General features: G+C 37.0%; 9 protein-coding genes across 15 annotated transcripts; 4 read left to right on the plus strand and 5 right to left on the minus strand.

Annotated features, from left to right (window-relative positions):
* Positions 1-6: 6 nt before the first annotated feature.
* LOC114352264 (pre-mRNA-processing factor 39-like) lies at positions 7-7,399 on the minus strand (the record flags this gene model as incomplete). The annotated part of the gene is made up of 16 exons (XM_028303793.1): positions 7,237-7,399; positions 7,006-7,153; positions 6,584-6,792; positions 6,228-6,284; positions 5,861-5,956; positions 5,539-5,673; positions 5,247-5,387; positions 4,923-5,060; positions 4,505-4,666; positions 4,166-4,291; positions 3,318-3,444; positions 3,087-3,234; positions 2,015-2,162; positions 956-1,066; positions 240-305; positions 7-201 (listed from the first exon to the last, which is right to left on the minus strand). Coding segments are annotated over exons 1-16 (2,037 nt in total), but the record flags the coding sequence as incomplete, so codon positions are not given.
* A 1,844-nt stretch (positions 7,400-9,243) lies between these two features.
* On the plus strand, positions 9,244-13,243 carry mRpL9 (mitochondrial ribosomal protein L9). Its single transcript, XM_028303800.1, has 5 exons — positions 9,244-9,438; positions 9,661-9,820; positions 9,990-10,159; positions 12,717-12,917; positions 13,003-13,243. The coding sequence occupies exons 1-5, from the start codon at positions 9,367-9,369 to the stop codon at positions 13,159-13,161; spliced, it is 762 nt and encodes a 253-aa protein (XP_028159601.1). The 5' UTR covers positions 9,244-9,366; the 3' UTR covers positions 13,162-13,243.
* On the minus strand, positions 13,233-17,803 carry LOC114352265 (putative uncharacterized protein DDB_G0282499). 4 transcript variants are annotated; one of them, XM_028303798.1, is made up of 4 exons: positions 17,614-17,803; positions 17,348-17,507; positions 15,221-15,368; positions 13,233-15,119 (listed from the first exon to the last, which is right to left on the minus strand). In XM_028303798.1, the coding sequence occupies exons 3-4, from the start codon at positions 15,257-15,259 to the stop codon at positions 13,404-13,406; spliced, it is 1,755 nt and encodes a 584-aa protein (XP_028159599.1). In that variant the 5' UTR covers positions 15,260-15,368; positions 17,348-17,507; positions 17,614-17,803; the 3' UTR covers positions 13,233-13,403. The 4 variants fall into 4 exon arrangements, with proteins under 4 accessions (XP_028159599.1, XP_028159598.1, XP_028159595.1 ...); XM_028303797.1 differs by having other exon boundaries at positions 17,348-17,803; XM_028303794.1 differs by lacking the exons at positions 17,348-17,507; positions 17,614-17,803 and adding an exon at positions 16,698-17,311.
* Positions 17,804-19,053: 1,250 nt separating this feature from the next.
* On the minus strand, positions 19,054-21,158 carry LOC114352246 (uncharacterized). The gene is made up of 4 exons (XM_028303767.1): positions 20,817-21,158; positions 19,992-20,117; positions 19,349-19,538; positions 19,054-19,109 (listed from the first exon to the last, which is right to left on the minus strand). The coding sequence occupies exons 1-4, from the start codon at positions 20,961-20,963 to the stop codon at positions 19,054-19,056; spliced, it is 519 nt and encodes a 172-aa protein (XP_028159568.1). The 5' UTR covers positions 20,964-21,158.
* A 4,392-nt stretch (positions 21,159-25,550) lies between these two features.
* Positions 25,551-26,344, plus strand: LOC114352268 (uncharacterized). Its single transcript, XM_028303801.1, has 2 exons — positions 25,551-26,003; positions 26,078-26,344. Exons 1-2 carry the CDS (start codon positions 25,790-25,792, stop codon positions 26,236-26,238), a joined length of 375 nt encoding a protein of 124 aa, XP_028159602.1. The 5' UTR covers positions 25,551-25,789; the 3' UTR covers positions 26,239-26,344.
* sav (scaffold protein salvador) lies at positions 26,144-30,619 on the minus strand. Its single transcript, XM_028303799.1, has 10 exons — positions 30,426-30,619; positions 30,007-30,175; positions 29,813-29,897; positions 29,625-29,735; positions 29,413-29,545; positions 29,127-29,237; positions 27,931-28,108; positions 27,348-27,484; positions 27,127-27,259; positions 26,144-26,922 (listed from the first exon to the last, which is right to left on the minus strand). Exons 1-10 carry the CDS (start codon positions 30,508-30,510, stop codon positions 26,862-26,864), a joined length of 1,203 nt encoding a protein of 400 aa, XP_028159600.1. The 5' UTR covers positions 30,511-30,619; the 3' UTR covers positions 26,144-26,861.
* A 1,304-nt stretch (positions 30,620-31,923) lies between these two features.
* Positions 31,924-37,231, plus strand: Dph5 (diphthine methyl ester synthase). The gene is made up of 5 exons (XM_028303776.1): positions 31,924-32,175; positions 32,291-32,473; positions 32,730-32,901; positions 33,805-33,936; positions 37,011-37,231. The coding sequence occupies exons 1-5, from the start codon at positions 32,041-32,043 to the stop codon at positions 37,190-37,192; spliced, it is 804 nt and encodes a 267-aa protein (XP_028159577.1). The 5' UTR covers positions 31,924-32,040; the 3' UTR covers positions 37,193-37,231.
* A 24-nt stretch (positions 37,232-37,255) lies between these two features.
* PDZ-GEF (PDZ domain-containing guanine nucleotide exchange factor) lies at positions 37,256-42,760 on the minus strand. 2 transcript variants are annotated; one of them, XM_028303775.1, is made up of 2 exons: positions 42,485-42,754; positions 37,256-42,043 (listed from the first exon to the last, which is right to left on the minus strand). In XM_028303775.1, the coding sequence occupies exon 2, from the start codon at positions 42,006-42,008 to the stop codon at positions 38,469-38,471; it is 3,540 nt and encodes a 1,179-aa protein (XP_028159576.1). In that variant the 5' UTR covers positions 42,009-42,043; positions 42,485-42,754; the 3' UTR covers positions 37,256-38,468. The 2 variants fall into 2 exon arrangements, with proteins under 2 accessions (XP_028159576.1, XP_028159575.1); XM_028303774.1 differs by having other exon boundaries at positions 37,469-42,040; positions 42,485-42,760.
* A 1,385-nt stretch (positions 42,761-44,145) lies between these two features.
* Positions 44,146-55,275, plus strand: wdb (serine/threonine-protein phosphatase regulatory subunit widerborst). Of its 3 annotated transcripts, none has more exons than XM_028303777.1 (8): positions 44,146-44,548; positions 44,653-45,044; positions 48,949-49,145; positions 50,085-50,279; positions 50,571-50,761; positions 52,084-52,297; positions 54,672-54,791; positions 55,019-55,275. In XM_028303777.1, the coding sequence occupies exons 2-8, from the start codon at positions 44,906-44,908 to the stop codon at positions 55,250-55,252; spliced, it is 1,290 nt and encodes a 429-aa protein (XP_028159578.1). In that variant the 5' UTR covers positions 44,146-44,548; positions 44,653-44,905; the 3' UTR covers positions 55,253-55,275. The 3 variants fall into 3 exon arrangements, with proteins under 3 accessions (XP_028159578.1, XP_028159579.1, XP_028159580.1); XM_028303778.1 differs by having other exon boundaries at positions 44,762-45,044; XM_028303779.1 differs by having other exon boundaries at positions 44,146-44,289; positions 44,762-45,044.
* Positions 55,276-70,290: the final 15,015 nt, after the last annotated feature.

Below are 70,290 nucleotides of genomic sequence, written 5' to 3' on the forward strand. Positions count from 1 at the left end.
GCAGGCGATGAGGCACCGCTCGTGCAGCACGAGCGCGCGGCGGAAGGAGCCGTGCTGCTTCTCCCACTCCAGGTGCGCCTTCCAGTTCAGTACTAGACTCACCCGCATCCAGAACTCCTCGTAGAGCGCGCAGGCGATGAGGCACCGCTCGTGCAGCACGAGCGCGCGGCGGAAGGAGCCGTGCTGCTTCTCCCACTCCAGNCGCGGCGGAAGGAGCCGTGCTGCTTCTCCCACTCCAGGTACGCTTTCCAGTTCTTCAGTTGGCAGCGCTCCAGCGGCTTCACGTGGAAATACGGACGCTTGATCTGGGAGCAAAAAATAATATACCATCATACTAACTACAAAACCATTAAATAATAAATTAAATCAGATCATCCATGCTTTCAGTTCAAAGCATTATTATGGCCATTGATTGACGTCAGATTACGGTAACTTGCATAGTGCAATCATTCACTCATTCTCATCCCATTGATCTATGGGTTATATTGTAGCCTTTCAAATACTATACCGGATGTTAGGTAAATGGGTATATGAGCCGACACTAGCCCATGTTAACATGGTCATATAAATGGTATGGTGAAGTCAGAAAATTGATATCTTCATTTTAATTATTTTAATTTTCATACAAATCGGATTTTATAAAAAATATTTTGTATGAAAATTTAAAAAAATAAAATGATATCAAATATCTGACTTCACCATACCATTTATATGCCCATGTTAACATGGGCTAGTGTCGGCTCATATACCCATTTACCTAGCACCCTGTATATACCCGCGAATCGAGACAATAAAAACCAATTGTTACCGCGGTCTCATGCGACTGCTTAGGGTTTGATGGTTAAAGTATATTCGTCGATGCCGTATTTATTGCTCACAATTTTAACTTAGCCGTTTTACATGCAATCGCACTGCTTAAACAATCGCTAGTTTAAAAAAACGGGAATATACTCACGCCCTCCTCAAACGCCCAGCGAGCGGCGACCTCTTCGCCGGTCGTCTTGTGCACCTTCCGCCGCGCTGCTATGATGCGCTCCTTGATTGCTTGAGCTTCTTCTTCTGAAGCCTGTAGTGAGAAATTAACGTTATTGACACCATGTGCTAGAATGACATAGGCAAGTGTCAAGTTGACACCACCAGGCGATTGACATAATGTGACTAAAAGCTGTCAAAATATGACTAACGAAAAAGATAAAATTTATGACGTCACTTTTTTCCGACTCAATCGGCCTATTTACTGATTTGAGGATAGGTTGTCTTTTTAGAAAGGCTATGCCTAAAAACTCATCAATAACCTAATTTAAGAATCCATTATTAACGCGGAGCTCCATCCCGCTTCGTGCACATCTTTCCCCGTTCTGCTAAACCATGTTCCTTAGGCTGAGCGGAGACGTGACGTGTAAATAACGAATTTTAGTTCGTGCTTGCTCTCGTCTCCTCACTGCTTCGATGGAAACGCTTTTAGGCAGCTTAATGCCCGTTTTCATCATCAATCCCTAATTTTTAAGTGACCCCTATGGTAATACATAACAGGCATTTTGTTCTCATAGGGGTCACTTAAAAATTAGGGATTGATGGTGAAAACGGGCATAAGTGAGCTTTCTCTCCCCTAAAACAGAGATTTGAACTCCTCTCCGCTCCGGTCCGGTGGACTACTAACCACGTGGTCGACGGGCTCGTCCTCGCCGGGCGGCAAGTCGAGCCGCGGCTGCGTCACCACGCCCGTCACCGGCTCCGCATCGCGTGCTCCGGGAGGTGTAGTGTAGTGCGGTACTGACCACGTGGTCGACGGGCTCGTCCTCGCCGGGCGGCAGGTCGAGCTGCGGCTGCGTCACCACGCCCGTCACCGGCTCCGCATCGCGTGCTCCGGGAGGTGTAGTGTAGTGCGGTACTGACCACGTGGTCGACGGGCTCGTCCTCGCCGGGCGGCAGGTCGAGCTGCGGCTGCGTCACCACGCCCGTCACCGGCTCCGCATCGCGTGCTCCGGGAGGTGTAGTGTAGTGCGGTACTGACCACGTGGTCGACGGGCTCGTCCTCGCCGGGCGGCAGGTCGAGCTGCGGCTGCGCGCCGGCCGCGTCGCGCACCTCGCCGCGGAGCCGCACCAGCTCCGCCTGCGTCACCACGCCCGTCACCGGCTCCGACATCACGTGCTCTTGGAAACTGCAACACAATTACACAACACTCGATGAAGCACTGGCGTCTGATCAGAGGTGGAATTGTTTAAAGCAATCGTTATCATTTGACAGTTCATTCTTCTTCTTCTTCCTCGGTCCCTCACTGATGAGGATCGCGACCACAGATAGTGTTCCTCCACAGACTGCGGTCATAAGCTGTGTGGACCGCACGATGCAAACTCCCGCCCACATAACGTATAGTTCATAACGTACGATTATTCTGTCAAACGCTTTGTTTAACTGACTTTATCGTACGTTATGAACTGTCAAATGATTACGATTGCTTTACACAATTCCACCTCTGATCTTTCAGGTATAACTTTGGAAAGCGGCTCCGACATCACGTGCTCTTAGAAACTGCAAACACGCCACCACTCAGTAATGAAGTAGTACAATGTGCTTACCACGAGTTTAAAAATTCTATTATGATTTTAGTTCTTAACCGCTAGGGGCGCTGTAAAGTTGTCATACATTTAATGACATTTTTGTACGCAATCAACTGCAAACACAACCACTCAATGAAGTACAACCCGATCGAGTTCAGTGCGCACTTGGCGGGCGTGACGTCGCGCTCGCACACTCGCTGCAGCCGCCCGTCGCATAGTAGGTAAGTATTCGAGAGCGACAGCAATATAATTACGCGCGAGCGATAAGGATGGGTAGCTTGAGGTCATTGTACGAAATTCTATCTGCTCGGCGACCGGACTTTAGTTTTCATACAATTTCTAGAAGCGCAGTTGTATCATCACTACTACCACGATAGTGACGTTGCTCACGTCCCTAATTTGAAGGCGCCCCTAGTGTTGCTACACACATAAGCGGACCAAATTATCAGTGCACTACAATCATAAAGTCCAAACTTAACACAATAAAGCAATCATAGATACTGTAAAAACAATAGGTAACATACTTGTCAAAGTGTGAGGTGTAGCCGAGGGTGGGCGTGGCCAACAGCCTGTCGTAGATACTTGTGACGTTGAGAGCCGAGCCGTTTTCAGCCTCCCACTTGATGTAAGATTCCCAAAGGCGATCTGAACGGAACTCCAAACCACAAGCCTCTGCACAAAATAAAAAGTTACAGTTAGACAGTTAGTATAAATTCACTATCTTTAAAAACCATTGATATCTCTACACAACATACCAATTGCCCTCTCGTATTGCGATCTGATAAAGGCGTGGTCCTCAGCTCTCGTTGATTTAATGTGATTCAGGTAGTGTATCCATAAGTCCACAGACAGAGGTATCCCTTTCAATCCTCTTTCCAATACCTGAAATGCATGATAAGCTTTAAACGAGCACCTGAAAAAACAAGCATTGCCGTCGGTGCGACAACACTATGAAGCAAGGGAATATTAAATAGCATTCATGTTTCATATAATTTTGAATAGAAAAAGCGAGACGTTGAGTAGCGAGCTCACGGATACGCAACGCCTCGCCGATCTATGTATATGTATAAAATGTTTGTCTTGGCATATTACACCTGTTCGCACTCGGCGCGCCGCCGCCGCCGCCGCCGCCGCCGGCCGGTCCTAACGCCATTCAATGGCTAAATACGAGGACCGCTGCGCTCCATGCTAACATGGATTAGTTTACATAATACATCTTAAGTATGTCCACTCAATGCACGTACTTAAATAATATACATGGTACAAATATTACAATATATCATGCGTGTACAAAGAATCATAAATAAATGCATTTGATCTATCAAATATACAGCACAAACAATGAACCACTAAAAACGATTCTATGCGATGGTAATATAACGCTCCGGTGCCAACGGGCGGCTTTGCCTTACGAACATCGTGGGCCTCGACGCACTGTTGGGAAAAAAAATAATTGCAAAATACCAGTTATGACTAAAACAATTAAAAATCCAAGTGTTAAGAAGGCACATTGAAATATGTCATCAGTCAGGTGTATTAAGCATTACCAACTCACCAAGTGACTTAAATAATAATATATTTGTGACTAGAGGTATGAACTCACCTCAAGGCACTTCTTTTTACTTCCTTTACGTTTTTCATAGTCGGCATACTTTCGCCAGTAGCCGTAACAGTACGGGTAGTGCGACAGAAACGCGTCGTAGGCTTCGCGCGCTGCCTCCACGTCGCTCTGCAAGCAACAGTATACGCTCCTTAGCTCAAGCTTACACATCTTACTGTCATATTTATTTGTATAGTGTCACTCAGTTGGCCCTTGCCAATCTACATAGAGATTCAGTTCTCATCGCTTCACAAAGCAATAAGATTAGCAAAAGTTATTCATCATAGTATTAACTTATCATTCATACAAGTACATAATTATCAAAGTTATTCATGTAAGTACCTCCTGATCTACATATTGCAGTAAATATGTCCAGCCAGTGAAATCAGTGGGGTCATCATTGACGACCTTCCAATACTTGTCAAGTTCTGGAAGGGTCTTTTTCTTGGGTTTCTCATCAATGGATGAACGTTTTTCAGCAGGGACAGGTTTGCTTTCACCATTCTGCAAAGTAAATAAAATTGTCAATCTTTGTTCAATTATTGCGTTTCAAAAATGCATTAAATGAGGGTTTTCGCGAATGAAAGATCCGCTAGATGGCGGGCCGTGGATGTGGGGTCTAACTGCTGCGTGATTGGTGGATTATCTGTCAATGTCATGTCAAAAATAACCAATCATACAGCATTTGGACCTCGCGTCTACGTATTGCCATCTGGCGGATTTTACATTCGCGCAAACCCTCATTCAAACTATGTGTTACCTTAGCCACAGCTTGCTTTTTATTAGAAGATTCACTCTCTGAAGTGGGTGATCCAGGGTCATATCCATCTCTTTCTTCATCGGGCTTTCTCTTACGCGACTCTTTTTTAGATGCAGGGAGCTCATCTTCTGAAACCACCTTTAACACAAACACATTTATAATTAACAGAAATTTCGTTGCTGTCAGTTCAAAAGGATGTATGTCAAATCCAAACTTAAAAATTATACAGTTTTTTGTATCTTCTGAAAACCTACTGGTTTATGGAACTGACAGTGACAATTTGGTGTAAATATTTTAGAGCATTTACTTATGTTTGAAACAAACCTCTGTATCGGCAGGTAAGTCAGCTGGTTTCGGACCTGGAAGCTCATCGTCAGAGACATTCTCTGCATCCTTGACACTTGGTTTTTGTACAGTTGGCAGCTCATCCTCAGAAACTACTTCGGTTTCCTCAGCCCCTCCTCCCTGTTTTATTCAGTAATTATGGTTAAATTAAGTTTGTAAGAGATAGTTGTACATAATTAATAGTTAATTTTAATTGTCATTTTGAGAAATATAAACAGACAAAACATTTGGTTAATCTTAAAATAACAATTTTATTCTTAGTAACTCCTACCTCTGTTTTTATTTCTTTTTTGATATCCACCTTCAATTCATCTTTTAGCTTTTGGTCCACAGAACCATCTTTAAGTTCCTTTAATTCTTCTTTTGGCTTTTGGTCCATGTAGTCATCATCTTCATCTTTAATTTCCTATGTAATAAACCAAGAAAATATCAATATGTTGTTAAAATTCTAGGTAAAATATAACTTTCTTCTATTAGGAGTTTTTAGTGACTTTGATCACGCAAATGATATCACCAGGTGAGCAAAGTGGAATAATCCATCTGTTATTGGTCATTATAGTTAAGCGTTGCTTTTGGTTTAATTTAAATTTTACCTTCTTTATCTGTATAGATAACTTTTCTTTGAGGGGACTCTCAGGATTCTCTGTATCCGGCTCTGATTTTACCACCACTTGGTCAGCTTGCTGATTCTGTTAATATTATTTTTATGTAATACATACAAGTATTTAAAAATAAAATTATTTAAAACTTACAAATACCTTTGTGTCCATTTTAAGAGTATCATACAAAAGTTGGTTAAAAATTTATTAAAAGAGAACATTTAGTCAATTGTGCATGAAAAATATAAAATAATATGTAATATTACTAGAGTAGAAACAATTTTGACAAGAATATTATGTATTAAATTTAAAAAACTGCTTTAAAAGATCTAGACTAAATAAGTATTAAGTTTAATCTAACCTTTTCCAATTTATTTGATTCAGGTATTTCCAGTTGAGCTGTTTCTGAAGCTTCATCCTAAAACAATGTTATTTTTTATTAATATTTTAGCATAAAACTATCAATTCATTTATAGCACATTTTCACAACACTAAGCATATATTGGGCCATAGCACATGCAGCACACATTCTAAGTTATTGGTGAAACATGAAGCCACCACATGACTATAGCAGACACTGCGCATGTTTATTGTAAGGGCAGATTGAATTATTTTACTCTGTAATTAATTATGATATTAAGATGCATCTATTTAAAATATTCTCTGAAGTTACTGCAAGCTCATACAGGTGTTAGAAGAATTAATGAAGTTACTGACCAGTGTATCATTTTGTACGGCCTCAGTATCCTGTTCAAGTGTACTATCATTAGTGGCCTCAAGATTTTCCGCAAATTTATCATCACCGGTAGCACTCTCGTCATCCATCTTAGCTGGAATTTCTTCCACTCTCTCCGAGTTTACGTCATTGGACATTTCACTAATGCTCTCCTGCTCAAAATCAGTGTCCATCTTGGTCTTCTGACTGTCTGTAACATCACCATCAGTGTCAAAAGCGGTCGCTTTAAACTGAGGATCGATAGGCATCGAGTCACCGTCGGAGAGCACGTTACTCAAGGAATCACTCGGAAAAGTGACCGCGTTGTCCCCGACATCAAAAGAGTCAGTATTAAAGCCATCCGCATTGTTATCCAAGTAGTCCCCCACGCTACCCGCAGACAACTCGACCGCATTCAGAAAACCTTGGTTCGACGTTGACGACTCGTCCGCTACAACGGCATCCACGCTATTGAACTCTCCCTCTGTCAGAAGGTGCGAAAGCCCATTCGAATTTTCATTTATGAGCGGTCCTTCATCCGTTTCCATTTGCCCGTCTTCTGATAAACACTTCTGCAATACGAAAAATGACAAACAACATAAATCCAAAAATCTCCATACTGTACTTACTTAACCTCATTTTGTCTTTTACCTACCTGTAAATCCGAACTAACTTCATCATCCATATTAAGTTATTTCCCTTGGGAAGATATAATCGCGAATCTCGGAGATATTGATGTTAGAAATTAATATTTATTGATCAAATTATTTTGTATGCAATGCATCAGACGCCACGAAAAACCGAATAAAAAAATCACAGACAGATTTTTTTTTTTTTTTTAATATAGTTTTTCACGGCTCTGGGTGCATGCCCTTATAAGCCAGTCTTTGAAGTCCGTTGAACTTTTGTTTGAATTTGACACATGACAACTGTGTTTGACACTTCACTTCACTGATTCACTGTGATTCACTGATATTTTCTTAGTTCTTACTCTTCTCAATTTCTCAAATAGTTCCCAGAGTTGAAACCACGAAAGTATATAAGGGTTTGAAAAGTTTCGGATCCTTGAGGAGTTCGTCCAACGACTGTGGTACACGTTCACAAATAGATTGAAGGTCATCGATCATGACCAGTCTCTGGATTCCAAAACTTCTACATTTCAGGATTATGTGTTCCATATCGGCAAGCTCTTCATTGCAATATGTACATTCAGCGCTCGGAATCAAGTTAAGCCTCTTCAGGTGAGTGGGAGCGTGGCAATGGCCAAATCTCAGCCTATTTATTATGGTTATGAACTTCCTGTTATCTATATTCTCATTCCTCCGATGGTACCAAGGTTTGGCGGGCGGGCTTCCTTGGATCTTAGCATACCATTTTCCCTTTTCCATACTAGTAATAGTCCAGTACTCATGCCATATCTTTTTCAGGTCTTGACTGATTGCGGCTTGATAGTCAGTGTGAGGTAACTTCAACAACGTAGAATGGTCAACATCAAAGCCATTCCTTGCAGCCAGATCAACAATTTCATTCCCCCTGATGCCACGGTGCGATGGTACCCAAAGGAAGAGCAGTGTCTTACCAGTAAGTCTATATATGTTATTAATTAATTTCTTAATATCATAAATTATATAATTCAAATTATATTTACAAGAGTTATTTTCCAGAGCTAGTAATACGCTTTTAGAGTCAGTTAGAATAATAATATTGTCAGATGGTGGATTACATGTACAGATATGTTTAAGTGCTAAGAGGATAGCATAACTTTCTGCAGTAAAGATACTACAGTGGCTTTCAATTTTATGACTTTGAGTAAGTTTAAGTTGTGGATCATAAAATGCAGAGGTTACGAGAGTTTCTTAAAAAGTTCCTCATTGCTGATACTAGTGGGTACAAAGCGAAGCACGCCGACTGTTTCTACTGCTGTGGCTGGGATGTATGCCTTGAGTTGGTGTTTGGTTAGGAAGGGATCGTTTTTCAGGAAGTTATTGGCATTACTGGACTGGGAAAATGTGACACATATTTTATTGGCGTTAATTCTTTTAAGATTGGTAATGCCCTTGATTTCATTTTTGAAAAGGTTGGTAGTCAGGATGGGATTGTTGTTCCCGATCTTCTCATTATCTTTCGTGCTTTCCACAAATACAGAAAACTCGCCACTCACCGTGTTCTCCGCGAATAGCCTTCTATACCCTGGTTTTACGTACGGTTTGTAGAAATCTTCATCTGCACTCGTATAGGTGTGATCTCTGTTTGGTGCCTTCCTTTTTTCCTTGCCCCTGGGCGGGTCCTTACCGTCCCCGTCCGGCATAGTCGAGTTTTAAGTTGACTTAACGACTTCCAATAGATAGATAACTATTTATAACACAAAAAGAGAAAAATACAAAATTGGCTTCGAAAATCGCGCCTAGTGCGTTCAAAAGCCCGCCAAAAAGTCCTCACAGACAGAGACAGGACAGACAGTGTCAGTCACTGTCACAGACTAAAAAAAACTATAAGTAGCCATAGACAAATATAAACAAACCACAGTCTTCCGATTACTTGACTGGTGTGAACAAGGCTTTAGAGTTTAGCTCGATAGGGTGTTGTAAGATCTATGAAACGCGTCGGTCATTTTCCCATATTTTCCAACATTTTCCCAGGATTTCGACATCCCTATATCTGTCAATGTCAAAAATTATTTAAAAAAAAATTCTAACCTCAAATTGTTACCCAATAATGCCAATTTGTATCTTTTCTTTATAATTTATTTTCCTAACATACGGCAAACAATATAAAACTAATAAAAATGTTAGGACTAAGTGGTTTTTTATCTAAAACAATCTCACCGGGACAAAGTTGGCTGAAACAACAAACAAGGGTAAGATCAGATAATCTTACAACTGCATCGGTGAATGTAGTGATTATTTACTTTATCGTATCCCATAGCATTTACATTACACGGATGCTTAACCGTAGTACCTATTATCCTTTAAGTCACAAGACACTTAGTGGTCCCAGCCCAGCCATTATTAAAATATTCTGCAAAATTGGTTTATAAAAGTTTATAAACATATGTCTTCATTTTTTGGTTATTTTACAGAACACATTTATTTTGAAACGGCGATTTCCTCCACCACCTCACAAGCAAGGAGGCAAGGTTCCTAAAATGAGAGCTAGACACTTCATATATGATTTGGTTCAAGATACAAACACACTGAAAAAGCCCGATATGACAGTAATATTGAAAGATTTTGTTGATGGTAAGAATATTCGTTGACTTTTAAAAATAAGTAATAATGTACTCATGATGCCACATAGTACTAGTACATTGAAAGTTAATTTTAATGTCACCTACTTGAAAATTAACTTTCAAAGTTATTTCCCTTATTGCAGAATGCCTGTTACTTATTTAGTTTTTTTTAATTCTAGGTGTTGGCAAAGCTGGTGATTTGATAACTTTGCGTTCGGCAATAGCATACCGTGATTATCTGTTACCCGGACTTGCAGTTTATGCAAGTCCTGATAATATTGAAAAGTACAAAAGTGAGACCAACAAACCAAAGCAGGAAAACCAGTACAGTTCACCCTACGTACATAGAGTAAGTTTTCTTCTTCTTTTATTAGTCAATAACTTCAAAAAATTTTGTGAGAAAACCTAACTTTCAAAGACAACTCGACAACCTGATTTCGAAGTCTAAAATTATTTAAAACTTAACTTTTCAAAACCTAACTTTCGAAAATGCTAACTTCAAAAACTTAATTTCGAAAACCTAATATAAAAAAACTAAAAAACCTAGTATAAAACACGACTTTCGTAAACTTACGAAAACTGAATTATTAGGTACTATCGAGGACTCTTCCGCCTGACCACTTTGTAGAAATTTTAGCGTAAGCGCATCGCTCTGGTCACGTGGTCACCCCGTCTCTAATTGGTTACGCATTTTACTATATTTTTACTACGACCAATAAGAGACAATCAGGGCTTAGGTTGCAATACGAAATACCATTGTGCACTTTATTGTCATACGGTTAAGGTTTAAAACGAAATGTTTCTTTTTCTTCAATCTTTCTTAGTTTTAGGCTGAGTTGCACCACCTAACTTTGACCGTAACTATAAGTAGCCAGATCTTACAATAATTGTTTTTAAGCCACAAATATTCCTTAACTATTTCCTAATTAATTCAATAACATATAGTTTATAAATTATAAGTTCCGAATAAATTAAATACCTATTAAACAAGTAAAATTCGAAAGTGACTGTATGATTTTGTACGCATTTCTCGCCTCAACTAGCTAAACTAATATCATGAGATTTACAATCTTAATATCAACAATAATTATAGAAAGGGCTACTTTTTTCTCAGGAAATTGCACAGTTACCTCGGAATGTGCGATAGCAATTTTGTGACCCGAGCGGGCAATCGCTAGTTCAATTTTTACACGAAGCCCCATATAACATTTTGTAGCGATTCTTTATTGGGTTTCAAATTTACTAAAATGCGACGTTGCCAAACGAGCGCTACGGATGCGGGTAAGCTAAGCAATACTCAATCCTAAACGCTTTACATAAAGCTTGGTTTGCTAGGGCAAACATCTACAGTGGTGCGCCGACGCTGCTTAGACCCGTAACATGAATGAATGGGGGCGTAGCTTAATCGAGCGTGTGTGTGCAAACAATTTAGGCCCTTAAAGTGTCAAGGCGTCCGAGTCCCCGATAGTACATCCTAACTTTCGAAAAACCTAATTTTAAAAATCTTTCAATAATGTATTAACTTACTAAAACAACATGAAAAACTTATTTCTGAAAACCTAAAATTATAAAATTTCGGAAACCGAAATCAAATTTGAAGACCAGGTATGCAAAAAGTTAATTAGCCTACTTTCAAAAATGTTAGGTAGGTACACACAAAAAATTAACTTTTCCAATAATAAAAATATCAAAAAACCTAACTTGAAAAACTTAAAACCTAACCCTAGAAGTTATGAAAATCTTAGGTACTTTAAAATAATGTAACTTACGAAAACCTAACTTGAAAAATTTAATTACGATAACTGTACCTTCGAAACGTAATATTACGAAAACCCAATATGAAAAAAAAAAAATTCGAAACCTAACTTTCGAAGGCCTAACATTCTAATGGTTGTGGAATTGCGGTTTTATTTCAAAACTCACAGGAGCGGGTATTTGCGCGGTTATTGAACTCTTGGCGCAATTTTAAATCGCGCCGTGCGCTAAGTCACTGGTACAAAATGGTCGCCCGCATACAACCGCGCCCGCTGCGGGCGAAAACCGCGTCGTGAGATGTGCATTAGTTTTTACATAAGTATCTGAATTCTACAGTAGCTGCGGGCCCGCAACCGCCGTGGGCGCGGGTGAAAATCGGCTTAATCCACTATTCCCCGTTGACAATCCCCGTCAACAGGGATAAGTGAACTTTTTGTTCACTATTCCCCGTTAACGCCAAATTGGAGATTGTCAACGGGGAATAGTGGAATAAGCCTGAAAATCGCGCTATAAATTCTTAGCCTTAAACTGACATTCGAAAACATCGAAAACCTAAATTTCTAAATTTCTATACCGAAAATCTTTCTTTCAAAAATCTTACTAACTATAATCTAACTTTTGAATAAGTTACTAATCTAACTTCCGAAAAACTATTGCACACACATAAGAATGATACGTACAAAAAAAGGCGAGCTTAATGCCATATGGCATTCTAAATTTTAAATAAACAACTTGAAAAAATCGAACTGCCTAAGGCGGGACTCGAACCCACGACCACACCACGACCTTCCTGAATTTAATTTGAGAAGCGACTCAATTCGCTAATAAATTTTAATAACGATATGGCATGGCATTCTCTCCCAGCTGACTTTGAGCACAACAGATAATTTTTGAGTACACGGTGCTAAAAAGCTAATCTAACATAATATGACAGAGTTTCAAAACCTAACTCGAAATAATTTCGAAAAACTAACTTTGCTCTACTTTCGCAAAAATTGCTTTGTAATATGAAAGAACTGCCACCACAAGGCTTGTTGTCACACAATGTCTCACATCATCAAAATGTATGGATAAGGATCTCCTTATTTCTACGTTCCTATTACTCAATTTCGATTACCTACGTGACTAGATCTTAATTGTATCTTCCTCAGACTATTGGATGTTTGTCACGGCTCGTGTTGGAAATTACGATGAATAAACTAGTGCCATGGACTTTGGAACCCTGGCATATTAGGACATCTTTCCGGAAAGCTGGTTTCGTGGTTCCTGAAGATGCCATCGAAATGCCGCCCGTAACAATAAAAGGGCCAGATCTTTCTCTGCAGGATAAAGAATTTTACGTTACAGTTACAGTAAGTTTCTTCATAAATGATAAACATAAAATCAAGCTTTGAAACCAAAGGTACAAAGGTCTTATGGTACTTGTTACTGTTACAGATCAATAAAACCGAGAAAGTGAATGTTCGGTGTCGTATTCATCATTGGGCAACTGGCTTGGATAGGCTGCCTTGGACAGAGTACCATTGGAAAATTCCCAGAGAACCCCTTATTCCAGAACAAGCATCTGTATTAGAAAAAATGCCTTTACAGGAGTGATCATGTTGTTATCTATTTAAGAATTGTATATTTGTAGCATTCGTAATTCAGTTAAATAAAACACTGTGAAGTGACAACATCATTTAAAGTTTTATTTCATAAACCTTTCCTACATCAAACTACCGAAAAATTCTATGTAGTCATAAACGTTATTGTTTAGAAAGTTAATAACATTAGGCTATCGAGGCAAATGCAATAAACTACGATATACATAGCACAGGCAATAATAAATAATATTAAATTTACTGTATTACTTGTTGATCGCCAACTTGCTGAAAGTCTCCAGATTTTTCTACGTTAGTAATTTCAATATTTTCGTCTTGTTTCTCGGTGAATCCTTGCTCATTATCTAATTGTTGCTCGACGTATTGTGGCGTAAGATTGTCTTGATTTTCATAATGGACTTTCTCGAAATCTTGTTGTGTTTGATCTTGACCTTCATAGTGTTGCATTTGTTCAGCATATTCCGTTTGTTCGAGCCCTTGCGCGTACCCCTGCTGCTGATAAGCTTCTTGGTCATAAGCCACACCATACTGCTGCTCGTAGTTTTGGTCGTAACGTTGTGAAGTTACTTCGTTATCATTTGCTTCCGGATAAGGTTGTTCTGTTTGAGCTCCTTCATAATACGCATATTCATTTTGTTCATAGTTTTCGTTCGGTGTTATCTGTTCTGTATTATAATTATCCGCAACGCCCTCCTCAGTATAATCGTAATTTTGGTCACCATGTTCATTGTAAAAATCTTGATTCTGTTCGGTTCCGAACGTTTTTGTGCCGTCGATAGCGTTTTCAGTTTCTACTACAGGATCATAATGATAAGTCAGGTCATCTTGGCCAACCAACACTTGTGGCTGGGGATTAATATTAATACCGTCTTGCAGTTGCACATCATCATGAGGTGTAAAATCTTGGACATTAATTGTTTCAATTGGATATTCAGTATCTGCGGCCATATTGGGGTTGCTTTCAGGGACGACATTATTTATTTCGTCAACGAAATCGCTAGCATTCATATCCTGCACTGGGGCTACCTCTTCTCTGTCTAAATAAATTTCTTGATTGGTATAGACTTGTTGATGGTTTTCATTATCTCTTTTAGGTTGCTCATTAGAGTCAGCATCAGGTGGTACGGACGGAATAGATGGAATATTAGTTTGATCTGAGTCAGCTTCTGGATATATTTTCGCAGAATTTTCGCCGCTCATTTTCATAACAGCATCTTCTTCTGTGCTATTAATTCTACTTTCATCCAACTTTTGAGTGTATTCATAGTTATTTATATTTTTTTCTGAAATATCTGTAATATTATTTATAGACATTTGTTCGTAAACATTATCTTCATAGTTATTTTCGTAATTCACAAAATTGTCATTTACTGTATCATGAGGATTGGTTGTCTCGATGTTATTTTTGGGATTATCTAAGTTGTCATTGGAAACTTCCAGTGTTTCGATGTTATTATCATAGTATCTTTGTTCGTCTATTACGTTATCCTTGGGATAAGTTTGTAAATTATAAGATAATTTATTTTCAGAAATGATATTGTCTGGAATTTTATTAATGTATTCGGTGACTGGATGTTCTTTATCTTTAGTGATCGTTTCTTCATAAGTGTTATTTGCAGTTTGCAATATTTCGTGATGCGTAGGACTGTCTTGTTCTTTTTCCTCTTTCTTTATCTGTTCCAAAATCTGGTATTTGCTTTTCCAGTCCGTGTTATCTTCTATTTTAGACGGTGTTTCTGTAGCGAAGTCATCATGAGCTGGTCTTACTTTAGGGATAAGAATGTATTTTTTACTAATTTCTTGCAGGATCGTTTCGTCAATGTGTTGTTTTGGCACCTCTAGAGGCCGCTGAAGGAGGCGCTGGTCGTTGTAAGGGTCGCTTGGGAGACTTTCTACAGCTTGCTTTGGTGGATTATAGAAAGAAACTGCGCGAGTTTCCGAGAATGCAGTGGGCTGGAAAAAATATGCACGTTGAATTAGTATGACTACATAAGTAAAACTAGTAATTTAGACATACCTATTTCTGTACCTATCTCAGAGTCGATAATGATTACCTTTTGACGAACGGGCACCACAGCATTGCAATAGCGCATTTTATCCAACTTCTCCAAAATGTATTCATTTCTTTCTTTTCTTTTCTTGTCCTCTTCCAAGAAGGCATCATATTGTTTTCTCAGTGAATTTATCCGATCTGATTTAATTCTGTAAACATAAATAAGGCAAATTGGTTAACTTTTACTATTTAAACAACCACAGGGTGCGCGTGTTGTTGAGTACCTATCTTAAATCGAAGATAGATAGATACCAACAATTTTATGTGTCAACTCACTTTTTGTCAGATTTCCCCATATGTTTTGAAAATCTCAACGTACTCCCGTTTAAAAATAGACTGAGGTGCGCATGGTACCGATGTAAACAAAGCAATGCCGTACCGACCTTCGAGAAGGTTTCGCTGCTTGCCTGGGGTGTACCTATATGTAGGTGGGTATATCAACATAATTTTGCATGCTACTGGGAATTGCGCTTTGTACACAGTTGGAGACCAAAACAATGCTCTATTTTTAATCATAAATTATCGTGCTCGCATTTTCAGTCTGACGCGTCTGGGTGTGTTGGTAACTAAACGCTCGCTCTCAATAAAAATATTGCTGATAAATCAATGGGCATGGGCATTGGGCATATCTAGGGTTATTATTCAGGGGGGGCCCGGGATGTGCCCGGGATCATCGCCCTGAAGCATCGCGAGGGCGTTCGCTTAGGGTCTTGAGGATAATGCCTTCGGTAAACTACACTGATTGTTGTCTGCTGCTTTACACATCCGAGATTTCTTAGAACTTAAATCTTATAAATTAAATAAAAGACTTGGAATAACTAGACCATTTATGTATGAAGCGTTGCTAAGTTGCTGTTTCCGTGAATTTTGGTAGAATAAAATGAACTGATACTGATAGGTACGCCAAATATGTAAGTTGCCTGGCAGTGGCTGGTACCTGCTGTAACGTCAGCTAGGTTAAATAACAGCGTCAGTCTTATGACCTTCGACCTTGCTTATTGAGTTGGGTCACGACAACAGTTTCCTTCAAGCTTATTGCCAATGCATTTCAGTTATATTTATCAAGAAAATTTGAAATCCGTTGTTATTGCCCCACCCTGTGCATTGAAAATTTGTTTTCTTTGAAATTAATTACAATCATTTTTAAGCTGAGTATAGGTAACTTATAATAAGGTATTAGCGAGTTTTTAATTTAAGGATCTTGAAGAGATCCGTAAAATCTTCAAACTTTTAAGAAGCGAAATGCGTCAGAGACATGTATAGGTTGGCGATGCGATAAAACAATACCATCCCTTGCTAAAGGGTCTAGCTGCCATCACTGCCATGTGGTTTGGCAAGCTTTATAAATTAGGTTGTTAGTTTACGTAGGCACATTAGTTGCACACGTAGCATCGTGCCTCGGTGCCTGCCTCGTCTCATCGCATTGCATGCATCGCATTGCGTCGCTTCGAGCTGCATGTGTTGAATTAAGTACTCACTGGGGGTGAGAGTGGATAGGCACGTTAGGAAAACGTTTAGTAGCTTTCCAAGCCATCGGAATCATTATAACGGTTATAACACTGTATTTTTTTACTGAGCATGTAACTAAAACTGACTGACTTTTTATGGGTTTGATGTTTTCTGACAAAATCACTTCAGTTTTGACAAACTAATGAAAATAACGAAAACTTACAACACAAACCTAAAAAGACCAAGAATACTAAGACTTGTAGTGTACCTAAATCCTCATGGTCATATTAGAGGCCTACGCCTATGATATAGGTAGGAGAATGCTGTCTGTGCCCGACAGGGTCCATGGATGTTCATGTAGGTACCCAGCCTGGAACCTGGATCTCGCAAACAATCATACATCTCGACTAATCATGTTTCATGTATGCATCTTTGTTTGTGTAGTAGAGACAAAACATGGACAAAACTCAAACCAGCCGCGGAAGATGTGACCTAAAAAATCTAACTTTACCTTAATGCAATAAATATTTGAGTAATGGAACCATGCATACATGTTGTATCAAAGTCGTTCGCTGCTAAATTATTCAAATAATAATTTTATATAATTTATAGGCAATAAAACGGTGTCGCCTGGCTGGCACGGGTAGACTACCTACTGAGGATAGGTAGGAGGACTTACCTTTAAGCTTGAGCTTAAAACATGCCTTTAGTGATAAAATATTTTGTTTATTATAAAATAGATGACTAACCTACTGAAAACTGTAGGTAGGTATAACTTTTATTAATCTAAGGGTATAACATATTGCTGAGCGAAGCTGGGGGTACTTTTAGGCTGCAAACTGCAAAGTTAAGTTATTTATTAAATTATATCAGTTAAGTATCGTGATACGGGGACCCTGGGCATTTAAGGATCAAGGGGTTTTCCTTTCAAAGCAAGGTCATTACAATTTCTTTTTGAGTAGATGACCGGGATTCTCCCATGATCGAGGGGGCCTGCCTGACCGCCTGAGCACGCACGTTATTTACTGACTACTGCAGTGGGAAAGACGCGGCTGATTTAGTTCCGACGGAATACTAAACGGAGATTGATTGCACTCTAATTTATTCTTGGAAGAAAGAAGCTTTACGCGAGAACGTATTTGGATGGTCCAATTCTAGAAATCACTAAGTCCATTTTCATAGTTTTTGAACTGACAACACTGAACAACGTAGCTTTTTTTTCTCTATGGACTGGCGCAATTAATTTTTAACTTAAAAATCCCTTTCCGTGTATTTTGTGAATTACTTTAACACTAAGTCCTCTCTTTCCAATTCGAGAAATCACTATGTCCTAATATCCCTTAGTCCTGTCGGCTCAAATTAACAAATCCCTAAGTCCATTAAATTATCCCTCTGTTTTGACTATCAAAAAAATTTGCCACTATCTACCCCGTAACAAATATTGGCGACGAATATTACCTTCGCCAATGAGGATCATTTCGATTTTTATCTGTGAATGCAGATTTATAGGGCTAAGAAATCCTTAATACACAGTCCAAAAATTTTTGTTCTACGACAAAAATTGACGAAGTTATGGCCAAATTACTAAAAAAGTTCACTGACCGCGCGGCGCGGGGACGATGACGTCACTATATCCGATCCGAACGCTGCCGGCGTACTGCGTGGATAGAAAATATTTTTTTCTAGCCAAACTATCAGTTTTAGAGAAAAACTTGTAATGACATTTATTCATCAGAATAAAGTAAGCTATCGATAGGTAATTTTTACATCATAAATTGCAAGCTAAATAAAAGCTTGTAATAAAGTCGGGTTTGTTCAAATTTCGAGAACGACTGAACCGACAAAAGCATTAGAAAATTTACGAAAAATAAAATAAAATTTTATCCCGTACAAAATGTTCATGGATTTTGTTATTTTTATTAAATACCTTTACGCCTGAGTTAAATGACACCGACATCAAGGTTCATCAATTTAAGTTTAAAATAATAGGCAGTAATGTATGAAGAAAGAGCTTCTATTCTGTATCTACCTATGCCCGTGTATTTTTGATCGGTGTCAAATCGGAGTTTTTGGTGCGGGGTACGCGGGTGTTGCTCGCGGCGTGAAGGTCAAACGCCCAAGGTCATTGAGGACTCTAATCGCCTTAAGCTCTAAATCTTATTTAACCCTTCAGGAATCTGACAGATTGCAAAATCTCGAATGTCAAGTGCATTATTAATGGCCGCCTACAGCCCGGTCGAGTTAACTGCGCTCCTGACAATCGTGACGTCACATCACTCTGGTACAGACGGGCGAGTGAGAATAGAATATATTTATTTGTAATAATTGTGTTACAACATACATAGGTTTTCAAGTTTCATTGAGCATTTAACATTTAGTTAAATCTTAGTCGCATTCCAGTGAGGTGCGCAGCTCGATCGAGTTGGCTATCTTACCTCTAACTGCCGGAACACAACAATGCTGTTAACATTGTTGTTATGGCGACAGACTTAGGTAAGATGGTGGTAGCTAGCCAGGCGGACTTAGAACAAGCCCTACCACCAACCAAACCGAACAGAAAAATCTGCCCCCACTGGGAATCGAACCCGGGACCTCTGCGTCTGAAGCAGGTGGTCTTGCCAGACCACAGAGGCGGTTAAATGCGATTATGATACTCGAAAGGTTAAATTAGTTAGCTAACCTGCTCCTGAGTATTCTACTTTTAGTTCGGTTTTGAAGAAAACGCATTCTTCGGTGTCTAGTCTGTCTCGCTGCGGACTGGATGGTATTTCTATCATCTGGGTCACTGGCTCGATCGATATGGGAGTGTTGTGGTGTAGATGAAGCCGTGACGATCTGACGATGTCACTTACAAGGCATTCTCGGAGACTCTGTAAAGATGGCAGACAAAAAGCAATGTCATTTAGTACTTCTAATTATAATCAATCATCCATTTTGTAGAGATATTGATCAGGCATCTAGAGCATACATTAGTTAGGGGCAGATAGAAATTTTGATACACTTTTTACATTAAAACACTCATAAATAAAAAATAATATGGATCTAAGTCTGCCTGCCTGTGTACAATAAACAAAACACAGTTGATTACTTTAAATTATTTTTTAATTATTTATCTGTGACCTGTCTCCACCATGTTCTCCAAGCCTTAAGCATGGCAATTCATGTTTTAAATAATTTTGTATGAATTACGGTTTAGACTAGCAATAAAACTTGCAGAAGTTGACTTCCACAACTTGCAACTCTTAATCCAAATTAAGCTCATTACCACTCCTTTGCATCGCATGTATGTGAGTATGAAGTATTGATTTATTTTATTTGCTTGCCTCATTAGTATAAGCCTGGAGGATCCTTTGGCAGTCCTGAACCTGCTCTTTGAATGTAGCAGCTTTCTTTAAGGACGCCTTGCACTCCCAGCACACATTAGGGAATTCTGTTTGCTCACAACCCATCTGTAACACAATAATACTTGTCTGTAACACACTAATACCTGTCTGTAACACAATAATACTTGTCTGTAACACTATAATACTTGTCTGTAACACAATAATAAAGGTTTAAATTACTTAAAGATCACTATTCTGCTGTCTGAATGCAGTAAGTGATACTTCCATTCAAATAATAATGTAGTAAGTTATCATCATCATTTCAGCCATAGGACACCCATTGCTGAACATAGGCCTCCCCCAAAGATTTTCATAATGACCAGTTGGTGGGATAGCAGTATTGTTATGAGTTCATCATCATCATTACAGCCTCAGAACGTCCACTGCTGAACATAGGCTCCCTCAATTGGCTCATTGAAAGGAGCAGTTTCCTGAAAACTTTGTAAGGCCTACTAAGTCTTTTAACTGTCTTATTTAGACTGCTTTCTTACTTTCTAGTTACTAACATAGTTTTGCAGGGCAATCGAGTACCGCACTTAGCCTCATGATTGGGCTATTGTGCGCGATTTGTGGTTTATCTTCCTACTTCAACCACCCCAGAACCCCCCCAGAATGCCAGCAGCCTGTCTTAGCCTCAGGCCTCCTGAAGCGACACTGGTGATTGGAGAGTTTAAAATTTTCTGATAGGTACATAAGTTTTGTATAGGTTTTTTTACTCATTTACAAAATAATGAATGAAGGTTGTAGTTAAAACTAAATAAATACCTCAGATGGAATCTCCCGCAAGGCATCCCTGTAGAACCTGACCAGTTTCTCCTCAGTAATTTTGTGTAAAGACCGCCCCATGCACAGGCACCCATTGCACAGTAATTTAGAGGCTAGGTCGTCTTTCTTTTCGTCAGATACATCCATGGTCGAACTATGATTTCACTTTGTTGCGTTACAGAATCATTTTTTCAGTGATTAAGTGATAAACTTTGTTATTTGTAGCAGAACATGAATGCGGATTGGAATGCGGCAGTAATTTACAAACTTTCACTTGAACCACAACTTAAACTTCTTTTTATTTAACTTTGTTGGTATTGAATTATCAATAAATGCTGCAGGAAATGAGAAACATCCAATTCAAACCTGTTTTAAATGGTTTTTCTGTTTTTACGCCAAAACACTACAACATTTCTCTATGCACTACAACATGAACAACAAAACCCAAAACAAACCGCGGCCATCAAAGAGCATAAAAGAGTAAGAGACGGCACTCCATAGATATTTTTTGAGCTCACGCACACATATGCATTTTAGAGAACGACCCGCAAATCTTTACCAACCGCACAAACTACAGGCGGAGCTACCAACATAATGTTAGGATATAGAATTTTATCATGAGATGACATGTTGCTGGCAGGTTTTATTTTAAAAGTAAACAGCAATAGAATGAATTTAGAAAATAATGACAGGTGTAGAAAAGGAAGAAACTGTGACATTGTATCATTGTATTATTGAATTTCGATAGATTCAGTTGTAAATGTTTTAATATTTAATATCGAGCCTTTACCGCCAAATTATCGTAAGCGACACTTTTGTCAAAAAACCGTTTTTTATCGATTCTAGTATTTTAAACCGTAACGGACCCATCCCTGTTGGTGTTTCCCGCCAAAAAAAAACCGTTACAAAGTTACAGCAAGTGCTAAAATTATCGTGAATACACATTTTTTCTAAAACTTAACGTAAGCGACACATGCATTTTATCGCAAGCGACCGCACTTGTTATCGCAAGCGACATTAGCGCTTCACTGTAGGCGTTTACTAATAAACAAACCTGTTGTTTATATCAGCAAAAGTTCTGATGCAATTAGAGATTGCAATCGAATATTAGAATATTCGAATTTTTAATTTCAAATTATTATTCGAATAGTAAATTAACATGTATTCGAATATTCAAATATTACAAAAATAAACAGAAAAGATAGAAAAAAGACGACTTAGTGTTTGCAAATGCAGTCGGAAGCATCAAATACATATCACCAACTAAAAAAACTAGTCATTGATGTTACCGACTGCATTTGTGAACACTAAGTTGTCTTGTTTCTACCTTTTCTGTTCATTTTTACGTAGTTGTGTTTCTTTCGCTACTTTGATACACATAGTATAAAAGAGGCGATAGAGCGAAACCAAGGTTCCAAATAACTTGAAAGAGACAACTCTATTGATCAAAGTCAGCTGACGATGCTGAAGACGCTTTTTTCACTTCTTTTTCAGTTATTTTCCAACACAAGAAAAACCAGGTCGTTAAGGTATGTTTTATTTGCATTGTATTTTTAGTATTTGAGCTATTCTACAAAACGAATGTAAATTTATTAGTCTACGTCTATTAGTTTCGACGTAATTGTTGAACAAAGATACCCCTTCCCAACGGTTTTCATAGCGCACGCGACATGCGAAAATGCACTGCCTGAAAGAATCACACAACCTATTCCGATTACTATGGAAACCGCTGGGAAGGGGTATCTTTGTTCAACAATTACGTCGAAACTAATAGACGTAGACTAATAAATTTACATTCGTTTTGTAGAATAGCTCAAATACTAAAAATACAATGCAAATAAAACATACCTTAACGACCTGGTTTTTCTTGTGTTGGAAAATAACTGAAAAAGAAGTGAAAAAGTAATGTATTTTTCTAATTCAATCCATTCTTACTCCCATAAAATGTATGAAATTTGTGTCTGGTTTCTTCTTCTACTAATAGATAATTTTATTGGCTATCGCATGATATAAAATATTTGCCTATTAATGTTAAGCTACCCACGCTTTCACTTGTTTTTTAAAGAAGAGATGTAAACTAAAAATTAAAAACTTAAATCGATGTAATTTTTCGAGAAATGGGTCAAGCCCCAAATTTGAAGTATTTTCATCGATAAAATTGTTCATAGATTACGCCTTTAAAGTTTGATCACTACATGCCCGGACACACTGTATACACCGAACAATATGCATTAAAAGGACCTCATGAAGTTATTTCAGCTTTAAATGATTACATCCTAAATAATAAAAAAACCGGCCAAGTGTGTCGGACTCACGCACAAAGGGTTCTGTACCATTGATTTATGAAATATATGTATTTTTTTTAAATTTAAGTTATTTGTATGAAAGATTACGCGGTAATAAGCGGTTTACGATTTACGAGGTATTAAAAAAAACTACTTACTAGATCTCGTTCAAAACAATTTTCGTTGGTAGTTTTTATAGTAATGTACATCATGTTTTTTTTAGATTTTTCATTTTCTTATTTTAGAAGTTAGTGGGCGACTTTTTACCACTTTGGAAGCGTCTGTCACGCAAACTATTCGGTTTAGAAAAAAAATGTAAATTAAAAGTACACATTATAAAGAAAAAAAAAATTAAAAAAATTCAAAATCAACTTTGTATGGATAATTTTTGTATTATTACTCCATTTTCTTCCATAAACTTTGAATTTTTGATAAATTTCAATATCCAATTACAACGTGTGATATATCATTGGAAAGAAGAGAAGCTGGAGATATTTTTAAGATTATTGGCAATACATTATCACCATTAANCATCATCATATTATTATGTTTTTTTTAGATTTTTCATTTTCTTATTTTAGAAGTTAGTGGGCGACTTTTTTCCACTTTGGAAGCGTCTGTCACGCAAACTATTCGGTTTAGAAAAAAAACGTAAATTAAAAGTACACATTATAAAGAAAAAAAAAATTCAAAAAATTCAAAATCAACTTTGTATGGATAATTTTTGTATTATTACTCCAATTTCTTCCATAAACTTTGAATTTTTGATAAATTTCAATATCCAATTACAACGTGTGATATAATATCATTGGAAAGAAGAGAAGCTGGCGATATTTTTAAGATTATTGGCAATCCATTATCACCATTAATTTTTGTTTCAATTGAATTTGAAGTAGATTTTTTTATCGTGGTTTGTACTTTTGTTAACTTTGGCGGCTCGTACCTAACTAGCTATTCAATCATTATCTGGATCAGAAATTTATTTTATTTGAATAAAGACATATTCGATATTAATATCAAATAAAAAAAATTGTTGAAATCACGCGAGAAAAAAAATTAATGCAGTTTTTAGGTCAAATTTCGGAAAAATCTGAAAAAAGTATAAAAATTGACATAATATCTCCTAAACTATAAAACTTTAGCCATAGAAAGTAAGGTTCAATAATTAGCAAATTAATGACCTCCTCTATACGCCTATTAGCTATGTCTCATCTGTGTTAGCTATGGCGGGTTCAGTTCCAGTCCAGTCACCCTGTATATGTATAGCCTGACCAGGAACATAAAAACCCTGGCATAGAGGCGCCTCAATTGCATTTGATAGTGCAACACTGAGTACAGTCGTACATGTGTTAAATTAATAGGCTAAATTTATGTATCAGGATTCAGGATTACGGGCTAATTTGATATTTTCATAAATTACCGAAAAAATATTATTAAAGGTAACCTGGTTTAAATAAATTAAATGAAACCATCAATCGAGCTAGTAGGATTTATTTTATTATTCATCAATAATCAAATTCAGAACTTGAATATTCAACTGCAATGTCTGCTCATGAAAGCTTCAAACTCGGTACTTCTTTCCCAATTCCATAAAATTCAAACCTTAGAAAGTGACAAAAAACTTTAAAATAGGTAGTTGAAACAGACTACAGCTAATTTTCATAGTGGACTGTACTATACGATAAACATGTCAGTCAATTTGACAACCTTTGTCGGAAACATTATTCAATGAAAATATTGTCCGAACCGTTATAGTTCCAAAATACTGGACTGTCCTGTCGATGACATTGACAGTGAGGCGCCACCGTCAATACCGGATCGCTGGTTCAGATTTTTGCCATGTTGGAAACCATATAGTTGAACGATGGTAGCGCCCCCCTGTCATTGAGTTTGGCGGGACAGTTCAGCGTGGGTTATCTATAGTATTTCTCTTCGACAAATACATTAACACATTGTGAACCACGTTTCTTTCACGACTATAAAAATATTTTAGCAATTTAATTCACAAAATCAATTGCACAATATAAGAGTACAAAATTAAAATAACTAAGTCCATAAACTATTGATTAAATATCCCTTAGTCCGTTCATTTAAAATAAGTCCAACGATTTAAAGTTTAAGGTTTATCGGAACTATTTAAGATATTGTTGATTTTGTTCCTAGAAATTAAAGAACTTTTATAAAAGCAAAACATACATTTTTATTTCATTTTAATTTCCATTAGTTTAGTTTCAGTATTAAAATTAATAATTCAATACGCCATTTCTCAAAAGTGGAAAAATGGACTTAGTGATTTATAGAATTGGAGCATCCATTTTTTTTTCTTTTCAAAAATAAGTATTGAAACTCTTTTCAAAAATAAGTATTGAAACGATTACGAAATTTTCGGACTGTGATCCGAAAAATACTGTTTCGGACCGAGAAAACACTTTGACATTAGTCGTCTGGATGACATTGACATCTGTCACCGCTTGCAGAGTGCAGGAAACGCGTAAATAAAAATAGAAATTAATTAAAATTTAGCAGTGATAGCATTATTTAAAAATGTTCTTACTAGTAGGAGATAAATCATCAAAATTCTAAATATTTCATAGACAATATTAGAACCTCACACCTTGATCACTCATCGCATACCGATGAGCGATGATATAACCTTCTTCTGTTCCTATTAATTTTGATTAAAGTACAATGATTTATAAGTGGTGGCACGTATTTGTGAGGCGTAGGACTAAACCTATTCCTGCAGATACAGCTTTATTATGGAAACGCCGACTAAGTGTGGCCTACGCGGTATTTGCATGGAATGCGTTTGGGTTAGTTGTTTACAGCTTTTACCAAGGTAAAGCTGATTGGGCACATTATTATGGACTGAAAACAGATGAAGAACACTCAACTCCACCTGGTAAGCTCGTGAATTTAAGTTATTGTTTGTCTAAATTACTTTGCACTTTATACTTATTTAAATTTAACTTTCAGGGCAAGCCTGGGCCAAGACTCTTGGGATTAAAAATGCCAAAGTGTACAAAATATCTGGTTTTACTAAGGTTGGAGAGTATGATATTGTTGAGGGAGAAGCAGCTCAGAGTGACCAGAAAAACGAGCCTGAAACCAAGGATGAAGAAATGCTTAATGACTAAAGATCTACTACCATCATGTAAATAGTTTAGTTTAAAAAATACAATATATTCTAAATTAATTGCTGTATTTATGTAGAAAGAACATAAACCATAAATGAACAAGAAAGGTAAATTTTATTCTTTAATAAAAAGCTCAGTTTATATTCATTAAATATTTTTTAAATTCAAGGCACTTTTAGATAAATATTTGTTACATTTTAAAAAAGTTATCTACCTAATTACAATTCATGAGAATTATTCAAAGCTCATATGAATATTATGCTTAATCTAATTATTTAAAATTTTATAAAAATGTTAATTCATGTGTCATCATCACAGTCAATACTTAAAAATAAGATTTCCATAATTAATAAGACAAGATAGTAGGAAATTAAAATATTGTAAAAAATGGTACCTACCTACTGAAATAGATTTTAATATTGGATTTTCAACCCAGAAAATAGTTGTCAATGGATATTGTAATAAATTGATTTTAAAAGCTAATTTTCTACAAGTATAATATAAATATTTTCATAGAGAGTCTATACTATGCATCAAGAAAGACATGATATTCTATATTCACAATTCTTTTCATTTAGATCACAGCTGAATAAGGCAAATGATTAACAATGAAAAATTTTAAGTTAGTGTCCATGGTATGTTATAGCATGCCTTCTCCTTTCTATTTCTTGCAGTAGAGCTGATCTGTAAAAACAAAAAATATATATTATATGAAATCAAAGCAGATATTTTTTTAAGTGGTCTCTTAGGAAATGAAGAAGACAATAATTTTGTATTATTGAGGTGTTTGATTTTAGAAAACTCTAGAAGTAGCTAGTGTTCTACTCCTCATTTCATTGAATAAGCTAGCACACTACTTATTAAAGGTATAATGAAGAGATATTTTACCTGTATTGTTCATATTTCATGACAATTAGTTGTAGTTCCTGCTTGTAGAGGCGTGTGAGCATATCTGAGTAGCAATCCAGCTCACTGAGTCTGAACATGTTCCACCGTAACTTGTGATCCAGCTCCTGATCCGCTGTAATATTGCAAATAAACATTTTAGTTCATTTCAGGAAATTACTAATGTTATTTTAATACTTTAAATTATGATTTTAGGATATTACCTTTAGAGTAAACAATCAGCCAATGAGGTATTTCTTCAAGTAGATAATGAGGAACGAGTGTAGGAACATAAGGGCTGACCAAATAACATCCACTAACCAGACAGGGGTGTGCATAGGTAGTTTGATGAGTTATCTCACTGAAAAAAAATCAAAAGGTATATTCTAAATGTGATCTTTTTGCTGTATAGTCTAGCTAGAAGAAAAAATCACCCTCCCGAACCTGTCGACACTAGATGATAGTTGGCTAAAAAGTGTTGAGACTGCCTCTGTCTTTATATTGGAAAGTGATGTTTGGTTTATTTTAAAGTTTACAGCATTCTTCTATTCCTTAGAGCCAAAGCACACGGTGCGTTGCAGCGGCGGTCCCACGCCAGAGCGGTATCGCTGCGTCGTCTTACATAGAAATCTGTGGCGAGCACACGAGGGATGCGACGCCGCGCCGCTACGAATCGTGTGCTTTGGCCATGCGCCTATACAGGGTGTTAGGTAAATGGGTATATGAGCTATTGATGTTAACATGGGCATATAAATGGTATGGTGAAGTCAGAAATTTGATAAGCCAATGGCTTTGGCTCTTACTCACTTGAAATAGTAAACTCCGTGGTGCGGCGTGGACACCCGCTGCCAGGGCCGAGGCACGCTCTCGAGCGGGTGCGTCCAGTGCGTGGTCTGCGTGTTGTGGTCCATGTAGTAGCGGCGGCCGCGCAGCGTGCGGTCGGCCGACCAGCCGGGGGGAAGCGGCAGCTCGCATTCATCCGAACCTGATCGGTGGCCAACCCAGTTAAAAAACTGATGTAAAGGTCATCAGGAAAGTAAACTTTTGTTTTTGTTTTGTTGAAGATTAAGGAAATTTTATAGCCTTTTTACATGGCGACTTTTTGCTGTGATTCAGTCGCGATGCAGCATTGATACAGTCACAGGCGCGCGACTGGAAAACGCGAAGCAATAAGCTCCTTTGTACCTGCTTCAGTGTCTGTTTTTTTTTTTACTAGATCCATTAGTGTTGTTGCATATTTGAATAATGTTTATAAAGTCTTAGATATTGGGTGTAAAAAGAAAAGAACAAAGAAAATCATCATGTTTGATACAGGGTTCGAGGATATACAGGGTGTTAGGTAAATGGGTATATGAGCCGACACTAGCCCATGTTAACATATGCATATAAATGGTAAGGTGAAGTCAGAAAATTGATATCTCCATTTTAATTTTTTAAATATTCATACAAAATAAAATTTGTAAAATCAGATTTGTATGAAAATTAAAATAATTTAAATGATGATATCAATTTTCTGACTTCACCATACCATTTATATGCATATGTTAACATGGGCTAGTGTCGGCTCATATACCCATTTACCTAACACCCTGTATATCAAGGGATATATATCAAGATATATATCGGATATATATCCGATATACATCAGGCCGGTTTTGATGATATATATCAACTTTTAAAATTTGTTACTGTATTTGTACTTTTTGACATAAGATTTTTATTTTTTTTAGTTGATTTTGCCGTATTTCAAAGATATTTTATGTTTTTGCTTTATTTTTCTGATTTTAAGTTTTAAAAACATTAAAAACATGTTTATGTAACACATATGCAATAGTATTCATGAATAATACAATAAAATAATACTATGGCTTTCATACAAAATTGATATATATCAAAGTTGATATATATCGGATATATATCATAAATATCCGATATTTTGATATTTATAATAAATATCGGATATTTTCGAACCCTGGTTTGATATATCAAAAGTAGAAACATACCTTGACTTGTAGATATAATATTGCTGCCATGACCTTTATTAGGATAAGGTAATATGGATGTGTTAACATAATTGGAATAAATTGGAGATGATTGACTGCTTGATGTATATGCTGGAATGACAAAACACAAAATTATTACTGAAACTGAGTGGAGCTATTCTGGCCCACAATAGATTATTGTTATAAAAACTTTGACTTCCAAAATGTTGATTCTGGATTAAAATAGATAGTAAATAAAAAATAATGCAGTGTTATTATATGAATAAATTAAAACAGTAAGACATACTCTCAGTACAGCCATGAAGGCGAATAGAATGTGGGGATGGTGGGTGCAGTCGCGGCGTCAAGCTTAGATTCGAGGAGAGACGAGGCATGCTGGATTCTCTTGACCCATATTGCTGCTGTTTTTGTTGCTGAACCTATTACAATATTACAGAGCATTAAGATTCCTTCATTATTTATTTGTATAATAATAAATTTTAAAAAATCAAATAATACCTGTTGCTGATTCTGATATATTGGGTCTTCCTGTTGTTGTTGCCTGTAATATCTGTAACTAGTCTGCCTACTGAAGGAGTCATCAATATCATTCAAGGTGGAGTGTGATGCCTGCAACATAAATAAAAAAAACACTCAATAATGTGAAGAATTAATTGTGAATAAAATTTGAAGTGTATGGTGCATACCAAGTTGGAATCCAAATGGAACTGTGAATTGTAGTTGCTTGAAGTGCTTGCTGTATCACTGGCACTTGTTGATAAACTAGCGAATCTACAACAATAACATCCTCGGTAGACCTGGCACAGTTATAATAAATTGTAAATGACTGTATTCATTATCCTATTCTGTCTGGACATGGACATACAGGAATATCTCTTACCTGTGAGCCAAATTTGGAACTGATTCACTTGGTGTATATTTTCCAGCATGGCCACTCATGGTTTGGGCTTTGCCAAATTTGTTTTCATGGGTTTGAGAACTGGTATCACTGGAACCAAATGGTTGGCTGCGAGGCCTCCTGTTATGTCCCGTTGTCCAAACATTTATTACTGTAAAATAAGTCATAGTTTAAATAAAACTATGGGCTTGTTTGATAGTGGTTAATCAAGTCTGTTTTCCTGCTGCAAAACTAAAATAACAAGTAAATGTGGAAAACTTATCAAATTGTTTGTTGTAAGAATGGATGCCTACTCTGATGCCAGCAAATATATTTACATTATATACCTAATAAAGAACATTACACATTCAACCTAAGCATTCAACATGAAAATTAAAGATTATTACATACGGCATACTTACTTGGCAAATCTGGCGGAGTGTCCTTTTTTATATATTTACCTACGACACCTTCATTGATCGCTTTTTGTCCCTTGCGAGATATCATTTTGAAATTAGCAGTTAATGAATATAAGAAAATTGAATACAAATGTTATTTATTTGCACCCATTTATTCTGATTTTCGCATTATTTGTTGTAAAATCTACCGAAAAAGTTGTGACTTTTCATCAAAATCAAACATCGGACCGTCCTTATCACAGATTAGAGAGTATGTGCCTGTCTCATCTGTGAGTATGTGGTCCTTAAAGCCAATGAATCACCCTACAGCAGCCAACAACCAATAGAAAAAGTTTGACATAATTTGTGACCAATCAATAGCGCTCGTATTCAAATCAACGATGGCATCAACCAATGGCTAGGTACTTTTTTCTTTTTTTATATAATAGTAAACTAGAGCGTGTCGTGTCCGTATATATGTCGCAGGCAAATTGTACGATTCCGCATTTTACAAACGGCGTCGTCAATTCACAAACGCTCGCTGTTCTATGAAATGCCGAAGGCAAAATGTAAATTGCCTTGGCACTTTATAATATGCCAAAACATTTGATAGCCAATTCAATCGCTGTTTACAAAATGCCGCGGCAAATTGAAGTATTTAGTTCTTTTTCTCACCACGCGAGGCGCTGCTAATCAAAACAAGAAAAATGGCGTCGGATAGTGGTTCTGTGATACAGAAAACAGTGCAATTCTACGTATTCAAAGGACTTTTCACAAAAAAAGACATTTATTATACTTAGTGAGTTAAGAAAGTTTTACGATTCACAAATAGGAGCAGTGAAAAAGCTATGGAAAAATAAAATAGTTTTTGAGGTTATCCGGCACGTAAAACACGCTAAGGTGACAATGGAATCTGGTGCTCGGAGGACTGCTGCGGAATATATTGGTATAAAAAATATTGTGTTATATCTTCTAGACTTATTCTTGGTATAATTAAAATATAAGACTTATAGGATATAGACTAAAGGACTGACTATCGAAACTTATTTAATGTCATATTTTTATGTACCTACCTATAGGTACGTCAATAGTTTAAATTATTCTAGTGTTGTTTTTGTTACGAAAATATTTTAATTATTTTAGGAGTAGCAAGTATTTTAGGTTTGTCTTACTTGAATAGATACCTACCTGATTTCTGAAATTATGTCTGATTTGTCCAACGTGTGTTTTATGATGGTCACCCTATCGCAACAATCATAGTCGAAATTTTATCAATTGAACGAGTTGCCAATTTGCCTTCGGCATTTCATAGAACAGCGAGCGTTTGTAAATCGACGACGCCGTTTGTAAAATGCGGAATCATACAATTTGCCTGCGACATATACAAGTTACTCTATGGTATATCTTCAGCTATAAGATTTTGAAAAAAAAATTCGGACACAAGAACGAAACCAAAAAAAAAAAAAGCTCTATGAAAAGTATTTGGCATTGACATTGTCAATGTCAGCTGATACCAATACCAAACCACCGCGCACGGTCAAAACTTTTTAGGTTATTTTGGTAAATTTTAGTAAATTTACAAAGATTTAATAACAATAATCACGAAATTTTAAAAAATAAAGTACCCATCACTTTAATAATGTTTTATTTAATTGGACTAGGACTAGGTGATGCGAAGGATATAACAGTAAAAGGCTTAGAAATAGTAAAGAAATGTGATAAGGTTTATTTAGAAGCTTACACTTCAATACTTACCGTTGGAAAAGAGTATTTGGTGAGTAGTATCCGTAACTAGCGTTACTAGATTGTGCACAAACCCTTGCCTTTATAATACAAAGTGTAACCCATATTTTCATTATCAAACTAATCCTGTTAACATTGTCTTATAGGAAGACTTTTATGGAAGACCACTGATTTTAGCTGACCGAGAAATGTGTGAGAGCTACATAGACGATATATTAAAAGATGCACAAGAAAAAGAAATAGCACTTTTAGTGGTTGGAGACCCTTTAGGAGCTACCACACACACTGATATGTTGCTGAGAGCTAATCAAATGGGTGTAAAAACACAGGTGAAATTTAATGTCCATAGTTTCCTTTCATATACCCCCTCTGACCCTTATACTAACAATTTTAAATCAGCTTACAATAATACTGAGTATTTTTTTATTTAAAAACATAAAAATGATAAAAATAGCTATATTTACCAATTTCCTATAACAATTGTTTAGCTATTAATTGGTTAAATCATAATAGGTACATTTTATTTTTTGTGTAATAACTTATTGTTAATATTTTCTTATAAAGTTTATTTTAATAAATTTTCAGATTGTTCACAATGCTTCCATAATGAATGCCGTTAGCTGTTGTGGTCTGCAACTGTATAATTTCGGTGAAACTGTATCAATCCCTTATTGGACAGAAACGTGGAAGCCTGACAGTTTCTTTGAAAAAATTGAAAATAACTTTTCTAGGAATTTGCATACATTATGTCTTCTTGGTAAGTTTAATTAATTGAACCTCTTGAATTCTAGATTAATTCTAGATATAAATCAAAACCATTTACTGTATTGTTGGCTGTAGTGTTTTCATCACAATATGATTTGTATTGTGATGAAATATGGTTCAACCCTGGTTCAAAAATCCTATCCTCTCCTCCAACAAGTCCGTTCTCTCCACCCCTCTTCACCGAACTGGTTTTCTCTCCGACTCCTTCCGTCTCCAGGCCATTAGGCTCTGGAACTCTCTGCCTGAAGAGACCAGGCAAGCGTCGAGTAAGTTTTCTTTTAAAAAATCTGTCCATAATCACTTCCTCCAAATGATCTCATCTTCATGAATTGTAATTTCAGTTTAACTCAATCATCTATTTTATGTATGTATTTATTTATTATATATTCTATAATATATTATTTATGTATGTAGTATATTTGTTTTTGTTTTTCTTTCCTGCACTAGAAGTACCGCCAAACAAATTTCTTTTCTGCTCAACCCAAAGGTAAACTGGTCGAGAATGCTTTAGTGCATTAAGTTTGCCTTATGTTCAAATTTATTTTTGGCATAAAAGTTTAAATAAATAAATAAATAAATCCTGTCACAACGGTACTGATCACACACAATAAGTACCTACCTATGATATGTATAAGAATATTTCATTACATATAAAGAAACAATGTACAAAATACATAAAAAATCAAAATAATTAAGTAATCTAAAGTTTACAGCAAGAAAATACAGGTTAATGAGAAGGTTCCTGTGACTGGATGGGAGTTTCTTTCCCATAGTAACAAGATTACTCAATTGGGTGTTTCATTGGATCAAGCGTCAAAACCAATAAAAAATATGTTTTTCAAGACCAAAGTAAATAACTGTCTATCAGTCTAAAACAAATAATTTCAACTTTCAGACATCAAGGTAAAAGAGCCTACAGAAGAGTCTTTGACAAAAAAAGTTCGCCAATACATGGACCCAAAGTTCATGTCTGTCAAAGAAGCAGCACAACAGCTCCTCCAAATCATTGAAAATAAATCTAATCCAGGTAATTTGGTTGAGATTTTTGCATATCAAATTCAATTATCATCTCACTAAGGATCCATGCACACCACGTTTTTTTCAGTTTCCGTCGACGTGCGTTTGCGATCGCGACATAGATACTGTGAGACCAAATTAATTTGCTGCAGTTACATTATGCGCTGTGTACGAGTTAACATTTTTCCAATTTGCATTTAGTACTCGTCGCGCCTAAAACGCGGTGTGCATGATCCCAAATTATGACTTCTTGAATTTAGGATAGTAGGTAAAGTAGCTTTTAACTTTAAAAACACAAAAACATTGATTACAATAATTTGTAATATTTATTAACTGCTTTTCGGCCATTCTTCTTCTTCTTCAGATATCTATATATATAAAAATGAAACCCGTTTCGCGTTGTCACGGCATCACGTGTGAACGGCTGAACCGATTTCGATAATTCTTTTTTTTAAATGTTTGTGGAAGTCCAAGGATGGTTCTTACGGAAAAAAATATTAAGAAAATCTCTACGCTAAGGCGGTACGAAGTTCGCCGGGTCAGCTAGTTCTTAATAAAAAAGGAATCTATCAATTCTCAAGTGAAGTTTCATCAAAATCGGTCGAGCCGTTTCAAGCCTACAAACAACAATTTATTTGTATTAGCTAAATTCGGATCTATTGTGTAAAGTTGGCCTCGTACAATCGGGTCGTTAACTTTGTTCTTTTGTGTATTTACCTGGCCCCTCCCTTGGTAAATGCACGGGAACCCGATGCCTATAAATCTTGAATCATTCCAAATCAATCTCACTAGATGGCGACATAAGTATCGAATTTCTGAAGACGTTTGTAAAAAGTCANGGCCGTAATAGACAATATAGAATTTGGTGAGGTGATGTTGCCATATCATAAGCCGTATCCTCATTTCATTATCAAAAAGGTTGGAGCAAAATGTCTTTGTGTCTGAATCTTATCGCATACGCGGGTTTGTCTGTGTTGTAATTTAACACTCATAATTCGTATAGCGTAAACACAATTATTTGAGGATTTTTAGGTTTTTACTGGAATTTTTTTTTAAACTTAACCGTGCAATTTTTACCTGAATCTCTTTAAACTTGCACCAATATAATTTTAATAGCATAGCAATAAATAATTTAAATCTCTTTTTGCTTAATATTTTGTCATACAAAACTTCGACACAAAATATAACAGAAGACAAACTCCATACTAAACGCGCTCGAGCCACGCACACATAGACACCGCTCCTAGCAAGACTGTCTTGGACGAATGCGAGCNGTGCAAAATGTGCACTATTATTTGTAAGATATTTATTATTTATTCAAAAAGAATAATGAATAGTTAAATTAGTAATTTCATAATTTTAATACAGTATAACACCATGTAATATGTGACTATTTTTATATGAAACCAAAAATATCTGTATTTTAATAATTCAAAATTAAAATTGAATACATTTATATTTTTAAAGAAACAAGTACATATTGATTTAACTATATAGATAAACCATTTTTTAAGGATACTACAAATAGTTTTAACCATAATGTTCATGCCTGAAACTAAAAAATGTTACAAAATATATGCTGGGACAAAATTGACCCAGCGGCGCTTTTAGGGGGGTCGTAATCTTCGGCACTTCTAGTGTTAATGACCTCCTCTATACGCCTATTAGCTATGGCCGGTTCAGTTCCAGTCACCCTGTATATGTAAGTAATATTGATAAGTAAGTAAAAATGTGAAAGTAAAAATGTGAACCTAAGTTATGAAAATTTTATGAATACATATTATGTGATTATATAAGAGTACAAAATTAAAATAACTAAGTCCATAAACTATTGATTAAATATCCCTTAGTCCGTTCATTTAAAATAAGTCCAACGATTTAAAGTTTAANATCGATTAAAATGTAGGCATATTTTTGAATAAACTACGATACGAGCACGAAAAACTAAAACTGGATTTTGTATTTTTTACGAACAGTTCATTTGATATTTACTTGACTGCTCCAGAAGGAGGGTTATGTTTTTTTTACATAATAATTATTTCTGAATATTTTTATGGAAAAATAAGTTTTTTATTGATAATAATTCTACCTTTATTACTGCATGTTTCGATATTGCCCTGTTTTATATACCTAACAAAATAAAACAACTTGGAGTTTTATGATGATAATTTGTAGCGGGATACGAACCCACGGTTGCTGGATATTGAGCGTCGGCTGTGATCATTGTGCTACTTGGACATTATTATACCGTGTCGAAATTTTCAATAGCGTCTCTAATCTGTTTTTTGCTTAGTTACATTCCTTCATAAACAAAGCAGTAAACTTATTGGCTTTAGCGCCATCTTTTGACATAGCACGCCAAATAAATACTCCGCTCAAGTTGCTAGAATAGAAAGCATTAGCGGGTCGCAAACCGCGGGACGGTCAAGTCCGCTGCGGCACACTAGCGCGATCTGTTATCACCACTAGGAAACCAAACGGGCCGGAGCAGTTTCAAGACTTAGGTCGGCCACATTTCGAGTATGGGATGATGCATCTGTACTAGTATTATATTATCTGTGGTAAATGATAGACGAGTTTATGGGGTAGGGTCACAGATATTGTGGGTAGGGTCGCTTAAATGCGAGACGATTCTCGTTGCCCGCGGCTGGTGCTATTACTTATTCTGTACCGCGGCTTGGGACCGCAATTCCACAACCGGGTGCGGGTGAAAATCGCACCGCGAGTTCTTAGCCTAAGGTGGGACTCGAACCCACGACCTTTCTTAAGTAGATATGTTTCGTTGCTTACCACAAGTAACTAAGGAAATATCGATATAAATTATAAAAATATGTTTTTCTTTACTTTTTGCTTCAAAAGGGTTCACCATCAAAAAATCCCTATGATAAAAAATAAAGAGCTTTAAGACAGGCAACAATAGAAAAGTTCCATTTCAGTTTTAGCAAAAAATAATTTATCAAGACCAAACTTCCAACTATTTTTGAAAGATTTAAAAGATTAGGAGGACCTAGGGAAACGAATACGGGATAGATACGCAATAATCTTTAACATTGCAATTAAATGATTTCGTTCTTGTATTTACAGGAATCCAGAAAAGTAACATTGCCGTTGGTTTATCCAGAGTCGGCTCAACGGATCAGAGGATAGCTGTAAAATCGTTAGACGAGATGCAACACTTGGACCTCGGTCCGCCATTACATAGCCTTGTCATCCCCGCCCCCGATTTACACCCGCTCGAACTTGATTATCTTGCTCAATTCAGATAATATGTTAATTTTATGCTGATATGTTTGTATAATTAATTATAAGTAAAATAAAAAAAATTGAAGTCATATTATGTATTTATTATTTACAAATTATGATAATAATTAAAACCATGATATCAACAGAATTCTAAGCTGCTACCATGAGAAATAATAACATTCAAACCCATTATTGGTCCACAAAGCTACCACATTACTACGAAATAAAATTATTAAAATCATTTGAATCATAAATGTTAAAAGGTACATTAATTATTATTTGGTCTAAGTTTCACAATATAAATAATGAACATTATTATACACAAATAACGGAATGTAGATATACCAAATGGTGGATACACAACAGGTCCCCTCTAATTGGTATACATCAAACAACTTTTTTCTAGATAAAACTGGAAAATGGTGGGTCACATTATAATAATTAAATTATAATTAATATTTTAGAGGCATGGCTTATTAATGTAATAATTTTACACTATATAACACTAGGAAAATTGTCTTAATTATACAGTCTTTAGACTTAGCTGTAAGAGTACATACATGATTTTATATTAATATAAGAAAAATTTTATATAAACATGTGCTTTCTATTCGTCAAGTGAGATTACAAAACAGTGAACTATATAAATAGACATTGATTAAGGGCAGATTTTCCAATAGTCAGATAAGACTTATCTATTCTTGCAATAATCTGTGACTTATCTGAGAAATCTTTACCACCTTTACAGGCAGATTTCTCCTTACATTATAAGATGTATCTACGCAATAAAATATAACTAATAACTCTAAACAGTGTGTATTAAATTTCATATAAAACACAAAGGATCAGAACACGATGTTAAAAATGTGACCAGTAAATTACGCAAATCACTTGTACTCGTCTAACAGTTGTTGCTTTAAAATGTAAGATTAATGACTAATGATTTTCCGTCATTAGTCTGTCTTTCCTTATGGGCTGCACCCAGTAAGTACCCTACCAACTAATTAACTGTTTCCGAAGAGACTCGTCGCTACGTTGCGCCATCGTATCGCGATACGCGACCATAAATTTTAAAGAATAAAATATGCTAGTTGTGCATTTTCTTCAACTGCGGATTAAATGTAGTTGTTTGTATTCCTACATTCAAATGATTTATTGCTATGAGAATTCTTCAATAACTTATACATTCCACACTGCAGATTACATAATTGGGTACCTACTTAGTTTACGAGTATTTATTATATTTTATTGCCGAAATAAATATTAACTGGAATAATCGTGCCTTATAGTATTTAAAATTTAAACAGCCGACACTTGTTGATCGTCATCGTCGTCGTCAGGCGTATCTTGATAATAGTCATATTGGCGGGTTACGCCTTCATGGGAGTGTGCGCGACTGAGACGCTCGAGACGCGCCACCTGAGCGGCCAGCGTGTAGGGCTGCGGCATGCGCGGCGGCGGCACCGGCCGCGCGCAGCTCGGCGCGTTGCACGAGCCGTGCCCGCTGTCACTCGACGTAGCAGACCCAGTTTTACGCAAAGGCAAGTTTACTAAGGAAGTCACGCTACTACTTTCTGCTGACAAATCAACAGGAAGAGGCGTGGGCGTATCAGAGTGTGATCTCTCGTGTGCGGTTCGAGGGCAACAAATGCCAGGGCCGGGGCCGTCCCGACGATGGGAGCAGGGCGACGGGCCCGGTGGCGGAGGTCGTGGCTGATGTGGCCTCGTCTTCGCCGGTTCGGATAAAGCCAATAACTTCCTTACGGCTTGGGGGGAAGCGGCGCCAAATTTATTGCCCGCGAAACTCTTTTTACTTTCACTGGCTGAGGAAGCACTGCTTGTTGTGGACAAAGAGGGAGACGGGTGACGGCGGCGAGGCATAGCGGGGACCGGCCCTGATCCCTCGCACTCTAGCGACAAAGCGTGTAAACGCTCTTCATCTGTTTCGACATGCATTCGATTCAAATAAGCTTTTACTCTTCTAACCATTTGTGCTTCTTCAAACATCTTTTTAGGATTAGGGACATTTGAGGATTTCTTTCTTCTTTTAACAGTAACTTGTCCCTGTTGCACACCTCCTGTGGTCAGTTGGTTGAGGGCTACCATGGCATTTGATGGGGGTTGTTTACCAAATTCTAATAACGAAATAAGGTCATATGGTGAGCTACACATATTTGTAAGAGTTCGAACTTCTTTAGCTATCATACGAAGTTTTTCGAAATTGACCATTCCTTCAACTTTAGTGTCATTTCCCAAATGGATAAATGTAAGATCTTTTTTTACTACAGGATAGAAGGGAATAACTGGTGATCTACCTTGTTCAGTTGTTACTAATTGTCTGTACTTAGACATGTTTCGAGATGGATCCATCAGCATTTGTAAATCAGTGAACAGTTTATAATATTTGGTAGGCAATTTTTCCCAAGTCATTCTCAATCTTGATACTGCACCATGTCCCAGGCCAGACACTATAGCAAACATGGAATTGAAATTTTTGCATTCCTTGCAATGTCGAGCAACCTTAATGAATTGCTTGACGATTTTTGAACGTCGAACAAGATTTTGTTCATTTACAACTTCAGTAACTACCCAAAACATTTCTTTGTTTACAAGTTCTGCAAATTGTGATAACATTGGAATACCATATCGACTTTTTAATTCAAATAGATCATCAACATATTCAGTGCTTTCAATTTGTCTGAAGATGCAGAAATCTTGCAAAGTTAATTGCACAGCTACTTCCACAGCATTTAATTGCAAGAAGTGGACAACACTTTCTCTCAGGAGTTCTGGAGCCATCTCATCTGGTACTAATGTCTCACTGACCCCATTTGTTTTCAGGTAATACCTTGAGCTAAGACCAATTCTTTCAGCTAAATTTTGGAGCTGATCTGGCAAACGATGTTGTTTAATAATGCCACCTTGTGCTACAGATACTTCACATAAGGAAAAGTTTGAACTGGGATCAGTAATACCAAACTCTTGCAAAGTTAACATGACAACCTCTCTAGCAGTTGTCTCTTTGTGCACTAACAAATATTTGCAAGTTTGGTCAGCCCTATACACTTTTAGAACATGTTCTGGGTAATCAGAAGACTGATATTCATCATAACAAATAGATATGAGGTCTGGATTACTGTGTGAACTGTAAAATGAAGTACTTGAGTTAGCCTTATTTAGAGATTCGGAATTTGAAAGTATACTATCATCAGTATGTAATCCATCATTAATTGTGTTTTTAGGAAGTATATTCATTTTCATTAAAGCTTTTTGTAATCTCCTTTTGGGACCTAAAGTCATGAATCCTTTTTGTGGTTCTTTTTTTATGCTAAGCTGTTGCGGTTTTTTGGTGGGGGATTGAAATACTGGATTTGCAATAATGGGGTCATCACTTAGCAATTCTGCTGTTGATAATCGTGCTCTGGGGTCTGTCTGCCATCGAACCATATTAGCACATCCACGGTGCCTGGATGAATTTTCAGGTGTAAGCAACATTTGCTTAAAATTTAACAAATTGCTCTTTACTGTAATGCTCAAGTGTGTTGAACCCCTCAATATTTCCATAGCTTTTGCATGGCTGACATGTTGGAATGACTGCCCATTAACTTCTATTACTTGATCACCTCTTTTCAGCCCAACTTCCTCTGCTTTAGAATGTTTTTCAACTTTCAATATGAATATTCCATATCCTCTTTCATAGCCTCCTTCTATGGTAAAGTTGAGAGGTTCATCCCTTGAAGGGCGCGACAATGTGACACTCCTGCTGCGCGCTTTTGCTGAGCAGGCAATATTTAGCAAACGTAATTGACTTTCCATCTTATTATTTTCCAAGACAGATTCAAAACTTTCTAGAAATTCCATCATATTAGGATCTGTTTCAAAATCAGTGAAGTGATTGTTAACCCAAAGTAGAACTACCCTTGTGACTTTATCACGAACAGAAGGCTCAGAGAACCAGGCAAGTAGCTGTTTAGCAACAACTAAAGGGCTTTCAATAAATGTTCTATGGGTTAATAAGAAATCCTCTACATATGTGGAATCCCGTGAATTATCTTCAATAAGCTGCAACATCAATTGATCTGGAGTACCTCTTATAACTACATGGCCTTGCTGACGACCTGACTCTCCAGGTGTCCCCCTATATTCGGTGACCAATACAACAACTCCATTTTCATTTTCATGTCGTCTTATATTTTCTTCTCCTTGATGCAGTATGCGGTAATAGTCAGTTTGTGTAATGCAAACAAATTGACAGTCATCACAACGTGTAGTCATCACACCTCTGTGATACAGTTTTTCAAGTGTAGCTTCAACCATTCCAAAACTATCACCAACATTTAGATACTCAATTTCTCCATTTTGATGTTCAATACCAACATGCCCATTGATAAGAACTGACCATGAATCATGTTCCTCTCCATCATTCATCACCACAGTCCCAGCCTTTTCAACAACGGCAAAAACCATTACTGCACACAATGCACGGCGAACTGTGAGAGTCATGTTGGTAAAAGCCTTCAAATGTTGAGTGAATTCCAAAAGAATCTCTATATCTTCATCAGTTCTCTCACTTGGGTCTTTTTCGAGGCATTCTCGTACAGCATCACGTACAGTGAGGCTGTCCATACTCTCTTCCAAATCTTCTTCCTCGTCAGAGTCCACAATGGACTCGAGGAGGCCTGACAAATCCACCTCCATGTCCATATCGAGTGAGCTGTGGACTGAAGTCATGGTGTCACTGCCACTGTATGCGGAGCTCGTGTCGCTGGCGTTGGAGCACTTGATAGTGTGGGGGTACAGCTCCGGACTGTGACGGCCTCCACGCCCACCTCTCAACATTGTGAAGATTCTACTCTATCCTGACTTACTTTCTTCTGAAACAATGCAAATAGTAATCATTGATAAGGATACAATTATTTATACCATCAAAAACCCAGTCTATTTATCAATAATCAAAACGGTTGCCTACTATGAATAAAAAGTGTACCTACTCAATATGTTTATGTAAGTTTATTTAGTTCAGAGAGCTACAATTTCCAACATGCATCTCATACAATAAAACACAATTTATTCTAATTTTATAACTATTGACATGTGAGAAACACTAGATAAGTATAAAATAAGCCAAATTAAATAAACCACTATGTAATGAATGCACTTTCTTCAGCTAGTCGTGGTAGGTAGGTACCTACGCGAAGATACTTGATGCGTGATGTATACTCATCATTACGTAATGATACTTTTGTTTTATCAAACAATGTAGAACGTTAAGTCATACTGAAAAGATGAAATAAATAAACATTAACGGTTTGTACCTTCACATCACAATTTCTATTTATTTTGCATTCATGGCGGAACTGTCAATGCTTCCATGTTGCTTTCTAAAATGATTTATCTCCCACAGAGGTTGATAGTAAGATATCAGCTAACACAACACTGCACTTGTAACTTTACACAGTCCTATCCCGAAAACAATGATAATTTAACTTGAGATCAATACTTGAAAACAGTAGAATTACACCAAAAAATCTTTAGAAAGCCACTTTCTCATAAGCTGAACGCCATAAACAATCGTGTTTTTTTTCTTCTATCTTTTCAAAATTTCACAGACTAAAGATGAATAAGCCGTGAGTTTATAGCCGTGGGTGTTCCCCAACACGCTAGGCGTCTTACCTTTAAAAATAACGCTATCGGTACAAAAAGATATAGGGTAAACGCACATAAGATCAGTATAAAACACAAGAATTTTGAAATATTTATAAATAAGTAAAAAAACATATATATTCAAAATATTTTGTGGGACAGCAAAACACGCTGTATTCTTAATAAATATCAGCTTGTCTCTAGAGATGGGTAGTGGGTAAAAACCCATTTCACCCGATTGGGTTAAAACCGGGTGATTTACCGGTGAAAAACCCGGTTTTTACCCATTATCACCCATTCTGGTGGGTGAAAACAAAAATAGCGCTTTTTTTTAAAGTGAGAAGTGGTATTTGTTGCTAAGGGGGCGTTCTAGTGTTACGTAATGCAATCTGGGGGAGAGGAGGTCTTGAAAAACGTTACAATGCGTTACAGTGGCGGAAGGGGGCGGTTCGATTTCAAGTTTNAATTATAAAATTATTTGTTTTCACCCGGTGTAAACACCCACGGGTGGAATGAAACGGGTTTTTATTGGGTTTTTACCCTCATGTGGGTTTTTACCCGGGTGGAAACCCATCTCTACTTGTCTCACGGCTCAAGTTTAGTCTTAGTTTTTTACAATGGCCCTGTCAGTAATAATGATGATTTCATATAATCAACAACCAGTTGCTATCAATCAACTCTTTCAACTAAAGAAAGAGGCACTTGAATAAATGTAGGGTAAACATTTTATCATTGCTATAGTTAAGGCGACAGACTTAGGTAAGATGGTGGTAGCTAGCCAAATGGATTTAGATCAATATCAACCAAAATGAGCAGAAAATGTTACTCCACTGGGAATCGAATCCGGGGCCTTTGCATCTGAAACAGGTGGGCTACCAGTACCACTAGGCCCAAGAAGTAGTAATAATGGTTACTTAGTTTATTTTTAACTTATTTTTCCTCTCTCGCTTGTATAATGTCGCTTGTTTGTAAGAAAGGGAATGAAATGAATTATACACTTTCAAAGGCGGATGTATAACGCCAGATAAATAACGTTATCTGTGATATGAAAAAAGCATAAACTTGGTATCTCTTCCATAGACTACAAAAAATATTTTTTTATGAACGCAACTATACGCCATCGGAAGAAGTTGTTAGTCATAATTACTTTTTTAGCTAAAAAGATCCCCAAGGGTCATTATCTTTTGATATAATTCACTAAAATCAATATTTTAAAAAATCGTTTGTATTGATATAAATATTTCTACGTAAAAAACAGTTTTTGTAATAAAGAGTATCCAAACTGGCCAACTGAACATTTTCTATCTCCATCTATTTTCAGATTTAGGTACTTTTCTACGAGTGTAGCGTTTTCGCAGCAAACCAGTGATGATAATCTTTTAGTTTTAATTTTGTAAATTGATCGTTTCCCGTAGTGAAAAAAGTCGTGGAAACATATAATTATTCCTGTGAAAGTGCATCATCTCAAAATACTCTTGTGCGTAGCGTTAAAATGCGTTCTGTTGAAGTGTCGAAACGGATGGTGAGCGATGGCGAGAATACGGTGATAGATTTTTGATGTTAAATTTTGCTCCGTGTCATCATCGCTACAGATTTCGATCACGACATTTCAGTACATAAACCGTTTTGTATCGCCATTTCAAGTGTTGTAATTAGCAAATCTTCAATAATCTTGAACGATTATTGTAAAAGAAATATATTGTCATTGACTGACCGGCTGATATTACACGAGGCTTGTATGTATATGTGACTTCTACCTTCTGCTATTCGTGACACGCCTCAGAAAATAAAGTCAGATTTGTGAATCGAATTATTTCTTTTTGTTATTGTGTCATTTTAGTGATATAGACGTTTTAAAATTACGTAACTGTTGTGGAATCTTATGTGTAGAATGGCCTGAGTGTGACCACTCCATTACCGTCATGTGTGACGAAGGAATGTTTGTTTAGGCTCTAATATTGTGCTACGACCTTACGGGAAGTGCGCGTTCGTCTCGTGGACTGGGCCGGATCATGACTCTGCCCGAACCAAAACAAGTTACGCATTGATCACTATCGACGTTTTGTCACTTTGGACACTTTTTTATCGCCAAAATGTCTTCGGGAACGTTTGTGGACAGGATTGATCCTTTCGCCAAGCGGTCGCTGAAGAAAAAGACTAAGAAGTCGCAAGGCTCCTCCCGATACCGCAACACGCAGGACGTGGAGCTGCAGGCGCTGCCGCTGCTCAAGGGTACGTGCTGCGTCCCCCTCACCCCTCACTCCTCACTCATCTTCACTCTGTTTGTTGCCATACACACCATTCAGTCATTAGTTCAATGAACCTTTGATAATAACAATTTGATATTTACAACTATTATTATTATCCACTTTTGCCCCAATGCCAAATTTGCAGTACAGTGCAGTAGTTACATGGTGGTGGACTAATCTGACCAATTTGTAGCTAGAAAATGTGTATCCAATAACTGGATTATTATTCATAGTAGGTACTTGAATATCAGCTAACATACCTAAACACTTATAAATAGGGAAGTAGAACATTGAAGTGAAATACTAGTTGACAGAAATGAAATGATTTTTAATTGAAACACACAAAAAGTTAACTTTCTATTGTTATATTTCATAAAAACCTATTCAATATAAAAATAAATGTGCCTATACAGGTCCTTACTTGTTTAAACATTCTTATGATAAAGGTAGGTTAGATGTAAAATATGATTAATTTGCATGCATTATTTCTTCGTTGACCCTGACCTAGTTATAATCCAATTCTTTCCATTGCCCCAGAGTCTGGGGCTTACTGTCTAAAGATTAATCATAAGTAAAACCTTAATTTCTTGATTGAGTAAAAACTTAACAACTTTTACATAAAATTTACAAATTGTATAAAGCTAATAATAGCAATTTTGATTGATACCAATGTATCCATAAATCAATCACTGCTTTTTTATTTTTTTACGTTAAAGTTAGTGACTAGTATGTTAAAATGATATGATGATAGGTTGGTTTTGCTGATGTTTTTCTAACATGGTACATAGTTATTATTCAACTAATTTGTAGCCCCCCATTTCCAACAATTTTTTAAAAGTTTTTATTTCATTTATAAGAATTTAATGTAAATTCTGACCTGTGCTGCTTTGGTGTAAATAAAAATTTTCATTTGTAACTACTTCCTTATTTACTTCTGATCTAAAATTTTGAATATCAAGTAATTGAATAACAATGCAACGTCATTTCTGGTCCGATGATGGAACTGAAGTAACTTTTTTAGATCAATGATGTTCTTACTAAAAAGATGACAATGAATAACTTAGAACAAAATTGGTTTCACCAAGTTTTTTTAATAACAAACAAATTCTTATTTATCTTATAAATTCTGAAATAGATTAATTAATTATTTATTTATTAACATGAAATATAGTAACACACACAACAAAATAATTATTGTAAAGGCCACAAGCCTACTACTTTATTATACTTCTTTACCACCCAGGGTGTAAGATACTTTAACCCTACACTGCATGATTTTTTTGTTTTTAGGAAAAATAATCTTTTCAGGTAATATTTGTGGTCTAGAACACGGGAAGCACAGCTAAAATTAAAAAAAACTAGTAGTTGAGGAGAAAATTGATTTTTTAATTTTGTTCCATATGTGGCACTGCATGCAATGACCTACCTAAATTAAAGCGTAATCAATACAGGGCATGTGTAGTAGTTATCAAGGATTTCTCCCATTTATGAGGCTTATTAGGTAAATATTGGCGCAGCATGATAGAGGCCTTAGTAGCGCACATCTGCTCATCCACTGACAATGCTTCTCGTTTGGGTATAGCTTGACATTTTTTTTAGGATTTCTATTAGATGTCTGAGTTATGGAGACGATCGTATCCTGCAGTGCCTGCTGGTGGCTGAGTTATATTGTCATTGAAGTTTAGATATTGCTGAATTTTTCAAACTGGTTTACTTACTGATATGGTATTTCTTATCAATGGCAAATAATTACAAGAAATATTGCAAAGGAATTTCAACTTCTGGTTCTAGATCGGTTTGCCCTCAAAACTCAAGATTTGTTGGATGGTATTTTTTTTTCCAGCTGATATTTTGCTTTATTCTGGCGACGGAAACAGCAGATGTAGGAGAAGCGTCTTTTGCAGCAGACGCGGAAGAAACAACTGTTGATTGAAGTGTTCGTGAAGCCAACTGCACCACGAATCTGAATGTAGGGAACAGCAGGATCTAACCACTAGGATTTGGTATATTATGCTGCTGCATATCACCAGCATATGACCCTGATAATGGTGCAGCTAATTTATACCTGTTCAGTGAAAAAAATTGCACTTCGTCATCCGTACTTATTGCTAAATGTTTCAGAAAGTTTGTTGAGGGTAGATCTAATTGAGGCAATGTCATCGTCATTTTCGGCCTGAGGAGTCTTGTTCATCTTCATTGCCTAATGGTATTGTCAAATAATTTTGGATTTGAGCGCTGGATGAGGTTTTCTTCGCCACTATGCAAAAATAATCAACATCATACCATTAGTATACATATCTAAAATTGTATCATCACTGCATGAAGTGACACATCGGGAACACACAGTAATTGTAAAAATTTAGTATCGAAACACGGCCGAATCAAAAAAATATACTTACATTTGTTTAGATCACTCATATTTCGACATGAAAACAATTTATCCACTGTTGCATTCCATAAACAACTATTTTTTATTAAATTTTCAAAATGAATACGCACGGCGCGTGGCTGACGTTCAAAATTTTTAATTAAATGACTGATTAAGCGAGATAGTGCTGCCATCTAATTTCAACTAATGCAATAAATGGATGCTATTGGTTGTTGTCACTTTATTTACGTAATGATAGATGCCACTACTTGGCTCAAATCAGAAAAAACATCAATTATATTGGTTGTCCCACATAAGGGACTGAATGCAGTGTAGGGTTAATGCAGAGGGTTCTGTTCCATTTCTACAATATGATTTCTAGATAAATAATAAATAAATAAATAAACATCCTTGGACATTTTACACTGCGCCGCTAGCCCCAAACTAAGCAAAGCTTGTACAAGACTAGACTAGACAACGGATATAAACATACTTAAATATCTTAATTTTTTTCGTGATATAGCACTGAACATTATTATCAGGTATGAAAACAGAATCAGGATGTAAATTGACTAAAAGTCAATAGATCAATACAAAGTTTAAATTTCAGATCAGAAAAAAAAAACAAAATAAAAAGTTTTCTATTTTTAGTGACCAGGCTTACTACTTTGGGTCATCTAAACATTTTTTTAAAATAATTATGTTACAATCAAACATTATGAGTCCAACTATAAAAAATATTATTGCTGTAGATTCTATGTATAATCCTTTATTCTACATAAATGAATGTTATTTGCATGATTTTCCTGAAACCAAAAACACAACAAACAACAACAAGGCAGACTTATTTAGATGTTAAAAGTTATATGATTTATTAAAATTTCCTATTACAAATAGTTAAAATATTAATTAATTACCTTTGGCTTCATTTTTTTGTTGTGTTTAATACTGTATATGTTGATAGCCCAATAAATAAATAAATTTCCTATGCTACATGACATCAAACTAAACACGAAACTTTTACTACAGAACAAAAATTATATTTTTAAACTATTTAACATCATATACACCCATTTAGACCATAAACTATTAGTATTAAAATCTATTCCACTGATGCATGCATCAACAAAACTACATACAAACATTTGAATTTTTTTTGGCATTATACTAAATTGCTTGTGGGTGGCTCAGTTAAGACACACAATAAAGAGGAACACTAGTTTTAGAGTATTCGAATTCTTCTTAGATTAAAATTAAGTATTTTACATATTACTTGCGATCATTAGTATAATTAAAATAATCAACTCATATCAATCAAGCTCCAAAAAGAGATTCAGCTGTAAGTTCTAATTGATGCTGCACAACAGAATGCAACCAACACCAACAACTGAATTTCGCCGCACGCCGTCGCGCTGTTGTAAAGCATTGCCAAATAATTTTAGAATCACATGCTGAACTTCCATTGTTGCAATGTAAATAATTAAATGTATTTTTACAATAAAAAATATTCTTCTTCCAGATGTAGCCAGCAGTGAACAGGAGGAGCTATTTATTCGTAAACTACGACAATGCTGTGTAGCATTTGACTTCATGGATCCTGTCGCTGATTTGAAGGGGAAGGAGATTAAACGTGCCACGCTGAACGAGCTTGTAGAGTACATTACTGGTGGGCGTGGGGTGCTTACTGAACCTGTCTACCCAGAGATAATAAAAATGGTAAATCAATCATAAAAGATCTAACAAACACATAATTTCTGGATATTCCATCAATACCTCATACATTATTACTTCTGGATCTGAGGCTGCAGTGCTCTTAGTATTTTCCATCACACTACATACATAATATTAGTTCATATCTTAAAGTGTACCTATACGATGTTGTGGTTTTTATTGTGACTAGAGGATATGACGGCGGCCTAAAATTATTCGATTAAGACAACATATTTTTAAAGCAATTCAAATCGCACAATTCGTTTACGACTGCTGGACTTTTTGCTAGTGGTTGTGTTTGAATATCTCAAATGGGAAATGTTTGCATGATGAGCTTAAAACAGATGTCGTAGTCTAACCCTTTGTTCTAAATATTTCTTATCTCTTTAAAAAATATTCACTGGCTTTGAATGAAAGTTTAAAAAGCCTTTTGCGGGACTTCAAGGCCTATTAATAGGTAGTAACTTGCTTATAGTAAATTATTTAATACACACAATCAAGGTCTTTGTTGTCTTGACGCTACCGAGATTATTGTTGGTAAACAACAACACCTTACCACCAAGAGATATGGCTAATGCTTTTCAAACATTTTATGGAGAATAATAGGTCATAAGTAGCAAAGATTTTCATAATATTAATATTACACCATGTGAATTCACAGCAATTGGTAGGCATACTGTGTCGTCACATTTAGTCGTAGGTTTATTATCATTATTAGTATCCATTTAAGATAATGCCCTCACCCATTAACCTTATAAATAAAATACACAATACTTTTCGTATATTTGTATGAACCAAGTATAAATTGGTCATTCCAGTAAATTCAGATGTCCTTTCTAAACAAAACGTAGTTGCAGAATACATGTAGAAGTCTTTTAGTGAAAGTTACGATTTTTTACAGTTGATTGAATTTTTCCCTTACATAAGCATTCTGGATTTTCGTAGATATCGGCCAACCTATTCCGCACTCTACCCCCGAGCGAAAATCCTGATTTCGATCCTGAGGAAGACGACCCGACTCTGGAGGCCTCGTGGCCACATCTCCAACTAGTCTACGAGTTTTTCTTACGTTTTCTGGAGTCTACCGATTTTCAGCCCACTATCGGCAAGAAGGTCATTGACCAGAAATTTGTATTGCAGGTAATTGCTAATCAGTTTTATTTACCATGAATTTACCAGATCAGAATGACCGCAAACTGTGTATGTAGATACTACATATGTAGTACCAATAAGTGCAAGTGCTGTCGCCAGGGTAATCAAGCCTGTTGCGCTTGCGGTTGACATGATATTGCGGCTATCGACACTAACTAGTAGAATTAAACTGTTGTGATTGGCATGTAGGTCCATCATTTAAAGTAGGACATTCAAATATTTATTAATATTATCGTGTAAGTCTTGTATTGTGACCTAATTTGAATATGTTTTCAACAGCTTCTAGATTTGTTCGATTCGGAAGACCCACGAGAACGTGATTTCTTGAAGACGGTTCTTCACCGTATCTATGGAAAATTCTTGGGGCTGCGTGCTTTTATACGGAAACAGATCAACAACATATTTTTGCGATTCGTTTATGAAACTGAACATTTTAACGGCGTAGGGGAGCTGTTAGAAATATTGGGAAGGTATGTTTCTTCACATTCATATTTTTAAACTGCTTGATTGTTGTTTTAAACATATTAAAATACATCGAATTACCCATCGATTGTCGTTCGTCCAATATAATCTTTCGGTATTCATTTTCAAGTAGCACTGCAATACTGGCAATAGTTATAGAATGGACGTTATCTACCTATAGATATCTTTTATGAGTGTGTATCTAAGATAAGACACTATAGAACTATGTTTAATTAGGTGGCAATATGTATTGGTGTTAGATTTTATGACAAGTAAAGGTTATTAGGTAATCAAATTCTTGAGCAGTATTTTAAACTTGGCTAATTAGCTTCTCTCACAATCATGGATTTTTTTGAGTCACGGCCGTCCGTCACTATGATATAAGGAAATACATATTAAATATTATTTTATTTACGATACTAGTCTAGTGGTATTGTTTTGTACTACAATTTCAACAGATGCGGGCATACGGATGAATCCCATATCAGATACCAAAATTCTGGAATAAAACAAGCAATGAAACTTACGTGAATTGTCTCCAGTTTTGTACTGGAGGGCGATACTAAGCTGAATTGTAACTTCTTCTATTACTTCGAATTTATTTAATTGGATCGGGAACCGTTGATGAATCGCGACTTACGTCCCGTCTACACGTGTCTTCAAGCAGTTCTGTAGATTAAAAAGCTAATTTGCATGTAAATGTAAAGTATCAATATATTATCCCATTCACTGTCCACAAACAAGACACAATAGTCAAACAATAGGGCGTGAACTATAATGTACTACAGACATCGGTACGTTAAGCTAAACACTGAAACCACTGGGATCTTATGTAATTGTAATAGGCACGGCTTTGCAACAAATATTATGTACTGGCCCGCGCCAGTGGAAATAAAACTGTGAATTTACTAATAAATAAAGTCGAATAACATCGGTACCGAATTCCCTATGCATCTGATTACTCATCTTTGATTGCAAAGTATATTATAACAGTCTTAGTAACTTTAATGTTTTTTTTTCATACTACTGACAGTTTCTTTTGGCGCGTACATACTAATTCGTTGTCATGAAATTAAAACGACAAAACGAGTCTCAACGCGACATTTATTGTGTAGTACATGAGTACATACAGTTTGACGTTTCTGCTGTGTTGCTACAGCCGTAGTTCCAAACAGAGCGGGCTACAGCGGACATCTTCGGCTACCCTAGTGCAAATGTCACGTTAAACCCGTAATTATCTATTTTAATTGTCATGGAACGCGAAAGAAAATCTTATATTCGATTGTAAAACTTGTGATGCCCCCATTTCACACGGATTTTAAAATTCCAGTATAATAAACGGCTTCGCTCTGCCACTGAAGAGCGAGCACAAACAGTTCCTGGTGAAGGTCCTGCTGCCGCTGCACAAGGTGAAGTGCCTGTCGCTGTACCACGCGCAGCTGGCCTACTGCGTGGTGCAGTTCCTGGAGAAGGACGCCACGCTCACCGAGCCCGTGGTGCGCGGCCTGCTCAAGTTCTGGCCCAAGACGTGTTCACAGAAAGAGGTGAGACTTAGCTCGACATCACGGTCACTAGAACGAGCGCGACAGTTCCTGGTGAAGGTTGCCGCTGTTCCACGCTCAGCCGGCCTACTCAAGTTCTGGCCCAAGACGTGTTCACAGAAAGAGGTGAGACCTTAGCTCGACATCACGGTCAGTAGAGCGAGCACGACAGTTCCTGGTGAGGATTGCCGCTATTCCACGCTCAGCCGGCCTACTCAAGTTCTGGCCCAAGACGTGTTCACAGAAAGAGGTGAGACTTAGCTCGACAGTCACGGTCACAGCGAGCACCACAGTTCCTGAAGGTCCTGCTGCCACTGCACAAGGTGAAGTGCCTGTCGCTGTACCACGCGCAGCTGGCCTACTGCGTGGTGCAGTTCCTGGAGAAGGACGCCACGCTCACCGAGCCCGTGGTGCGCGGCCTGCTCAAGTTCTGGCCCAAGACGTGTTCACAGAAAGAGGTGAGACTTAGCTCGACATCACGGTCACTAGAACGAGCGCGACAGTTCCTGGTGAAGGTTGCCGCTGTTCCACGCTCAGCCGGCCTACTCAAGTTCTGGCCCAAGACGTGTTCACAGAAAGAGGTGAGACCTAGCTCGACATCACGGTCAGTAGAGCGAGCGCGACAGTTCCTGGTGAAGGTTGCCGCTGTTCCACGCTCAGCCGGCCTACTCAAGTTCTGGCCCAAGACGTGTTCACAGAAAGAGGTGAGACCTTAGCTCGACATCACTGTCAGTAGAGCGAGCACCACAGTTCCTGAAGGTCCTGCTGCCACTGCACAAGGTGAAGTGCCTGTCGCTGTCCCACGCGCAGCTGGGCCTACTGAGGTGGGATACACTTTTTTTTGGGTAGGCCTCCTACAGGTGGACCAACGATCTGGTAAAGGTTGCGGGAAGAGCCTGGATGCGGGCAGCGCAGGACCGTTCATTGTGGAAAACCTTGGAGGAGGCCTTTGTCCAGCAGTGAACGAACGAACGCTTTTTAATTTTGCTTTTGTGAACTAAAAATTGCCAAAATTAATGATTTCCTAACTTAATGGATGTGGGCGGGGCACATAGCTCTTAGAACTGATAGCTGTTGGGGCAGAATAGTTCTCGAATGGTGACTAGTGACCGGCTTGCCACTCGGTGGACCAACGAGCCAGTGAAGGACGCGGCAAACACTTGGATGCGGGTAGCACAGGACCGGTCGTTGTCAAAATTGGTGAGGAGGAGGAGGCCTTTGTCCAGCAGTGAATGGAACCTATTTGACGACAATACTAGTAGCAGTAGCAATACTTTTGGTGTGCAGCATCAATCATTGGGCAGTTGACAACATTAACCAATAAAATATAAAAAAAAATCCCAATTAGTTCTCTTTAAAAATAAACCTAATGTTGACTAGTATCGGACTAGCATTGACAATCAATGACTACCTTTTTGTTTTTTACCATTGACATTTCATTACGAACCACTCTGTGACGAGGATTGTCTGTAATTTATAGAAGAGCGCAATCTAAATATACACAAGCGCGTTACAAATATTTCTCTTTCACGGGTCTCTGCTATATTCGGACAGCGTTGTCCTGAACTAATCCCCTGGCCTTTTAGTATAGCGCGTGCGCACTAATAAGTTGTCATACAGAAGCGCACTCAATCCTGGCGAATCTGTATCGTAGTTTTGTTATGACATCCATCTCTTCTTTCAATGTTCATATAGCGTTGTCCTGCTCTCACATCGATAGCCTTCCGCGGGCGTTAGAGCTCATTAACACCATAACAATATGATACGACACCGACATTAATTTATTTAGTCCTCGGTTCTCTCTAATCTTCTATCGTATGGGCTGATCCAACCTTGACTTTTTAAGCTGGTAGGCGTATATGGCTTGGTACATACATACAATATCTTAACTTGATTCTTATTGGATAATATTTTTAACTTGGAAGACGGGACTAATTGTTTTTGGTGAGTTTAAACCTTGAAATGGGTGGGAATCACCATGAAGAAATTTGCCTACTACGAATAATTGAGAATTAAACCACCCTGTAGGTCGGGAGTTAATTCTCAGACCACAGAGGTGTCTAGACAGGATATTAGAGATTACCGCGATAACCGACGGCGTTAGGAAGTCATTGATCATCTATTGTGTCTGCAAATACCCATGTCGAAGTGAATAGTATTCTGATTCCCATAAATCGTTATTTCGTTTCGCTCCCAAATCAATGTGTACATTTAGTACAGACAGGGTTACCATTTTTATGGCACAGTTTAGAAAACTATTAATAAAGGAAAATAAATTGATTTAATGTTTGTAAATCTAAACTGACGTCACTTCTACGTTCTTTATACATTACTCGGTATAAAATAGTAAGTAACCATAAATTAATTTGAATTCCAGGTGATGTTCCTGGGCGAGATTGAAGAGATACTGGACGTGATTGAGCCTGCGCAGTTCGCCAAAATCCAGGAACCTTTATTCAGACAAATAGCTAAATGTGTCTCCAGTCCGCATTTTCAGGTAAGACTTAAATATCTGTAACAAAAAACTGTATCTATAAAGGTTTTCTTCTATTAAGAATGTATACACATTTCATTGTACCCAATTGCCAGTGTTTGGAAGAAGCAGCTAATTAATTCAGCCACATTCATTAACAGCAAACTTTAATTCAGTAATTAAATGTGTTGATGGGTTGCATGTTACTTTATGATAAATTATTAGATGATGACATGTTTTTTCTATTACAGGTGGCAGAAAGAGCATTGTACTTTTGGAACAACGAATACATAATGTCTTTGATGGAAGAAAACAACCACGTTATAATGCCGATAATGTTCCCGGCTCTGTACCGAATCAGCAAGGAGCACTGGAACCAGACCATCATCGCGCTCGTGTATAATGTCCTGAAAACATTCATGGAGATGAACTCGAAACTATTCGATGAGCTCACTGCTAGCTATAAAGCAGAACGGCAGAAGTGAGTAGACTACTTTTTCTTAATCATCATCATCATCATTTCAGCCACAGGATGTCCACTGCTGAACATAGGCCTCCCCCAATGACTTCCCCATCGCTCTTTGACATGTCGATCCATCTGTAGACGTCCCACCTACGCTGCCTCCACCACAGAACCTTGCTGCCCCATCGGCCGTCAGTTCTGCGTACCCATCGCCACTTCAGCTTCCTAAACCGTTGGGTTATGTCAACGAATTTAGTTCGTTTACGGATCTCCTCATCTCTGATTCGATCTCGTAAAGAAACACTGACCATAGCCCTTTCCATAGCATTCTGTGCAACTTCGAGCTTTTTTATGAGGCCTATAGTTAGAGGCCACGTTTCGGAGCCATATGACACTGATTAAAGACTTTAGAAGGCATGGAGGTATTTTGGACGAAAAGATATTGTCTAAGTAAATCTAGGTACACCACACCTGCAATTGTGTGAAAATAACAACCCATAATGCTTCACATTAGTTGCTAGTATGATTCTTATAGACTGATATAATCATATGAGGCAATGGCGACATCACGATTTACACACCCACCCTATTGATGGTTTATTTGAAGCATTACCGATACTTGTTTGAATTTCCAATATTGCAATGACTACTATACCTACTTACAAAGAGGACCACTGAGTTGAGTCAACTTTCTAAAATAAACACTAGAATGGAGGAGATAAAGATAAAGATAAAGATAAAGATACATTTATTTGTTCAAACATGTGTACATAAGGTGTTAAGTCAGCATTCAAAATGGCATCAACATGTCGTACCTTTGCGGTGTACAAATTAAATTAAAAATAAAATATCAATTACAATAATACTGCATAATCAAATCAAATTAAAGTTAAAAGTCAATGTTGCATAATCAGATTAAATGAAAAAAATAATAATATTAAGAAGTAAATCAAAATTTGTCACTTAGGAAGTCCGTCAGATTATAATAACATTTTTCAATTAATAAATTTTTAACCTTCATTTTAAATTCATACAATTCTAATTTTTTTATTGTTAAGGGGATGTTATTGTAAATTCTAGGTGCCATACATAATATACTTTTACTCATAAGAGCTGAATTTGAGGGGGGCATCCGTAGTCTTGANAAATTTACATCTCTGCTGGATTCTAAAAAATCAAGGTATATATCGACATATTAACGACAGACATCGCAAACGCGCACGTATACTAATATTTATTATTTTTTATATGTTCCTTCCTTAAGTTCCTTGAGAGAAGTTTACTTCCAAGTTTGCAACCAAATTCAACCAATGTGCTACTACCATTTGAGCATTTTGTCACTTATTGCTCTAATTCCCGCAAACTATGCATTTTTGGACAGTGATTCATTAGAAAGTCCATTCAAATTGCTACACTCTAAGCCCAACCGCAGCTTTAACACCTTTTGGGGACCAATCAATGGGCCTTCTGAAAATGATACATTTTTACCGAAAATTTTCAACTTTCGGTTTCGCTGCTGCTTGGATCAAGATTTTTTTATGCATTACAAGGTAGGAATTTGACCGCAATCGCACATGGTGTTAAGTGAGATGCAGTCTAAGATCGTACATAATATCTGCCCTGTAAGTGCCTTTTCACTATCGCCTTGAAAAGCCCCGTGTTCAGGAAAGCCAGCAGCAGGCAGCGAATTCCAGATATTGTCAAAATCGCTCATCCTTTGGGATCATAACTACTGTCCGGCTCACGCCTCCAATCCAAGTAGCCGTCAACTTAGTTCCCAGAAATTGCGCTTAGGATGAAATTCCACAATTTCTAGCCGGAAACTGAGGTGTTACAAACTTCTGGAAGTTAAAAGCTTCTCTACAACTTGTCGTAAACTTGAATTAACTTTCAAGTTAGTAATACGTTTTGGTAAGAAGGAATTACCTAGTTATTATTAGCTCTAGTTAAATATTATTATGGATGAAAAATTGGGGGGTCGTGTTTATAAATATATTCATGTAACTCGTAGATTTCTGGGTAATCGACTGGTAATATTGATTCAGTAAGAGTAGGCGCACACCGTTGATTTTTAGTTGGCCGATAGTTATGCCCGATTTCAAATTGTATGAAGAATCGGCCAAATCGAATCGGCGTAGTGTGCGCACTCCCATACATGCCCATACTGATCAACAGCCCGACTAAACTATCGGCCGACGAAAAATCAACGGTGTGCGCCTACTCTAAATCAACTTTTAGTCATTACTGTCGTTTAGTATTAACGTTTAGACTGAGTTGCACCAACTAACTTAAACGGCAAATATAATGATAACCGGTGTATTTTGTATGGAGTTTGACAGATTTTTGACATTTGTTAGGTAAAGTCAAAGTAAGATGGTGCAACCCAGCCTTAGTTTGGTAATGGCATTTTAAACTACTGTTCAATACGTGAGTATTCAGTTTTCCAGTATTCCGCAAAACTGGACTGTTTTGTAAACATTGTTGTATGTTTGAAATACGAATTCCAAATTCTAATTCTAATCTGTTTTTGGCGAGACCCTGCAAACGTGGTGTTCGTATGAAAGTTTTAATATTGAAACACGTATACCTACTGCTAAACGGAATCCTGCAAAAAACGAGAAATAGAGACTTTATGGATAGATATAGTATAAAACAGGGATGTTATGGATTTCCGTAACCGTAACCGAAACTTTCGGATTTTTTTTTTTTTATGCTAGCCAAGGCAGGTATTTGACCGCAATCGCACCTGGTGTTAAGTGAGATGCAGTCTAGGATGGTACATATCTGCCCTGTAAGTGCCTATTCACTCTCGCCTTGAAAACGCCCGGATTATAGTGTTCAGGAAATACAGCAGCAGGCAGCGAATTCCAGTCCCTAGCTGTTCGCATTATAAAGGAGTCGTCGAAACGCTTAGTGCGAGCTGGTGGAATGTCGACAATGTAGGGATGGTACGCTAGCCTGCGTCTGGTTCCCCGGTGATGGAAAGGGGCTGGTGGAATTAAATTATATAATTCCTTCGCACATTCTCCGAAGTGTAGCCTGTAGAAAACCGTTAGAGAAGCAACTTTACGGCGGTGGTCAAGTTCCTGGAGCGACGCTTCAACAAGGGTCGGGCTGTCGATTAGTCTCCTGGCACGCCTTTCCACCGAATCCAAAGCAGCCAAATATTTCTTGGCAGAGCCGTCCCAGAGGTGGCAGCAGTATTCCATGCAAGGTCGGATCTGTGCTTTATATAACTGCAGCCTTTGCTTATTGGAGAAGTACTGCCTTGCCCTCGAGAGGATACCAAGTTTTTTGGCAGCAGTTTTCGCTATGGATTCGATGTACTCGCCAAAGTTCAACTTGCTGGACATTTCGATACCCAAAAGTTGGAGTCGCTCGGTGATTTTAACAGGCACACCTCGGAATGTTGGAGCCAGACGAAATGGACTTCGTTTGGCGGAGAACAGACACGCCTGTGTTTTGGACGCGTTAAATTGGACCAGATTGGCATCGCCCCAATCAGAGACATCCTGAAGGGCCAAATTTAAGCGTTCGATAAGGGACNTTTTTTTAATCAATTTTTTTAAATACTCATAATCAATATTTTCAAAAATGTCTTATGTCAAATTATATAACAGATACCAGTGATGAAGTATGCTTAATTTGAAAGTTGTAGCTGATAAAATAAAGATTTTAGAGCCAATTATGTAAAAAACCGCGATCCGCCGATTGGTTTTTTGGCTTTTCCCAAAAAACTGAATTTTGGAGTTGTGCCCATTCATTATTAAGGGTGCGATTTATCTATATTGTATTGCACAAATTATTAATTGCTTAGCTAAGCTAAATGTGATTATGTTAGTAGTAGATTCATCAAAATAGTCCAGCGGCGGCGGCGGGGTTCGAACCAGTGGCAGTGTTCTTGGGATCTTGAGTTGGCCATTCCGCCACCGATATCGTTGGGCTATTTTGTCGCCTCATCTTTTTTAATTGTTAATATACATTTCGGTTGGCTAGAAAGTTTCGTTTCCTTGGCAATTCTTCTAGCGTAATATATTTATCACCAGGGTTTAAGAAATTAATTATTAATATTTCATGATGTGTCTTTATAACAAGCAAAGAATCGACTTGCACAACTCATGCGATCTTTATCCACGCAAATGTTTGTTTGATTTCACACTGAAGACACCAAAAATAATTATTGCAATTTTGTACACCCTGTATAGATAAAGATTACTTTGATAGATCCATCGACCTTCGCTGATTCACTTTCGATGTACAGTTAAGAGCAAAAGTTGGTAGTTCTTTTTCTGCTTGAAAAAGTTATGAGGATAGATTTTGATTCTGACTTTGTTCATTCGATCTAAGTCCCATGAGGAATTGGTACGAATTTACGAATTCGTAATTTCACATATAAGATTAGATTTTTCTATCGTGGGAATTTTTTTTATGTATTGAAAATCTCTCGTACCTAAGGAAAAAATCGAAAAACTTAAAGCTTTCTTGATACTGATCAAAGAGTAAAGTAGCTTTTTTTCTTTAAATACTCAAGATTTATTTTATTGAGTACATAAGTACGCAGTAGTCGTTTCAGCCAAATGACGTCCACTTCTGGACAAAGACCACAATATCTGGAAAAAATGCTTCATTTCAGTAATAATATTGTAAATAATAAGTTGAAGTTTCAGCTGAAACTGAGACCGATGATGCCAAAGATTGGGTTGCAGCACCTTTACGTAGGCCCGATTCGACCAAACTTTAATCCGAGAATAACTCCTGGTATAACTGGCACATTGACAGTTTCAGTATCTTACTAGTCTTACTAATATTATAAATGCCAAAGTTTGTATGGATGTCTGGATTTTTACTCTTTCACGCAAAAAGTACTGAACGGATTTTGATGAAACTTTACAGTATTATTGTTTATAACCCAGAATAACATATAGGCTATTTATTTATGACGATCTGTGACAAACTAAATTTCACACGGGTGAAGCCGCGGGCAATAGCTAGTGGGAAATTGACAAAACTGACGATTTATTCTGAGATTAATATTTACTCTTGTTTGGTCGAATCCATCCTTATATATAGAGATAGAATGTCGAAATCTGATCCATCTTTTATAAAACATTATTGATTTTTCATCAAGAAGTGAAAGCAACATTTCTCCCCGACAGTACCTTTCAGCGTAGATTAATAATGTATAGATACTGTAGCAAACCTTCTACAGTCAATAAAACAATTAAAACTTTGCCAAAGTTTAGATGAAATAAACTCTGATCTACTTCCATTGTATTTGTTCGTTTAGCCAATCAATGGAGTTTAAAATTTGGCAGGTTAGTGATTTTTATAGTAGGTACCTACCTACTTCTTGATTTATCTGTCTAGTCTAGGTACATAAAACTATTTTAACGATAAGTACGCGTAATTCCAGTCAAAAGTGGTTTTGACTGATTAAGGTTGGGTTGCACCATCTTTCATCTTACTTTAACTTTTACTTTTTTTATTTATTTATTTAATTAATTTAATTACAAGGTTAGGCTTATAATCTAACATTTCTTATATCACTAAACATAAAAATGTTTGTTGTGACATACTTGACATAGTAAGGCAAGAAATCAAATTTTTATGACGTTTGGGAAAGTATAAAAGATTTCCAAAGAGTGATTTGGGAAGTTTTTATGCTACTGAAGTAAACATCAATGTTTCTAGTAAAGAAAGGTCTATCTTTGCAAAGCTAAAATAATAAATTGTCGTCGCCTATTTAATTGATCTTGTATAATTTTATTTTAATTTAAACCAATATAATACCCTCATTTAAAAATCAACTGCCTGGATTTTGTATATGAACCTGCGATCTTTCAATTGACTTGCGCCTAAGTGTTCGTCTACCACTGCGTCATAGAGACAATAAGTAGTTTCGAAATTTTCAAGTTAAATTTTAAGTAGGTAGACAAACATACGGTTCACACTCTCTTGTTTGGAGTTTGTAAATAAATAAATAAATACAAACAAACCCTTAAGAACAGCTTATTTGCATACTTTTTAATTTACTACAGCTTTATTTATTTAATCTAATCCAATCCAAGCCAACACCGCAATAGTAATAAACAAAGTGTTCTAAAGAACTGCAAAATTATGTTCACAAAGCCCGTGAGACTAAATTTTCGTTGCAAAACCGCTCTTAATACAAGTAGTTAAGGTGCCTTAGTGGGTAGCCCGAGGTGCTGTCGGTACCTAGATAGTTAGGGACAATGGTAGCCGTGAAAAGCTGCCCGCGGGACTTTATGGACTAATCAATCCGTGCAGCATTGTGCTGGAGGCAGATTAAAGTAGGCATGGGGCACACGAGGTAAGTGTGGTGTATGGCGTGGCAAAATACTTACCACGTGCCACGTGGAATTCGGCAGCATTGGATATTACATATTATGAAAATTGACATAACACTCATGTACCTAATACCTACTTAATCTAATTCCTGTTTGGTCCAAATGTGGACTGAAGCAGAATGGCAGATGTCATAAGTTTGTCTTTTAACTGCTTTTAGGTGTTTTCAATGCTTTTTATATGTATAGTCCGCTTCTAAAGCTACCCACGGGACTTTTTGGAGTAATCAATCCGTGCACCATTGTGCTGGAGGCAGATTAAAGTAGGCACGGGGCACACGAGGTGAGCGTGGCGTATGGCGTGGCTTGACGTTTGGCGTGGCGTGAGTTGAGGTATAGCGTGTCATGTGACTTTCATATGTGTATGAAAGTCACATGACACGCAATAACTGTGGCCAATTTTAATTTCTGTTTGGACTAAATGTTGAGTGTAAGAGAATTGTATATGCCATAAGTTCGATTTTTACCTAAATTAGTAAGATTATAATGCTTAATTTGTGTCCCCAATAGGATTCAAAGATGCTACCAGTGAGTGTGTTATAGAGGTTAGAGCTAAACTAGAAGTAGAATTGAATGATCACAATCAATTTATTTCAAAACACTTTCTCTGCAATACTAAAGGAATAAACACTGACTAAAAATCTGAACAAAAATTCGTACTTATTTCGAAATACTCCATTTCTCTTTTATTACGCCAAAAAGTACCATTGTTTCGGCCATTCATTGCAACCATTCAAAATACTTATCACAGAGCGGAGCATTGCCAAAAAAGTCGCTGTATTTCCGTCCTTTGACAAAAAGTAGCTCGTTTGCAGCCGCCCTTAACCCGTATAAAAGATTGGGGCTATCGTCAGAGGAACAAAGGCTTTGCAACAATACTGGCAACACCACTAATAAACCAAAGGAGCTACAATACTGGCAACACTAATAAGCCGAAGTTGCACAATGGAGAGCCCGTGGGCAAATATATGGCCTTACGCAACTTTTAGGTAACTTATGTAACTTAGTTTGAATATTGGAATAGTCTTTGAAGTTACAATAATGCTACCGTTTTATGCCTTTCTGTACTATTAAGACACATACAAGTGACTGAAAATGAATATTTTTCAAGGCGAGAGTGAATAGGCACTTACTGGGCAGATATGTACCATCCTAGACTGCATCCCACTTAACATCAAATTTTTAAGTTTGTGAGTGTGGAAAGATGGATATTTGTTCGCTCTTTCACGGTCAAACCACAACCAATTTCAATAGGATTTGTTAGTAATGAGGTAGTTAGAGACCCTGGGAACAAGAATGGTTCTTTTTGTCCCAAAAATCACTACTGAATGAGGTGAAAATAGGTGTTTTTGAATGAACGAAGGTGCCTACTTTAAATCCTTCCTGTGAGGTACTAAAATTCACGTTGGCAAAGGCTGTTTGCCTGAACGCGCTAATCTCAGGAACTACTGCTCAGATTTGAAAAATTATTTTTGTGTTGTATAATCTATTTATCAAGGAAGGCTTTAGGCTATATAACATCACCCTACAGCCAATAGGGGTGGAGCAGTAAAGAAAAATGTTGCAAAAACGGAAAATATTATTCAAACTATCATCATCACGCGCAACTCGCGGGCACAGCTAATATGAATAACACTAACTACCTACGACTCAATTTTCCATTTCCAATTAAATCCAACCTTTCACACTTGGAATGTCTATCAAAATCAAAATCATTCAACGAACAACAGTCTTAAGTCAAGTCCGTTAAAGTTACAAATGGAACGGCCACATTATCTTGTGTTAACCTATTTTATCTTTCATGACCCCTTGACATTTCCCTCGAAACAGAATGGGTTGGATCTCACGTGTATTCGAGGAATGTCGGATGCGGAGCATACACCTGAATCTAATCCATATCACACATCGCCTGATGTGTGATGTAACGTGGGCCAAACAGAACAGCCAGATCGTTGAATCTTGACTAACTAAGATGGCACAGGTGATCCAAAGTCCGGGAGGGGCTGTGGTAGAGAAGGCTTTGTCCGGAAACCCACAGTCTCCTCCCACTTATGGCGAGTGACGGAGCACCGGGGTCTTTTTAGTGGGTATGCCTCGTCCTTCTGACTTGGTGAGCCCCACATAACCTACCCTGTCCCTACAGGGTAGGTATGCGATTCAACGCATTTTTTCCCCGTAAAAAAAAGGTGACCCAAAGTGACTCTTGACCTCTGACAATAAGAATTTCCAATCTTAACCGGTTGTGGGGTTTAGGTTAGGACACTATGCGAAGACTCAGGATAGGTTTTGTAAAAACGACATCACATCAAGCTCAATACTGTGTTATCTACTGAAGTTTGTTTTATAGTCTGATGGCCTGTACTACCTACGCGATTAAATAGTTTTTAGGTTACGTGTATATTTTTCAGTTCAATACTTTAATCTCCGTATATTGCAAGGAAATACAGTTGAAACATAACATTAATTGCCCAAAATGGTGTTATTTTATAACTTTTCTTGAGGAGTCTTTCGACGGGACTCAACCTAACTCCCGTTACTACCACAGTAGCTTCTGCATCTTCAGTTTGTGGCAAGGAAACCTAGCTAATAAAGGTTGAGTGGTCTTAGAGCACTTATTTAGTCTATTATGTTTTGGGTGGGAATTAGTAAGAGAACAGAAGACAAGAATTTAGCAGGACATCGAAGACATATCATCATCATCATTTCAGCCATAGGACGTCTACTGCTGAACATAGGCCTCCCCCAATGCTTTCCATGTGGATCGATTGGTAGCGGCCTGCGTCCAGCGCTTCCCTGCTACCTTTATCGAAGTCACAAATGACTGAAAACGGGACTATTTCTCTCGTTTCCACCGTTGCAACTCCTGTGTAGCCAAGATCTAATGCTTGAACTCCAATAAAAATCCAATGAAAGGGAAATCTTTCTAAGAATGAGTCTGGCTGTCCTCGCTAGACTGTAGCATATCTTTTAGACGTGGCTCATTTATCGCTAAGTGGCGGAGGCCCTCCACTTCCAGATCACTCCATCAAACCAAGTCTTTATTCTGGGGTCGCTGGAGAGTCCTCAGTCAGACACAGTATGGCTCACACAGTTTTGGCTCTAGTGATGCCATGTCGATCGGTTGATGAGCCTTATTTATGTTATCGATGTTTTTAAATTCTTAAAACTATCTGTTGGTAGTTGAAATCCACGTCAATTTGAAGCTGCAACAACCCTAAAACTATTAAAAAAATGCGTTTTTTAAATCTCCACCCTTCCATAGCAAAAATTAGCTATGACGCCAACTCATAAACTCAACTCAAACAACAATATTTATTTAAAGTCGATTAAAACATTTCCAAACAAAGGAATTTGATTGTAGAAATATTTATTTTAATTTGATCAATCTTTGAGCGGCTGAAAAACGAGAGATATAGTGCCTTTTAGTTTTTCTATCAGTATTTTATACGTCCAGTTGTGGATTGTAACTGATGATGGAGCCGGAAGGTTAACTCCTCGATGGCTTCTAATAAACCCCTCAAAATAAATACTATATTCAGTTCAAGTGTTAACTACTTCGATAGCTTATCCGAGAGTTCCCCAGTGTCGTCCAGGCACAACACAATCAACAAAACACAGAAACAATCGAACAGGTACCTTGTTTGCCGCCGCGCTGCTGGTAGGTACTCTGTAGGACGCCGCCGGCCGGTAGTTAGGGCTTCGCCCGGTGTCTTCGGTGGTTCACTTGAGTCACTAACTTCAAGCAAAGTACTGTGGAGGCCTCACACACAAAACATTTCCAAAAAGTCACCAAATTTCACATTTCCGTTGGAGCACACAATAAGCGTGGCACTCGCGAAGCCGGCCCAGACGCGAGAGGGCGAGCTGCATAGCTTTCGTTCGTTTTCCGTCGTGGACGCGGCGCGGCGCTACTGTAGTCGCGCGCGCTCGCCGTGTAAGTTTTGGCGGGACGGAGTTGGCGGCAGATTTAAATAGGTCCCGCGCAATCGTACCGTGCTCATTGAAAGTATGTGTGCCTGAACATCAAGGATATCTAAATTCTTGGAAAAGCACAACCTAGACAATTTTTGGAAGATTGATTGTCGATCTTTTGTCGAGTCTGACCTACTTATCGATACTTCCATCCTTATTTCGAGATGTTTCGAGAGATGCAGTCAGGCACAGTCTGTTTTTGTGCTAGCATGGTTGAATCGAACGATTGATGATAGTGGCTGACGCATATGGATAGGCTCACGAAAGTTTTTTGTAGATTCAGTTATTGAGTGAAGGTTTGAGACTAGATAAGACTTCAAGGTTAGCAATTTCAAGCCTGTTTTCATCATCAATCCCTAATTTTAAAGTGACCCCTTTGAAAACAAAATTTCTGTTGTGTTACCATTATAAAACGGGCATCAGTAAATTAAATGATTGTCATTTTCTGCTATGGTAACCCAGACACAGTACACGTTTTATTGTTATGATTGCTATTAGCCGTTCACTGTTGCGGAAACACTTGAGTATCTTATCAAATATTTTTTGTCTTTAAACCATTAAATTTTCCTTCTTTGGACTTGTTTTGTAGTTTTCATCGTCATCGATCATTAAAAAGTCAACTGATGTATAAAAATATCGANGTTGTACTTTACGTAAAGCACATTAAATTTGACATCACGTACCAAAAAACCATGTTTCTTGCTAAAGCAGTTTAGAAAATATTATGCTCAAATCAAAATTTGTTAGGACCAGCCCCAGTCTCCCCTATATTCAGTTCAAGGATATCTAAATTCTTGAAAAAGCACAACCTAGACAATTTTTGGAAGATTGATTGTCGATCTTTTGTCGAGTCTGACCTACTTATCGATACTTCCATCCTTATTTCGAGATGTATCGAGAGATGCAGTCAGGCACAGTCTGTTTTTGTGCTAGCGTGGTTGAATCGAACGATTGATGATAGTGGCTGACGTATATGGATAGGCTCACGATAGTTTTTTGTGGATTTAGTCATTGATCGGAGTTTTGAGGATAAGGCTTCAAGGCCAGCAATTCCAGTAAATTAAATTATTGTCATTGTCATAATTTAATTTACTACCCAGACACAAAATACCTTTTATTGTTATAGCTGCTATAGCCGTTCATTGTCGCGGAAAGAGTTAAATAAATGCTCGTATTCACAAACATTACTGTGAGGGTCTAAGGGTGGTCTAACAGTGCGCGTGGACGCACAGTGTCACACACGAACCAATCACAGAGCTCTATTCAACGCTGTGCAGTCGATTTGCTGCTTTACTTAAGCAAGCAATGTTTGTGAATACGGGCGTAAGTATTTTATGTCAAATAATATTTTTTATCTTTAAACCATTTAATTTCCTTTTTTGGAACTGTTTTGTAGTTTTCATCATCATCGTTCTTTAAAAAGTTCACTGATGTATAAAAATATCGATTACATTTAAAACGGAGGTTACATCACTATTTTTTGGCACAATTTTTGAAGAACCAGGCTAGGGTTATTCTTTAAAGTCTATCCATCGTAACTCGGATCCCTTACTAAACAAAATGTTTGGGATCCTTCCCAGAAAGAAAGACAAAGCCTCATTGGACGTTGGAACATAAACATTCGCATAGGTCAGTGGTTCCCAAACCTTTGAAGGATCATTTTTATTTTTATGTTGGCAGCAGATCTCGTTCTGGCCAGTCACATGCCTCTCAGCGAATTCTAAATTCAAATGTGAACTGTTTTATGGCTCCCGAGGACCACTAGTAGTGTTGCCCGCCCACTCTTTAGAAACCGTTGGCATAGCTCCAAGAATCGTTATATTTTACACTAGGATTTGATTATTTATTTATTTATTTATTTGTAATAGGTATTACATAAAACAGTTTACAGTCTAGGCTTAGACGTACCTACTTATGGAAAAATTAAAATAAGAAACCTTTATTCGTAAAAAAATAATAAAAAAATCAGCACTCTCATTCTAGCTCTCCTCACCCAATTTTTTCGAATTTTTAATACCTTCAATTTATGTAAATTAAGCGACTATATTTAAAATAAAGAATTGGTTCAGGACCAAATATTTTATTGACATTGATAGACCAAATACTTTTGGACCAAAATAATAGTTTGTTCAATTTTCCTCCTGCAGACTACTGATGAAGATGATTTGCCCACTGTTTTAGAACCACTGGCCTAGCTCTAGACGGCAATATTGCCCTATATTATTTGTATTTACGGTTTCTGCAGATAATTTGCCTACTGTTTGGGTACCACTGACCTAGCTCTCTAGACGGCAATATCATACCTTATTTGGTGCGTGGAACGTGCCACGTTTCATTTGTTATTATTGACTGTGTGAGAATCAAGTCAGCAGATTGAGCTAACAAAATCAAAGTTACTATTTTCATCTGTATTTTTTCACTGCAACACCTGTGTACCCGGTATTCACAGAGGCAGAAAAAAATCAATGAAAAAACAATTTTATTGCGGATTTTGAAAATGGAACTCGCTGAGAGAGAGTGTGTTTTTTGTGTGGTTTTCATTTGTTTTTACATTGTTCCTTGATTTTTAAAACGATTTCATTACAGCTATCCATGCAGTTCATCTAAATACAAGATTTTTATAAGAAAAGTATTTGAATATAGGCAATGATATTATATAAAAACAAAAGCAGATATGTTATAAGCGCTCGCGCTGTGAATACTCAAATACGTCCCAATTGGGACGTCTTGTGTTTAGTCTTCGTGTGGCCTGCGTCGTGCGCAATCGCGTGCGTACCACACCGTAAGTTCCTGTGTTCTTACCAAAATAAATAAAAAATGCCATCGTGTGTGTTTCGAAAGTGTACCAATTATGACTCTAAAGTAAACAAAATACAAGGGATCTCTTACCACATGTGATTATGCAAAATTATTTAGTATTTATATTTTCAATTATTTATGCAAACAATCAAGACGCCATGCGCCATGTTCAAGTTAAGAAAGAGAAAGCGATCTTGTTTTGACGTTAGAGCGATAAGGATGCGTGCGCTGCGGACATAGATTAGTTAGTGCAGAATCGTTAAAACTATAGCTATCTCTTTCATTTGCGTGCTATTTCGTATCTTTTGTTTCACTTATCAGTTACATTTGTCAATGTGTGCAATTTGGAATAGCTCGGCACGGATTAAAATCGTAATTTCTATGAACGTAACATATCTATAGTTCTATAATATCATTGAATATAGGTAATAGAAACAACTCTACAAAGTTTAAAGTTAATACTTAACTACCTACGTCCGTAAATATTTTTAAAGAAAACAAAATTTTATAGGTTTTTATTAAGCTTTCGCGTTTCATTTAAAGCATAGCAGCCGAAAAGTCAAGCCGTGAGTAGGTACTTACGCCCCTATTCACAAACATTACTATGAGGTCTCACAGTGCGCGTGGACGCACAGGGGTACACACGAACCAATCACAGAGCTCTATTCAACGCTGTGCGTTCGATTTGTTGCTTTACTAAAGCAAGCATCGTTTGTGAATACGGGCGTTAATGTAACTCATTCATAAACGTCGAATTAAGACCCGGTCTTTCTATTTTAGTTAAAAATTTATAGATCACCAAATCATCATCAATCAAATTTATATAACATTTTACATGGTAAATTCGACTGTAATCAACTCACCAATAAAATATTCTTTCATGTATCACTTTGTTCCTACGCCGTTCGTCAAACTCGCAAACGCATAGTATTTGCTCCTAAAACTTGTAAAACAAACGCAGGTGAGCGTGCGCCCTTGCGTAGACTAATGGACTCATATAATAAGTACTTCAGTGATGTTGAATTATTTTCATGCACGCCTACTTCTTTTAGGAAAAATATCTACGAAATCATTAGTAATGCGAAGGGCGTATGAACCGGTTTACTTTATGTTATCTACATATAACTAGCTGTGCACCGCGGTGTTACCCGCGGTAATGCGTAGCCTATGTGTTGTCCGGGGTGTCAACTAATTTCATACCAAATTTTATTAAATCGCTCCATAGCCGTTTAGCTGTGAACAAAGAAGTAACAAACATGCACACTTACATACTCGCAAACTTTCTCCTTTTTATTATTAGTGTGACTTCTTATCATTGTCATTACCAAACTATAATATTATGTATAAGCTACTTAGTTTTTCATTGGTTGCAATAATCGTTTTTTCTTTTGCATTTTGTAACTTGCCGAATTTTACTGTTCTGTAAAACTTTGCCGCAACCCTAACATCATTTACACATTAAGTAATAGTTTAATTTTGTTGAAGCTCTGCAATTTACTACTTTAGATCCTATCTGTGGACAATGGTGCTGGTTGCATTGTTACAAAATTTCAAATTATTAAGATTTAGTACATAAGCCCTCAATGTAACTGTTTGTTGTCCCAAATAAAGAGAAAAAAAAAATCAGAAGTCGTTATTTATAATATTCAATTATGCTATAATATCTTAATAACATTTTACTTTATGAAAAGGTTTTTAATTTAACATTTTCACATCCATGTTTCCATGATTGATTGTTAAAATCGCACCATTATTAATGACTGACAGGTACATGGCGCAGATTAATTGGTACAAGGGCGTTACAGTTAATACGAACTCCCGAATATATTGTAATAAATAATTAAAATATAACATTATACCTACCTATTTAAAAAAAATATAACAATAGTAGCCCTACAAAAATTTGCAATACCTCAACTAGGTT

This window comes from Ostrinia furnacalis, unplaced genomic scaffold (assembly GCF_004193835.3).
Source record: "Ostrinia furnacalis isolate ACB-3 unplaced genomic scaffold, ASM419383v2 OfSCF1299, whole genome shotgun sequence".
NCBI lineage: Eukaryota > Metazoa > Arthropoda > Insecta > Lepidoptera > Crambidae > Ostrinia > Ostrinia furnacalis.

Coding starts and splice junctions, on each gene's coding strand:
- wdb (XM_028303777.1), top strand. CDS start 44,906: ATGTCTTCGGGAACGTTTGTGGACAGGATTGATCCTTTCGCCAAGCGG. Junction 49,146..50,084: donor ACCCAGAGATAATAAAAATG/GTAAATCAATCA, acceptor GGATTTTCGTAG/ATATCGGCCAACCTATTCCG. Junction 52,298..54,671: donor AGACGTGTTCACAGAAAGAG/GTGAGACTTAGC, acceptor TTTGAATTCCAG/GTGATGTTCCTGGGCGAGAT.
- sav (XM_028303799.1), bottom strand. CDS start 30,510: ATGATATCTCGCAAGGGACAAAAAGCGATCAATGAAGGTGTCGTAGGT. Junction 30,176..30,425: donor CACTCCGCCAGATTTGCCAA/GTAAGTATGCCG, acceptor CTTATTTTACAG/TAATAAATGTTTGGACAACG. Junction 27,485..27,930: donor CACGGAGTTTACTATTTCAA/GTGAGTAAGAGC, acceptor ATTTTTTTTCAG/TGAGATAACTCATCAAACTA.
- LOC114352268 (XM_028303801.1), top strand. CDS start 25,790: ATGATTTATAAGTGGTGGCACGTATTTGTGAGGCGTAGGACTAAACCT. Junction 26,004..26,077: donor AGAACACTCAACTCCACCTG/GTAAGCTCGTGA, acceptor TTTAACTTTCAG/GGCAAGCCTGGGCCAAGACT.
- mRpL9 (XM_028303800.1), top strand. CDS start 9,367: ATGTTAGGACTAAGTGGTTTTTTATCTAAAACAATCTCACCGGGACAA. Junction 9,439..9,660: donor GGCTGAAACAACAAACAAGG/GTAAGATCAGAT, acceptor GTTATTTTACAG/AACACATTTATTTTGAAACG. Junction 12,918..13,002: donor AATTTTACGTTACAGTTACA/GTAAGTTTCTTC, acceptor TTACTGTTACAG/ATCAATAAAACCGAGAAAGT.
- LOC114352246 (XM_028303767.1), bottom strand. CDS start 20,963: ATGGATGTATCTGACGAAAAGAAAGACGACCTAGCCTCTAAATTACTG. Junction 19,539..19,991: donor TCCAGGCTTATACTAATGAG/GCAAGCAAATAA, acceptor CCATCTTTACAG/AGTCTCCGAGAATGCCTTGT. Junction 19,110..19,348: donor AGTAGAATACTCAGGAGCAG/GTTAGCTAACTA, acceptor GTGTTCCGGCAG/TTAGAGGTAAGATAGCCAAC.
- PDZ-GEF (XM_028303775.1), bottom strand. CDS start 42,008: ATGTTGAGAGGTGGGCGTGGAGGCCGTCACAGTCCGGAGCTGTACCCC.
- Dph5 (XM_028303776.1), top strand. CDS start 32,041: ATGTTTTATTTAATTGGACTAGGACTAGGTGATGCGAAGGATATAACA. Junction 32,474..32,729: donor AAATGGGTGTAAAAACACAG/GTGAAATTTAAT, acceptor ATAAATTTTCAG/ATTGTTCACAATGCTTCCAT. Junction 33,937..37,010: donor TGAAAATAAATCTAATCCAG/GTAATTTGGTTG, acceptor TTGTATTTACAG/GAATCCAGAAAAGTAACATT.
- LOC114352265 (XM_028303794.1), bottom strand. CDS start 16,762: ATGATTCCGATGGCTTGGAAAGCTACTAAACGTTTTCCTAACGTGCCT. Junction 15,369..16,697: donor CCTATCCACTCTCACCCCCA/GTGAGTACTTAA, acceptor TTATGTTTACAG/AATTAAATCAGATCGGATAA. Junction 15,120..15,220: donor TGGTGCCCGTTCGTCAAAAG/GTAATCATTATC, acceptor TATTTTTTCCAG/CCCACTGCATTCTCGGAAAC.